The following is a 72,089-nucleotide window of genomic DNA, read 5'->3' on the forward strand; positions in this document are numbered from 1 at the left end:
CGCATGGTGTTTCCCCATTTTTTTATTATACAGATGTACTTATGGGAGCTCATATCAAGCAAGGCCATAGTTTGAAAGAGTGAGACAAGTGTATGTACAAGTGATGCAGCTGAGCCAAACGCTGCCATGCTGGTTCACACCTGATGCTTAAACCTTCTACCTATGAGGGACAGTAGATCAGGAAAAAAAAAACTTGCTTAAAGAGAAGGTGCTAAAACAGCTGGTTTCAGACAGAGGATGAGCTGACATTGCTGCACCAAGGCCCACATCTAAGAAAAATGGGCTGTGAATCATGCAAAATGAATCTATAGAGTCCAGAATTGAAAATATAGCACTGGATGCAAGCGTAGCAGTACCTCCTCTACATGAGTCCTTTTGCTTTTTGGCCAATTCAAATGACAAATGTGAGAGACAGATGTGGGTGGATCGATCCAAATATCAGTAATCAGTATTGGTATCTGATTACTTTGTTTCTGTCCTCAGCGTGCAGCCCACTGATCTGTGTTCAACAAATTATTTTTCTGGAAAAGAAAAAAAAACCTTCAAACACACACTGTGAAAAATGTCTGAACCTTTTCAAATTATTGATGATTCATCTCACAAATCATGACATACTACTCTCCCCTACATAATCTGCCTATATAGCTGAAAATATCGATATCTGTATTGGCGATAGATACTCATATTTACTTGGCATCAGATCAATACCAAGTGAATAAGTATGGCACAGAACTAGTGAGTGATAAAGAAAATGATTGGTTTGGTCAGGTGGATTTATCACAAATTCTTAATAAATCTTGTTAAAATGGATGGAGATCCAACGTCACCCCAAGCACGTAGCCCTGCATGGACACCCCCATATAAACGGTGTCTCCACCACTGCTGCGGTGTCACTTAGAAAAGGAAGCTCTGGAGCTGATCGAGCTTGAAGTCAGTCCACCTACGGATGAGCAGCAGCCTGTTTGTGTAAAGATTTCTCTAAACTGTTGCAGTGACGGTGGTGTGAACAGAGAGAGAGAGAGAGAGAGGAAGAGAGTGTGAGAGCTCCTCAGTTGCCTTAGCAGCGCAGCCTCATTCCTCCACAGTCGGGCTTCAGTCCGCTGTACTGCGCGCTTCCCAGGGCTTCCCTCACGGCTCCCCATCAGTTAACCCTGTCACACTCCGCCTGGTCTCCATTTATTCCACCGTGCTCGAGATTTTAAAAAGAGAAGAAGAAGAAGGAAAAGCAAAGCAAACAGAACTCTGGGCCGCCTCTAAGTTTCCTAAACGCCCCTTCTCCGGCTGTTATGAAGGAAAAGGTGGCGGGCTGATCGGCTCAGTCACTCAGCGCAGGTGTGAAACCAGAAGCGAAGAGAGGATGGCTCTGCGGACGGGGAACGGGACTGTGACGGAGTGGGGGAACCTCAGCGTGGAAGTTAGCGACTACAACGTGAGCAACACGAACCGCTCCGTCCCCAGCAGACCGGCCAGAGCCAGAGGTAAGAGCACACAGTTTTCCACAAATGAATCATCCAGTCTGAGGTGTTAAACTGCTACAGATGGCACCAACACCTGGCCCCTGTATAAACAGATAAGGTGTTAAACCCTATTGTGTTTAATGTTATTATTATTATTATTATTATTATTGTTGTTGTTGTTGTTGTTGTTGTTGTTGTTATTGTTATTGTTATTAGTCTGATTTGGCTTAAATTGCCAACATTGTTCTTCCTCAATATTCATCTTTTCATACAAACTAAATGTGAGTGATTTAAAAAAAACAAAACAGCTTTCATTTCTTGTTAACAGTGTTGATTCCCTCCAAGTTACAAACAGACTAATGACTAATTCCTTGGTTACAAAGATGCAATCAATAGACCTCATGTAATTTCCTCTCCTTACTCAGATATGTAGAACACCAAATGATGTTTTACCTACAGATCATTACCCCCCCCCCCCCCCCCCCCCCCCACACACACACACACACACACTGTGTCATATCTGTATTTTTAAAAGAAAGCTATTTGCAATCAGGAGTTGTTTTCTTTCTTTCTTTCTTCTTCTTCTTCTTTTTAAATCAGCTCTCCTCATCCTCATTGTATGTAACCAATCACCCAGCTTTCCAATTTACTGCTGCTTCTCTCTGCATCAATAACGCCCCAATCAGAATGAGCAGCAGCAGCAGCAGCGGCAGCCTTGTGCAGAGTGAAAAGCAGCTCTAATTCCGAGTGTTTGTTCTTCTCGCTCTCAAAGTGGGCAGGAGATTAAGCCCAACACCAGAGAAGATAAGGCTCTCACAATAAGTCTATCAGGACACCAGTTGAGCACACAGGCTGATTTGGAAAATGAGTTTGAGAGGCTCTTTTTAATTTTTTTCCCACCCCCCGCCTCTGCTGCAGTATCGAGAAAATTTCAAATCTTTCCTCTCTAAATTATTCACAGCCATTCCTCCTTGTGTGCTGCATTACTTTTATTGACCTTATATGTGAGGCAGGCATCAACATCAGTGGGGTGATCTACCCAGAGAGCAATCTAACACTGTGAGAATTGTGGTCACATTGCTACGTCCACCTCACATGGCTGGCTGGCACATAAACTTTTTTTTATTCATCTTCATCCTTCAGGGTCTCCTCAGGCCATAAGACAGTGATGGATATGAATGTGTATTGTTACTCTCAGATATCCACAGCTGGGGCAGTAAATTAAAGCCCCACCCCGTCACTTGAATTCCTGATGCAAAAGGAACAGAAATGGTTTGTTTTGATGTTGGGGAGAAACAAAGAAATCAATTTAATATTATAAATGGACCTTGATGGTAGCTTTCAACATAAAGTGTTAAATTTAAGGTTAAATTCCACATCAAAAGTAGTTTAGGTGAAATTCATTTAAAAAGTTATTACAGTAGATGAACACAGTGCAAATATATTCTCACACACTGAAGTCGGTTTCATTTACTCTACAAAGTAGCTTCAGTTATTTAGCAACAATCAGTTTCATCAACTCAAAAATGGGAGAACATTTCAAATAAAGCCGCATTAGTTTATACAGTGTAGCTGTAGATTCATATTAATTAGCAACTGTCTTCAGCCATGGGTGAAGGTTTTGTTTGCACATTTGGAGGTTGGGCATTAAGTGAGGAATGCTCACCCTGGAAACTTTATGGAGAGTTTTGACTAATTTGAATGCTTCATTTATCTTTTGTTTACTTTGTTATTAATGTTATTTATGTAAAAGAAAACACAGAAATCTGCAGTCACTGTGCTGACAGTTGTGTTTTTTGTCCCTGGCATCCCTCCTGAACTCCTGAAATCTATGTTTTCACTACAGAATAATGAGCAGATCATTTCCTCTCCCACTTGTTTCTCCTATAAGACATCATTGTATAGTGACAGATCCCAGTCACAGCTTTCTGTAGCCCAGAATGGGATCTTTAAATAAATTCTTTTGTCTAATGAACAGTCAGAAGTGATGGGTGGGTGGTTTATAGCTGTATTTCTAACAATTACAGGGTGCTGTATTCAGCTTTATATCACAACTGCAGCCTGCGCTGTTAAGCATTTCCTTTTCTCTTAGTTACTATAGAAGTCTTCAAGTCGTGAGGTTTATCTCTCTGGGCTGGAATGGAAGTTTAAAGCATGAGCAAAAAGAGAGACGTGACACAAACTACTGTACAACGTGAAAGGAATGGGAGCATGCTGCTGTTCTAAAAAACTGGCGTACAGTAGATTCCACACTCACTCAGGCAGGTCTGAACATGAATATACGATGAATGTATTTTTAGAAATTACATGGCGTAAGCTTTGCAGGGATCTCATTATTAAACTAAACATCTTGAAAGGTACTTAGAAGGTGTATGTAATGTTTTGTTCTTTTTTAACTACAGAAGAACCAACAGATTTCAGTCAGGGCAGCTCAAAAGAAGACTTCTGTTGTTATCTGCAGTCATTTATGTGCCTCTGTCCTGGATTAGACATGCATGTGGATGTGCATAAGTCAGCGAGTGCAACAGAAAAGCTGGAACACAGAACAGAGCAGGCGTTAGTGACAAGAGATGTGACAGTGATTGTGTCAAAGGCAGCAAAGAAGGAGGCCCTCAGGTCGAGATGGGTTGCAAAGCGACAGTTGAACAGAAACTGTGAGTAGGTTAATATATCTTAACCAGCCTACTCTATTTAAGTAACCGGCAGGATGTGAAGGACTTATGCTATACCTGATTTTAAAGAAAAAGAAAGAAATTCAGGATGTCCACACTGAGGTCAGTGGGAAGAATACATTGCTTTCATTCACTTGCACCTTTTTCTTTCTGATTTTGATTTCTTTGTATGGTTTTCTTTTAAATTTACATTCTGCAGATGACTGACATGTTTTTACCGCTTGTCTGAAGAGTTGTTTAACAGATAGAGCAGCTGTAAAACACCGACTGCACAGAACTAAAACAACATCTGACATGCATCATTTCAAAATAATCCTTCTGGACTCCTGAGAGCAGTTCAGTTCAGACACGGTGCTGCTTACGTGGGATATCTGTAGCTGCACCTTGGCTATGCTTAGACACTCTCCGCTCTCCAGATGATTCAAAGTGGCACTCTGCTGAGCTCACCCTGTCTTGCGATGAGTTATCTTGAAGTGGATCTCATGAGCATTAAATGAACACTTGTTTTTAGAAGGAATCCAACAAGTCGCCTTGGGCACTGAGCAAAAGTGGAAAAACCGGAGAGTGAGACAAGAGACGTGCTGCTGCAGAGTCAGCTGTGCACAGTATACACAGTAAAAGAGCTGGGAGTCTCTAACATTGTACCCATTTCTACAATGTTGTGTCTTGTGGAAGAAATTAGAATCTTGTCCCCTTGGGGTGTTTACATAGTGGTGTTGTCTGTCATAACGCGATCACAGTAATCAGAGCTAATAATTGGAACATTTTGAAGCAGCCTGTTGAGGTGAAACAAATTGCATGCATGCACTGTGAGTATAAAGATTTGAATCATCCTGATAATGAGAAGCTGCATCTTGATAAAATCCTGGTCTCTTAGTAAACAGTTCCTGCCTTTGCCCTCTCATCAGGTTACTCCATTAAAACAGCACATACAGATGAGAACAAAGTTATCAGGCCACATATGAATTAAAGCTGCTGTCAAAAAATTCTCAAGTGCTTTTTTCTGCAGAGTGAGGGATTTTTAATATAGCATTTTTAAACATACTAGCTTCCATTAGAATTTTCTGTTTGCACACAAGAACAGCATTATTTTAGAAAAAGCAAGAATCATTAGCCCCCTTTTATTGAGCCATAACAAAAACCACCGCTGTGCAATGATGTGCTTTAACTCAACGCTCAAAGCTTGTAAAATCAAGTTAAAACAGAGGTTTTTCTTCTCATTTACACATAGTACAAAAACTCAGCAAGGATTTGAGTTGTCACTTGAGAAAGCATAATGCCAGAAAGAAAGCTGGAGACAGATATACAAAGTTATCAGAGCATTTCTGAGTGTCAAGACCTGGAGTGAGAAGTATGAAGAAATTCAAAGAGGGTCACAAAGTTTAGAACAAGCCTGGCAAAAAGAAACTAGTGAGAGATGGGTATAAAGACCCCAGAAAAACTGCCAAGACACTAGTGAGTGACTTAGCCAAATAAGGCAATCACTAGAATCCTGCACAGGATTGGATTGCAAGGCTACAGACCAAGACAATCTCTACTTCTGTAGAAGAGACATCTTCAAACCGCTAAGAACAACCTGGAGTAAAATTATGTATACTGAAAGTGTGTCCTTTGGTCACATAAGATGAAACTAGAGCTCTTTGGCCGTAGAAATGCTGCTTATGTTTGAAGAAAGAAGGGGAATGCAACATGAAGAACTGTCCCTGCAGTGAAACACGGCGGTGTGAGCACTATGCTGTGAGGATGCTTCAGTGTTTCTGGAACTAGGAATCTTGTCAAGGTGGAAGGAATCATGAGAAAAGAAGGATAAGTGAATTTTTTTAAAGAAAACCTCCAGCAGTCTGTAGCAAAACTGATTCTGAGTCATCGCTTTGTCTTCCAACATGACAACAACCCAAAACATACATTGCTTCTGGAGAACTACTTCCAAAACTGGCCTGCAAAATGCTCTGGCTTTAATCCCTTTGAAAATCTTTGGGATGAACTGGAAACTAAGGTCCATGCAGGAAGACCATCAAGTCTGGAGGAGTCTGAGAGACTCACCCTAGAAGACTGGACTGGGATTATTCAGGAGACATGTGTGAGACTTGTTGAAAACAACAACAAGTGTCTGCAGACTGTTATCCAGTAAAGGATATACTGTTAGCATCAAGGGGGCTAATCATGAGTGTTTTGGTTTTTGTGAAACAATTTTGTTTTTTTGCACAGAATGTAATAATGTGAGGATCCAGAAATCCCCTTCTCTATTTAAAAGAATTTGGAAAATGCTTAAAAAAATATGAAATTTTTAAGGGGGGCTAATAATTTTGTCCTCATCTGTATATCACAGATCTACAGGGTGTATAGTGACACCAGGAGAGTATGAGCACACTAATGAAGATCACATCAAACAGGAGCATGGTTTCAAATCCTTGGAATAGCTGTATTGATCTGTAATGTTCTCTGTCTGCACTCTGGCTTTATTAACTCACGACAGCGGAAGAATGGAATGAAGCCCAAGCCACAGTCATATAAGGTTACCCAATATCGGTTAGGCTCAGTGCATATACAGTGGGGCAAAAAAGTATTTAGTCAGCCACCGATTGTGCAAGTTCCCCCACTTAAAATGATGACAGAGGTCAGTAATTTGCACCAGAGGTACACTTCAACTGTGAGAGACAGAATGTGAAAAAAAAATCCATGAATTCACATGGTAGGATTTGTAAAGAATTTATTCGTAAATTAGGGTGGAAAATAAGTATTTGGTCACCTCAAACAAGGAAAATCTCTGGCTCTCACAGACCTGTAACGTCTTCTGTAAGAAGCTTTTCTGTCCCCCACTCGTTACCTGTATGAATGGCACCTGTTTGAACTCATCATCTGTATAAAAGACACCTGTCCACAGCCTCAAACAGTCAGACTCCAAACTCCGCCATGGCCAAGACCAAAGAGCTTTCGAAGGACACCAGGAAAAGTATTGTAGACCTGCACCAGACTGGGAAGAGTGAATCTACAATAGGCAAGCAGCTTGGTGTGAAAAAATCAACTGTGGGAGCAATCATCAGAAAATGGAAGACATACAAGACCACTGATAATCTCCCTCGATCTGTGGCTCCACGCAAGATCTCATCCCGTGGGGTCAAAATGATCATGAGAACGGTGAGCAAAGATCCCAGAACCACACGGGGGGACGTGGTGAATGACCTGCAGAGAGCTGGGACCAAAGCAACAAAGGTCACCATCAGTAACACACTACAACGGCAGGGAATCAAATCCCGCAGTGCCAGACGTGTTCCGCTGCTGAAGCCAGTGCATGTCCAGGCCCGTCTGAAGTTTGCCAGAGAGCACATGGATGATACAGCAGAGGATTGGGAGAATGTCATGTGGTCAGATGAAACCAAAGTAGAACTTTTTGGTATAAACTCAACTCGTCGTGTTTGGAGGAAGAAGAATACTGAGTTGCATCCCAAGAACACCATACCTACTGTGAAGCATGGGGGTGGAAACATCATGCTATGGGGCTGTTTTTCTGCCAAGGGGACAGGACGACTGATCCGTGTTAAGGACAGAATGAATGGGGCCATGTATCGTGAAATTTTGAGCCAAAACCTCCTTCCATCAGTGAGAACTTTGAAGATGAAACGAGGCTGGGTCTTCCAACATGACAATGATCCAAAACACACCGCCCGGGCAACAAAGGAGTGGCTCCGTAAGAAGCATTTGAAAGTCCTGGAGTGGCCTAGCCAGTCTCCAGACCTCAACCCCATAGAAAATCTGTGGCGGGAGTTGAAAGTCCGTGTTGCTCGGCGACAGCCCCAAAACATCACTGCTCTCGAGAGGATCTGCATGGAGGAATGGGCCAAAATACCAGCTACTGTGTGTGCAAACCTGGTAAAGACCTATAGTAAACGTTTGACCTCTGTTATTGCCAACAAAGGTTATGTTACAAAGTATTGAGTTGTATTTTTGTTATTGACCAAATACTTATTTTCCACCCTGATTTACGAATAAATTCTTTACAAATCCTACCATGTGAATTCATGGATTTTTTTTTCACATTCTGTCTCTCACAGTTGAAGTGTACCTCTGGTGCAAATTACTGACCTCTGTCATCATTTTAGGTGGGGGAACTTGCACAACCGGTGGCTGACTAAATACTTTTTTGCCCCACTGTAATGGGTGGTTAATGTCATTCTCAGTTAATCCTTTGTCATGCGATTCACCAGAGTGGTCTTAGAGACACAAGAAAGACCTGTTTACAGTTGTGGCACATGAAAAAAGAAGTTTATTGAATCTAAAATATGAGCTTTAATATTTGATTGATTCTTACTTGGTGAACTTTAGGTCCCAATTAGTAGTTGGGCTGCATCGTGTCTCCTGGTGCCTCGCTGCTGGCTCAGTTTACAGCGTGATTTATAGAATTTCAGTTGCAAACGCCTTGACTGAATGTTTAATTCAACACAGAAATCCCTAAAGGGGAAGCTCTTGTAATAGCTATGAGTTGCTGGCTCCAATTAGAGAACACAGAAGCGAATGAGAACACCACTGAATTAGTTTCAGTAAATTGGGGGTCAAACAGTGAATTCCCCTACTTTTACCCCTACTGGTTAACACTTCATTGACAGGAATTTTACTCCATAGTAATCAGCAAGTTTTCGTAATGGGTCTTCAAACAGAAAGAGACTAGCAGTCCTGTAGCAAACACAAACCTTTAGTGATGACAGGCAACATATCTATTAGGGATGATCCTGAGCAGACCCTGAGTTAAACGTTGGGTAAAATCTCACTATTAGATGTCAGTAGATTACAAATTGCAGGTAATTTAATTTGTACCCCTCCAAATTCAAGTTCATAATCCCAGCTACGGTGGCTGCTGAAGGAAAAACATCTCTGGTCACTGTTCATCTGTAGTGAGTTCAGACTGTAAGTCTGCTGTTTACCTCAGCTGTCAATATGACTGCAGCATCCGTATCCCGAGTGCCACATCTATTTACTATAGAGAAAGCTGTACATTTTTGTGAAAGGAGTCCGATATGAGTCAATGTGCTCACTTCTGACTGATGACAGTGATACTGGGGTTGCAGCTGTTTGTTTGTTTGTTTGTTTTTTAGCTCTGTTAGCTGCTGTTGAGCATTGTTAGCTGGCATTAGTAACATTTTCTTTGAAGTGGATGTAATATTTTTTTACACAGACACTTAAATTCTCCTACAATGTAAGAATGTTATCAAGCTGTTTATCAGAGGGAATGTGTGATTTTCAGGGCACTCAGCCTAACACTTAACAACGGGAGGGTTGCATGTCTAATCTGCTGATGATAAGCAATTGCAAAAGGAAGGGAAAGACATAACCACAAAGAGACAATTAAAATAAATGCAGGAATGTTAAATCGTCATATTTAGCTTGCAAGAGCTACTTGTGAAATTCAAATCTTTGAATTAAAATAATCTCCTAAGGTGTACTACATATGTGGCCGACTCTAACCACTTACATAAAATGTGATTAGGCAGAAGGCAACGCCCAGCTTGGCCACGGTCCAACGCGGCAACATGGTGGCTTCCATGAACAGCCTGCTCATATGTATTTGTAATGGAATAAGTCCAAGTTTATAAGTAACTTGTACAATGTAAATAGTCATATATAGTTTTAAAAAGCTATTTGCAATCTTTAAATTTAAACTAAAAGTAACTTATAAGACGTACTACATATGTGGTCGGTCTCTAGCCACATACATAAAAAAGATTATGAGAATACATTAATTTGTAGTTACACAGTAAACAATGTATATTTGAGTACAACAATTTTTTTCTATTAAATAGCCTCAAAAATGATTTACTGTGCCTTAAAACTTATATGAGGTTTTATGCAATTAATTGACATGCATACAAGTCACTGAAGAGAATGAAACATACCATTCATTGATATATGGTTGGTAAATACATTAGACTGTTGACTAGCCAACAGGATCTTGGAATGTTGCCTAGCGACCAGCCATGTGCTAGATACAGTGATGCCTGATGAGCGGTTCTGTGGACAGGGCTTTACATTCACCCAGAGCACAAAGAAACACGTATTCATATAGCACCACACAAATTAGTTTTTAAGAGCCTATTTACAAGAAGAGACAAAAAAAAAAACTAGCTTATATGGAAACACTTTTTTAACTCAAGAAATGTTAATCAATCAAAGAAAGCTATATGAAGCAAGTAGGTCTCAAATGTAAAGTATGAGGAAATAAACTTATTCTCATTTTTTGAGCAGTTAGATGAGCAAACTAACAAGGACTTTGGCTGCTTTTCACTAGCCAGAACAAGCAACCCACCCAGTACCACAGTGACCTTTCTAATAAGCTAGCTAGCCACTGAACATTAGCTGAAAATGTCAAACCTCCAAAGTCTCATTTAAAAAAAAAAAAGAAATTTAATAAAGAGTTCATTCATCATTGGCTACTGTGTAGTACTCAACATTTGTCTGCCTGTTAGCGGCTTTTCTTTAAATACACACATACTACTATGGATGTGCTGTTTCCATTAAGTTTTTCTCACACTTTACATATTCCGCTGTAATGAATATTTCATCTGTGGGTTGGTTTGCTTGGATGATTCTAAGCAAAAACATTCAATTAATGGCAATAAAACATGTTAGTGATGAAAAAAGGAATCAGTGGCATCAGAAGCAAATGAAAATATCAGAGACAGAGAGCATTGTGGGTAATTGAATACATGCTGAGTTTGTTCTTGCAGTACAAACAAGCTCCTTCCAACTTCTGAAAAAAAAATCTAAGTAATGTAGGATCAATATTCCTCTCTCATGGGGAGCCATAGTGGAAAGACTAATTGAGTTGAATTGTGCTGACAGCTACAGTAACTCACCTCATTACAGTGGTAAAATGCAACACGTCGACTGATTTCTGCACATTGAGCTAAATTACTGTGAAAGGATTCATCTGCTACCACTTTTTTAAAGCTAAGCATCGCAGTGTGGTAATGTGTAGTGCAGAGGTTAAATATGAAATCAGTCAGGCTTGTGTAAAGCTAAAACCCATCCACCAGATAATGTGCACCAAAATGCAGGGATCCATTTTTATCATTTCAGACAAGTCGAAAAGAGAATTACATACTTGTCATTGGGTGAAATCAGTCCTGGGGATTCAGTGATTTTCTTCTGTCGGTAAAGAGAAGCGTGGAGTGTGACACCCTGCCCTGATCCCTATCTCTTTAGTGAATCTTTTTGGATACGAGACAGGCTGTCAACCCTTTGAAGCAACCTTTGCAATTTCAAGGTGGCAGATTAAAGAGACAGGAAGTCAGTGATGTAAGATGCTGACCTACTGGCTGTGTGGACACAATAAACGAGGCATTAGAAGGAAGCACTCTAAAGCATAAACGCCAAGTCTGCTTGTAGTAGTTTATTCACAGTGTGGAGTGTTTACTAGTTAACAGCGAAATGACGCCAAAACACGGCCACTTTTGGTTATAAGGAAAAGGAAGTTTATATGTGGGGCAACCGTGGCTCAGGGGGTTGGGAATCGCATCTGTAACCGGAAGGTCGCCGGTTCGATCCCTGGGCTCTCTGTCCTGGTCGTTGTGTCCTTGGGCAAGACACTTTACCCTACTTGCCTACTGGTCCTGGCCAGAGGGGCCGATGGCGCGATATGGCAGCCTCGCTTCTGTCAGTCTGCCCCAGGGCAGCTGTGGCTACAACTGTAGCTTGCCTCCACCAGAGAGTGAATGAATAGTGGCATTGTAAAGTGCTTTGGGTGCCTAGAAGAGCGCTATATAAATCCAATCCATTATTATTATTATTATTATGTGATAACCAATAGGGTCTTGTGCCTGGAAAGCCTATCAGACCAACATGGATCAATTTCAAAACAGCCTTTTCTTACATGAATTCAGTCAGTTTGTTTTTCATGCAGTCTTTAGTGTAGGAACACTATAAATGTGAAATAACAGCAAAGAATGCAGAAAGGCTCTTCATTCGAGGCTAAGGTTACATGGACTGATTTGGTTGTATCTGACTTCCTGCCAAAATGATCAAATCGGATGGGTCGAACAGATTTTGTTTGTACTGCATGAATGTAAAGGAACTAAATGCAAAATGACAGGGCCAAGAATCCTCTTCAGTTTCTCTAATGTTACAGTGAGCACAGAGCGCACCCTTATGATTTCATAATGTTGGCTAAAAGGGAACCCAACACTTGAGACGCCACCATGCTGCTGCAGTTCAACAAACTTTGTATAATGAAAGTACAGTTACTTATAAAGAACACAGCGAAATAATGAGATGAGAGCCCTCGCTACAACAAAGAAAAGAGGAAGAAGACAATTAACAAACCACATGAAAGGCCACCAGATTCTGGCTTTTCCCTGAATCAATATTAGTGAGCTAAACTAATAGAACCAAAACTGAAAACAGGACTGGCAGAGTCTCCCAACTCAACTCATAATTAACAAACAAAACTGCAAAAGCTACAGAAAGAAAAAGTTGATGGCAGTGAGGAGAGAAGAGAGAGGGACCAAGACGTCAACTGGCAACCTATAGATATATGTATGTCCTCAGTCAGATACCAGATACACTGTGATCAGATCCTTCGTAGGAATGTTAAAGAAGTATTATTGGGTTTTTATTAGTGTCTGCTCACCAAAACTAATTTTGAACCCTTGGGTTTGCTTGCTAGTTTTTATTTTTCCCTACAACCTAATGACACATTACTTAATGACTTAATTAATTAGTGCAGTCAGTGACTGTTCCCATGGAATATGCACTGGAGTTCAATAAGATAGTTCTTCCACAAAATGCACTGAAATGCTCTGAAAATTTGAGAAAACTGGTAGAAACACGTTCTGTCCGTCATTCTGTTGTTCTAGCTATGATAGGTATTGAAGGTAACTGTGATGTTACATGTTTATAACACAGAAATTAAACCAAAATATAAAAACTAATTGTGTAATTGTGTAATTCTACAGGTGTGGTCATAGAGTCTCTTTTGCATTTTGTGGGTATTTGTCAGAAAACAGGACACGAGATGAATGTTACTGGAGGTAAACTTACTTTTTTTTCAGTTGCTATAGATATTCTATTATATGTGTAGCTGTGCGCTCAATATTGATTTATTTATAGTGCATCAAAACGGATGTTGTTGGTGTGCTTCCCATGATGCCTTCAGGTTTTCAGAGCATTGCAATCACAAGCAGAGATGGAGTGTTGTTTGCATGCAGTGCGAGCACTCCTCAATAAAGCTACGTGAACATGGCAGGATGTGAATTGTGCTATTTTAGTGAATGATACAAACATAACAGAGACCCACTTATTGAAGACCTTTACATGAGGGCTGCTGGTTTTTCATATATGTGGCTAAACAGAAAAATGGGAACTAGGAACTACAGGTTGCACCCAGTAAGTAGAGGAGCTTATGTTAGTGCAGGAAAGATTAGTCCAGTAATTGATGAGCAGTAGACGTTAATTAACTAATTTAATGCTCAGTGAATGCGGTAAGTCATTCATCAAGCAGATCTGGCAAACCATTACTAAAAGCTCATTCGTGACCATGAAACAGGCTTTGGAAAAGAAAAAACAATCTTAAGTCAGGGTCCATTTACTGGATGTTTGCTGTTTAGCCCTAATGCAAAGTGACTGGGTGAGGAATTGGACTAGTGTGTAACACAAGTCATTTGAAGATGTCCTCTTGGTTGATGGAAAATTATTATTTTTTATTGATTTGTGAAAATCCACTCATCAAATTCAAGTAATCAAGTAATCAACTGAAATAACAAAATCTGTTGCTTTTTTTGAGTGTTGCAAATTGTTGCAAATCCTGTTGTTGCTGATTGCTGCAAGTTCCTTATTCATGTCTGTGGTTCTCAGGTTCACTTCCAAAGGGTTTTCTACCCCTTTGTAATTAGGAGAAATATCATATTTCGATAGAGATGACAGCCATTTCTAACAATTTGGACTATTTCATCATCTCACTGGGACTTTCTACATGAATTGCAGCCTTACGGTGAGGTTGTGATTAAAAGGATAGTTCAAAACCGCAGACCTGCAGATTATTAGCATCCATTATTCATGAACTTTGTGGCGATTTATTCATGTATCGTGATGAAACCTGGCCCCATCACTCAAGTGAAAGGAGAAAAAAAATACTCCTCTCACTGCACAATCCACAGCCAAAAAATGACAACACTTTTAAATGGCTTGCTGTGCCTATGAAGTTGTGCTAATCCTCTCGTAAAGATAAGACAACGTGAAGTGATGTGATGAAACTTTAATGAACCTTGTGGGAAAACATAATTACAGTTTGCATTGCAGCAGCCAATAGGATGCAAATAGAGCAATGTAAAGGTTAAAGAAACAGACCCAGCCCTGGGTCAAGGCTTGAACATTTGAGAGGTGAACCCTGTCCTTTCATTCACATGTTTTTAGATGCCTTTTGATTTGTGCACAGCTGTCACGCTTGAGGGAGTCAAAGGAAGCAAAGTGAATTGTCCTGCAGATATAAGGCTCAAGGGAGCCAGTATACCGCTGGTGCTCAATGAAGACATAATTCCATTTTCATTTGGCTGGATCACGTAAAATTTAACACGATAGAGACTGCTGAGCCAGTGACAGCTTACTGCTTGGAATTAATGATGAAAGCCTCACAATGTAGTGCTGATTCTGAATGTGAAAATCAAACACATGTTCCAGTTACATCTTATTAGTTACTGAAAGTGGATGTCTTTAGCCCCCCGCCAGATTTATTTTAAACCCTGCTGATTTGTTAAGTCTGCCCTAACTAACAACAAAATGATCAGTCTATAATTTCAATGGTAGGTTTATCTGAACAGTGAGACACAGAACAAAGACAAAAAATCCAGAAAAATGCATTTCAAAAAAGTTACAAACTTCTTCGCATTTTCATGAAGGAAATAGGTAGTTGATCCTCAATATCAATCAGCAAGATTGCTGGCTCACAGGTGTATTTTACGCAGGTATCTATTCAGATTCTAAACTCTGCACCATGTCCAAGCCCAAAGCACTTTCCAAGGATGTCAGTGACAAGAATGTGGACCTACACAAGGCTGGAATGGGCTACAAGACCATCGCCAAGCAGCTGGGTGAGAAGGTGACAACAGTTGGTGCCATTATTCGCCAGTGGAAGAACCATAAAATAACTGTTAATCTCCATCGGTCTTGAGCTCCATGTAAGATCTCATGATAATGAGGTAATAAGAGCAGTGTGGAACCAGCCCAGAACTATTCAGGAGGAACTTGTCAATGATCTCAAGGCAGCTGGTACCATATTCACCAAGAAAACATTTGGTAACACACTACCCCGTGAAGGACTGAAATCCTGCAGTGCCTGCAAGGTTCCCCTGGTCAAGAAAGCACAGGCCTGTTTGGAGTTTGCCACTGAACATCTCAATGATTCAGAGGGGGACTGAGTGAAAGTGTTGTGATCAAGTGAGACCAGCATTGAGCTATTTGGCATCAACTCAACTTTGGAGGAGGAAGAATGCTGCCTATGACTCCAAGAACCCTGTCCCCACCGTCAAACATGGAGTTGGAAACAGTGAGCTTTGGGGTGTTTTTCTGCTAACGGGACAGGACTACACTGCATCAAATGGAGGATTGATGGGTCCATGTACCATCAAATCTTGGGTGAGAACCTCCTTCCCTCAGCCAGGGTATTGAAAATGCATTGTGGGTGGGTATTCCAGCATGACATGACACGGCCAAGGCTGAAGAAGAAGCTCAAGAAGAAGCATAATAAGATTTCGGAGTGGCCTCCAGACATTAATCCCATAGAAAATCTGTGGAGGAAGCTGAAGGTTACAGTTGCCAAACATCAGCCATGAAACATTAATGACTTGGAGAGGATCTCCAAAGAGGAGTGGGACAAAATCTCCCCTGAGATGTGTGCAAAACTTGTGGCCAACTATAAGACACATCTGACCTCTGTGATTTGTCACCAAGTACTGAAGCAAGTTTTGCAAAGGGGTCAAATACTTATTTCCTTCATGAAAATGCAAATTAATTTCCAAGTTTTTTGAAATGCATTTTTCTGGATTTGTTGGCTATTGTTTTGTCTCTCACTGTTCAAATAAACCTACCACTGAAATTATAGACTGATCATTTCTTTGTTAGCAGGTAAACGTACCAAATCAGCAGGGGTTCAAATAATTTTTTTCCCCGAGTATATGTTCCCCTGATGTGATGGGATCTGAATGCGTTAGCTTTGTGTCTGACTGAACACTTTAAAGCAGGGGTGTCCAACTCCAGGCTTTGAGGGCCGCTGTCCTGCAGGTTTTAGAGATCACCCTGGGTCAACACACCTGAATCAAACGACTAGTTCATTACCAGGCCTCTGGAGAACTTCAAGACATGTTGAGGAGGTAATTTAGCCATTTAAATCAGCTGTGTTGGATCAAGGACACATCTAAAACCTGCAGGACACCGGCCCTTGAGGCCTGGAGTTGGACACCCCTGCTTTAAAGGTCATGACAGCAATCACAACTATCCATGCCTCACCTGTCAAATCAAGTAAAAAAATGCAATAAGATTAAAACAATCCTCTGTGATCCAGAAAAAGGCTTTTTCCCTTTGACCCTGTGTGAGAGGGGCATAGCAACATCTGCAGCATCCGACATCCACACATTGCTCAAATGATGAAAAGAATGGAATTTCACTCAACTCAACTCTACTCAGTTTTATTTATATAGCAGCAAATCACAACAACAGTTACCCCAAGGTGCTTTATATTGTAAGGCAAAAACCCTAAAATATTAGAGACAAACCTTAACAATCAGATGAGACCTATGAGGAAGGACTTGTTGGAAGGAGGAAAAAAGTCCCTTTTGAACTGGAAGAAAACTCTGGGCAAACCAGGTTTGGACGGAATAGAATGTTTAAAGGTATGCTCACCCTCCTGTAGTTAAAAAGTTGTTATTATGAGGAACATTAATGTAAAAGTAGCCCATGTGAGCATGGCAGAATGCTGTCACATCTCTGAAATGGGCAATCTTTGGCTAATGAAACAGCTTCAAAAAGCAGAGGACTCTTCTCCATCAAAGGAATAATTCATACTTGCAGTTAAGGGGGACAGAATCTCTCACGTGGCAGAGGTGATCAGCATTAACCTGCAATGTCTTCGGTTTAAAACCGGACCGTCTAATCACTCTGTACTTGTTACTGCAGACAAACTTTTTTCATAGTTTGCTTTAAAAATGTTATTTAATTTGTCTATTTATAGGGAGGACATTACTATGAATATGCCAGTTTGAATCAACTTTCATCTTCACTCCTTTGGCAAGATGCTCTCCAGCCAATTAAGCTTAGAGTTAAGTCACAGAAGCAGGATAAAAGCAGCGATACAAAGAGCTTTTTTTTCTCACACTAAAAAGTAATGTCATGCTGCACACACTCAATAAAGCACAATTTATCCCACAGTGTTTCATAAAATACTTGTAAATACACCCACACAGAGACAAGCACAGCTATTAGGCAAACAGCAGAGGACATGGGGCAAGTTGGTAATAAGATACCAAAACAATAATGACAAAAGATCAAAAATACATCATTTTAATGTGCACACTGAAGTCACATAACCGTAGCAGCTGCGGCTCAACAGCTCTGGCAATAGGCTTTCAAGTGTGTAGTTAAATTAAATACTATCAAACACACCTTATTATTAAAAGCACTGAGTCAAATTCTAAAAACTGGGTAATTTATGTGGGTCTTTAAGTTTTGCAAACATTGAAATTCAAAATATGCATCTGTGTGGGAGGACAACAACAGTCACTCAAAGTGTTTTAAATTGCAAGATAAAGACCCTAAAATATTAGAAAGAAACCCCCACAATCAGATGGCGACAGTGGGAAGGAAAACCTCTCTTTTTAACAGGATTCAGTAAGGGCTGTCTCAGTGTTCACTGTGGCACAAAGATGCGTTTTAAGCCCCACAAACACGCGCTGTTTGAGTCCTGCTTCTACTCCTGATGAGCAATGCTTGCCTTAAAGGTGATGTGCTACATTCTGTGCGCAGGCTCTGCTGTAAACCTCCGGACTTCTCGCATGTCTCTGTGTTTAATCAGAGGACTCAGTCAGCACATGGCCAGCCCCGACCTTGTCCTGTCAGATACTCTCATTCTCAAACAGACTCGCTGTGGCAGGCCAGTGTTAGTGAAGGGAGCATCCCAAAAACCCTCTGGCTGGGCCATCCAGCACCCACTGATGCTTAGCTGTATGGCAGCGCTGAAAGAAGGAAATCTTATGAAACACACTGTAGATCACTGTTTCATTATATTCTTTTTTTAAGATCTCAGTGCATGCCACCACATGTCTGTATGATCAATTTGTATAATTAAACCAGTCTATGTTTTTGCTTAACCCTGTATCTGTATCGGAGCCTTTGTAGTCACTATGCATTTTGGGTCTTTGTGTCGTTGTTTTCATAAGCATGTAGTCATTATCTTTGTTTTTGTAGTTATGACAATCTCAACTGATATTTTTTTTAGTAACTTTGTTAGTGTTGTTCAGTTGTCATTTACCTTCTAATCAGTGACTTTGTGTCTATTTTCAGTCATTATGCATCAGTTTGTAGTCATTTATGTCTCTTTATGATTTTTTTGTCATTTGTATCTCTTCTTAGTCGCTTTTGCGTCTCACTGTAGTCGTTTTGATGACTGTGGCCTGGAATTACATCTGGCTGTTGCTCAAATCTTGCTCCTCCTCCTGCCCCTACAAACTGAAAGGATATTATTGTTGATGAAAAGAGAACTGTTTAATTTTGATCTTGTTTTTCCAGTTTGGGTTGTATTCCCAAGTGAGCCACCTGACACGGTCGGCTCCGTGCTTGTGATATTGTCTTCATCTTTTTCTTGAAGATTACTACTAATGCTTTCATTCACAGGGTGAGGAAAGGAATATTGACATTAGCACGATTTAAGATGTTGATTAAGCCAAGTTATTCTGCCTTGTAATAGAGTTTGGTGTTGTTTATGTGCTCAGAGTCTTATTTCCCAGGGGAACAACCTGATCCAGGCTGTTGTCTTCATGTATTGATGCAACTATCTCCTTTTAAATTTTCTTATCTTGATGTTTTCTTTTTATTAATTCATATCTAATTTAATACAAGGGTTGCATGAATAATTAAAGTGTTACTTGCATTTGCATGTAAATGAATAAAACTGCTTTTGGATTAATTTGGGTGTATAGATCCTGGTGAAAGACGTTTGTCAGCCAGCCAGTTCAATTAATGCACCCGTGTTCATCTTATGCTGCTTTTATTTGCTTTTACACTTCTTATTCTTTGTTTATTACTGTTACAAGTACAATTTCTTCTCTCCCAGGACTAAAGTAGTACAAATACTTCCTCCTGGAAACTGAGCTTTTGTTAAGAGAAGCTTACAATATTCCTCCCTATAACTGAAAATGCCCTGTGTCTCTTTGTGTCTATCAGAGATGGACTCCTTGCGTATTTTGCTCTACTCGCTCATCTTCCTGCTCAGCGTCTTCGGCAACCTCCTGATCATCGTGGTCCTGATGCTGAACAAGCGCATGCGGACGGTCACCAACTCCTTCCTGCTGTCGCTGGCGGTCAGCGACCTGATGATGGCCATTTTCTGTATGCCCTTTACACTTATCCCCAACATGCTAGAGGACTTCATCTTTGGAGCCACCATGTGCAAGATTGTCACCTACTTAATGGGTGAGCATGAGACTTTTGATACCAAACCTGAGCTGAACTGTACACTTTTAGTATATGAGGCATTTAAAGAGATCCACTTCCTGTGCTGTTTTTCAAAGAAGGGATCATCTGACCAGTGTGTTTGTAGGGACTATTTTAGGGTCTTTATCTTACAGTATAACATGCTCTGAGCAACTGTTTTTATAAACTGGTGCTACATAACTGAACTTCAAAGCTGGCTCATTATAAGAGCACAACACATCAAAAGCCATGATTGACAGTGAGGCGGATTGCTGTAGGAAGGGAAAATGGATCACTGTCTTGTGTGCAGCAAACAACAGCAGCTAAACACCAGTGCAGAAGTCTCACACTCTAAAGAAATTAGTAAAAACAAAACCCACTGTAGTCACTACAATAAATGCTACCTGTTTAATCGATTTAGCTGAATGGGAGATGTGACATTTATTTGCCTGTGATGATCATCTATCGGCAGAGTGGAGCTTGGAAACCAAACAAACCCTCTGAGAGTAACTTGAAAAAGGGGTTTACAAGATGGAAGCAAGCCATATGCTAGCAGAGTGTAATCAAAAGCAGAGGAAAAGAACCAAAGAAGTTGTTTTATGTAAATATGAATACAGGTGGGCCTTGGCTCTATACTCATTGCTCGTGCTCCAGAGTTGCTGCCAATTTTTTGGATGCGTCAGCCATTGTGTGCTACTTGGAAGGTCAGTGGTTTATTCCCCAGCTCCTCCAGGCTACATGTTGAAGTGTACTTCCGCAAAATAATAAACCCCAGACATGTGGTTTGTAGTCTAAAAAGTGTTTGAGTGCTCAGTTAGAGTTGAAAGGCACTATATATATATATATATATATATAGATATATAAAAGCACCAGTTCATTTACAATTCAGGTGCACTACAGAAAAGGAGCCTGATGTTAATGTGACAGCTGGTAATCCGGGGATGAAGTGGGCTGGGATGATCCTGAACAGCATCTGACACCCTTATTAAGAGTTATTAAATCAGCCAGTTTGTTGTATAATATTGGTATTCCTTCCGGGCAATCCCATGCACTTACCCGTCCAACAAATCAGAAAGTAATGTCACCTCACAGTCTCACCTGCATACTCTACACATTCTTTTTTTCTCCTTCTCATCCCTGCCATGCATTCATACAGACACCAATAAAATTGTGATCAAGTAGCTCAAGCAGGGTTGCTTTATTTTTCAGGAAAGAAAGATTTATGAAAGAGAGGACAGGAGGAGATACTGCATACATATTTCTGTGTCTGTTTCTTCTTTTAGAGGAGAACTTCAGGCCGTTGATTCACACAACAGAATTTTGATCAAGTTTCAAATGGTGACAGAAAGTTAGGTTAATAACACAGCGTGAAAAGCTGTGGTATAAACAATTCATGAATTCAATTACTTTATGCAAATAAAAAGTTATTGATTTATGTATTTTTGGATGGAATAAGAAAAGTAAAAAGGCCACTTTTGTACGTGTAACTGTTGTGTTCCTGCTCTGTGTCTGACAATGAATGGTAAAAGAAACACAGACCTCCAAGTCATTAACTTCCCCACTCCAGCTCCTACAACCAAATACAAACAGTATGGAAGAGGGTTAGCTTAACCCACCACAACTTCCAAGCCAGCAAGAAGGATCTATTCATGCTAGCATAGACTGTGCCTATAATACGTATGTGGCAGACATGTACTACACATTTACAGCATCTAGCAAAGACAGGCACAGTGATGACAATAATTGAACTAAAAACACAATCAGAAACATCAGGGTGGCTAAATATAAATTATATGTGTGTTTTACAGTGCTGGTAAAGAAATGACACTAACCTCTCCCACAGGGGAATTGTAGAAAAGGGGAGAGGCCAAAGGGTTACCCTGTATTTATAGGGTTGCACCGAAGAAGAAGAATGAGGAGGGGCTCTAACTGATAATGAACTACAGGCTTGGAGGTCCTAAAAATCAGGTATAAAAGGAACTGTTTGAGGTCTAGAACACATTTTGTGTAAATATAACAATATGTAATTTATGACCTGGTTACATACGGATTGGGCTCATTATTTCAGAAATCTTACACAACTAGCACAACCAGAATAAGGGAGAGTTTACATTAATGTGATTATTATCATGTTCTTTTTTTAATTAAATATATGCGATCCATTTGGTCATTGGGCTTTATGTGTTTTATTCTTCTAAAAGAGAAATCTGGCCTTCTTTTGTGACTCACAGCTGATCAGACCCTGTGATCCCCCTGCCTAAAATTGCTTGATATTTAACAAGGGTCTGTCTCGCAAAGAGGCTTTTCTCTGGGCTTCTTTTAACCATCACTCTGAAAGTGCTCGAACAGTCACACATCTTCAGGAGTGTGACTTAGCGATGAGCTGGCTCTCATCAGGCCAGAGTTGAGGTGCCACGTGAGGCCTGAGTCAGACTGAAAGCAAAAGAGAGTGCCACGAAACTGAGATAGACTGCAGTACTTTGTCTCTTTGCTCCACTTTGAGCTTTTGAATGGTCGAGAAACGATATCGAGCGGTCAGGATCGCAATCCTATTTTTGTTTCAGAAATGCAACACACCATCTGTGAGAACAGGCTTGCCGAATCTCCTTTTCAATTACTGGGCTCTCTCAGCTGTGATAAGGAGGAAGAGAGCAGGAGGGGCAGCTGCTTTGGACTTAAAATACAAACTTTTTGGTTTTTTGATCACTTTTCTTTAATTTTATGCTTGTTTTAGTTAAGCTACAAAGTAGTCTCATAATGAATGAGTGAAATGATGAAGCACTGGACCACAGGAATTAGCATGGTGTCTTCTTCTGCAGATGTTGATCATTCTTTGCTGCATCTATGCAAAAAAACTGTCAAAGCATTTCATTTTCTCCCTATGAAATGATTAAGATGTCTTAAAAGATGATGAGGGAACTCTTCTAGCAGGTAATACATTTTGTCTGCCGGTGTTTGCAAAACATGAAAGAGTCACTGTTGGTGAGATAACCTCAAATGATCTACAGAGTTACCACTAGTCTTTCTATTCTCTGGATTGGACATGGTTGCTAACATGTCACTATACCTAGTCAAAAAATATGTATTGTGTACACGTTTGTACACCCATCCTTCAGAATACTGCTCATTATAATGCACCGATCAGACACAACATTAGAACCAGGTGAACTGAAAAACAGTGATCATCCTGATACATATTCAGTTTTCTGCTGATGATCAGTACAGCACAAGCTTTTTTTATTGAAAGGTGAAGACCATAAAATATAAGAGCATAACTGCAACAATCCAAAACTAGAGACAGTAGGGAAAAACAAACTCCCTTTTAAGAGGAAGAGACCTCCAACAGTAAAGTAACTGCTGGCACACCAAGAGGCCATCTCTTATTAATACACTTTATAGCCAAAAGTATTGTCTGCCTTCAAACTCACGTGAAATCGAGTTAAATCCCATTCTTAATCCATTGAGTTTAACATGATGCCACATCACCCTTTGCAGCTATAACAGCTTCAGCTCTTCTGGGAACGCTTTCCACAAGGTTTGGGAGTATGTTTATGAGAATTTCTGGCCATTCTTATAGAAGCAAATTTATTAGGTCAGACACTGATGTTGGACAAGAGTCTAGAGTCCAGTGGCAGCATGGTTTGTACCAGTTGGTCAGCCATGGAAACTCGTTCCATGAAGCGCTCTACCCGCTGTTCTTGAGCTAATCTGAACTCTACATGAAGTTTGAAGGTCTGTAGTGATTGACTCTGTAGAAAGTTGGTGACCTCTGCTGACCCCGCTCTGTGAATTTACATGGCCTAGCACTTTGTGGCTGAGTTGCAGTCTTTCCCAATTTCTTCCAGTTTGTTATAATTCCACTAACAGTGGACTGTGAAATAGTTAACGGCAAGGAAATTTTATGACTCATGACAGTTTCATGACAGTATTCACTGAGCTCCTGAGAGCAATCCAATCTTTCACAAATGTTTGTAGGAGCAGCTTGCATTCCTAGATACTTTATTTTATACACCTGTGGCCATGGAAGTGATGGGAACACCCATCACCATGGATGGGTGATTTAATATTCATAATGTAGCAGCATAACTGCAGAGTAGTTTAAGGCCACCGGCTTCAAGTCCAACTATCTAAACTAATTAATCTTTATCAAAAGACTGATTTTAAAATTAGAACTGAGAGCTGGTTCCACAGGAGAAGAGTGTGATAGCTGAAAGCTCTGCCTCTCATTTTATGTTTGGAAACTCAAGGAAGTCTTTTATTGGATAATATGAATTTAATAAAAGATAACATTAATTCATCAGAACATTGTATTTGAAGGGATGATTTTTCAAGGAACTTTTACGACACCCCAACTCAGCACCTAATCTCTTCATTTAAATTGTGGTCTGATTGGATTATTGCCACAGACACATGACTGGACTGACAAGAAACCAAACTTCTGTCAGGCCAGTTCATATTTGATGCAGTACAATTGAAATCCCAGCAGTCATAGCCCCGGTCTCATCAGGGAGTGAGATCAGAAACTAGTGAAAGTTAGAAAATGGGAACAGATATTGAGAGAAAAGGAGAGGAAAGACCTGAGCTCAGTCTTGAAAAACAAAGTGTTATTCATGATTTCATGTCTTAAAGAGTCCTATTAACAGTCAACTTTCTTTTTGGCATTTCCTCTATCCCCCTATTATAGTTGCTTGTCATATTGAGAGCTGTAGTTTTTTTTTTTTGTTTTTTTTTAAACCTTTGATTTTTCTGCCATTTTTGGGTCATGTGTTTGACCTATAGTTGTATTGAATAATTTCTTAAACCAAGATTCTGAACCCTGCAATGTCTAAGAAGATGGCAAGTGCTCTGACCCTGTCCCTGTATTTAGGCAAGAATGGTTTTCAATTTACTGAAGGTTAGAACCCATTCATTTTCTATTCATCTCTGGGGCCCAGTGGCAGCAATCTAAGCAGAGCTGCCCATGCCTCCTTCTCCTCAATCACCCATCATTTAGGATAAACAAGCTGTTTTCAGGGCAATCGAGAGATGTATCTCCAGAATGTCCTGCGTGCACCCTGGGGTCTCCTCCCTGCTGGACATCCTTGAAAAACCTCACCTAGGTGGTCTCCAGGAGGCATCCTAGTCAGCCGCCTCAGCTGGCTCCTTTCCCATGTGGAAGATTAGCAGCTCTACCCTGAGCTTCTCCCAAACAATCTCACGTCCTCCTCAGAATGTTCATATACAAACATTAACATCTCCTGTCAAACTCCCCACGAGCATCTGATCCATTACTTCCAAGAGCAACATCTTCTATCTAGCCCAGGGGTCAGCAACCCTGGGCATGCGTGCCACAGCTCTGGGCCGGTGGTGATTCTTCTTTTTATGAGCCGATGTTTTGGTTTTTCTGTAACTGTATAAACAATGAAAGGTGGTGGATTGGCAAGATGCTGGCCGATGTGTAAAAATAACTCAGTTGTTTGGTGGTAACCATGGTGGAGCTTCCACAGAGGCCAGCATGTGGATGAGGGAAAGAGGAGGCAGGAGGAGGAGAGGCTCAAGGCGGCCGCCGGTGCAAGTGTCAGGTGAACTGAACTCCAGGTAAGAAGTTATGACCTGCAGTCTATCTGGGTCAGATATAAACCAAGTTTAGGTGGAGTTTATTTTCATTGTGGTGACTTTTTATAGTCAGTTACAATAACTCGTACTGCGTGCTAGCTAGCATGACGGAGTTTATATACAGCTGGGTGACAGACAGACAGGTGACAGTCTCAGGTGTATACACTGCTACACAACAGCACAAGAGAAGGAGGATTTAGTGTTTGTGTTATTACGAGTGCTAAACAAGAAGAGTTCCCAGATGGTACAGTGGACACATGTGTGACTCCTGTGATTAAAGCTTCTTTCTTTCATCTTAACGAGTGAACCGTCAGCTCGTTCAAACACACGTTAAAGTCCGTTTGGCTCGACACCACCGAACAGAGGCAGCAATATAACATAGCGAACATTAACAGTGCAGTGATTCCTGCTTGTGCTGTGATATTCAGGACTGCAAACCGAGCAGCATCACTGACTTTCAGCTTGTTGTGTTTGTGGATATATGACTGACTTTAATTATCCACAAAATCATCACATTCTCTGTAAGATTAAGGTCAACTATGTATATATATATATATATATATATATATATATATATATATATATATATATTACATGAACGGGACACAGAAAGGAATTGGCAAGAATACCAGAGGCGCAAAACACCAGCTACTGGTAGACAGAACAATCAGCCGAGACTGCAAGACCAGACTGACCAACCTGTGCACTGCCTGGATTGATTACAAGAAGGCCTATGACTCAATGCCCCACAGCTGGATACTGGAATGCCTAGAATTGTACAAGATCAATGGGACCCTAAGAGCCTTCATCAGGAACTCAATGGGGATGTGGCGTACAACACTAGAGGCCAACTCCAAGCCCATAGCACAAGTCACCATCAAGTGCGGGATCTACCAAGGAGATACTCTGTCCCCACTGCTGTTCTGCATAGGCCTGAACCCCCTCAGTGAGATCATTAACAAGACTGGCTACGGATACCGACTACGGAACGGAGCAGTTGTCAGCCACCTCCTGTACATGGATGACATCAAGCTGTATGCCAAGAGTGAACGAGACATCGATTCACTGATCCACACTACCAGGCTATACAGCAATGACATTGGAATGTCGTTCGGACTGGAGAAGTGTAGTCGGATGGTAACAAAGAGAGGGAAGGTAGTCAGAACTGAGGGGATTGAACTACCAGAAGGCAACATTGCAGACATAGAGGACAGTTACAAGTACCTGGGGATCCCGCAGGCAAATGGGAACCATGAAGAGGCCGCTAGAAAGGCTGCAACCACCAAGTACCTGCAGAGGGTCAGGCAAGTCCTGAGGAGTCAGCTGAATGGTAAGAACAAGATCCGGGCCATCAACACGTACGCCCTGCCCGTGATCAGGTACCCTGCTGGGGTAATAGGCTGGCCAAAGGAGGAGATAGAAGCCACTGACATAAAGACAAGAAAGCTCCTTACCATGCATGGAGGGTTTCACCCCAAGTCCAGCACCCTGAGGCTGTACGCTAAACGGAAGGAAGGGGGCCGGGGACTGGTGAGTGTCAGCACCACAGTCCAGGATGAGACAACGAACATCCAAGAATACATTGGGAAGATGGCCCCAACTGACCGAGTGCTCAGTGAATACCTCAGGCAGCAGAAACCCAAAAAAGAGGAGGGAGACGAGGAACCATCATGGAAGGACAGGCCCCTGCACGGTATGTACCACCGGCAGATAGAGGAGGTGGCTGATATCCAGAAATCCTACCAGTGGCTGGACAAAGCTGGACTGAAAGACAGCACAGAGGCACTAATCATGGCAGCACAAGAACAAGCTCTGAGCACAAGATCCATAGAGGCTGGGGTCTATCACACCAGGCAAGACCCCAGGTGCAGGCTGTGTAAAGATGCCCCAGAGACAATCCAGCACATAACAGCAGGGTGCAAGATGCTAGCAGGCAAGGCATACATGGAACGCCATAACCAAGTGGCCGGCATAGTGTACAGGAACATCTGTGCCGAGTATAACCTGGAAGTCCCGAGGTCAAAATGGGAGATGCCCCCAAGGGTGGTGGAGAATGACCGAGCTAAGATCCTGTGGGACTTCCAGATACAGACGGACAAAATGGTGGTGGCTAACCAACCGGACATAGTGGTGGTAGACAAACAGAAGAAGACGGCCGTAGTGATCGATGTAGCGGTTCCGAATGACAGCAATATCAGGAAGAAGGAACACGAGAAGCTGGAGAAATACCAAGGGCTCAGAGAAGAGCTCGAGAGGATGTGGAGGGTGAAGGTAACGGTGGTCCCCGTGGTAATCGGAGCACTAGGTGCGGTGACTCCCAAGCTAGGCGAGTGGCTCCAGCAGATCCCGGGAACAACATCGGAGATCTCTGTCCAGAAGAGCGCAGTCCTGGGAACAGCTAAGATACTGCGCAGGACCCTCAAGCTCCCAGGCCTCTGGTAGAGGACCCGAGCTTGAAGGATAAACCGCCCGCAGGGGCGTGCTGGGTGTTTTTTTATTTTTTTTTATATATATATATACTGAAGTAGAGGCTTTAAAACCAAGTTAACGCTGAAAGTACAAACATCACTATTGTCACATAACTTTGCCGACATGTGGCCAACAGTAATGTTTTAATGTTCTTCATTATTAAACATTCGCACATAAATAAGTGACATCATATTCAGTACTTACTTTTGACAGTTCACTCTTCGGCCGCTCCCTTCTGCCGTCTGCCGTATTTTGCGGCAAAATTATCCACACCCACCGCCGCGCTATGGATTGTGGGATATATGGGACCGCGATGCGTGCACCGGACCACGCTTGATATTTGGGGAAATCGACGGCGCATTTGGAGTATGCATTTGAAGTACACTTCGAATTGGGACAGCTGTCGTCGCGTGGCGGTGACGTAATCGCACTCAAAATGCGTACTTCAAGCATGCAGTCTCTTAATTGGGACACAGCCACACACTAGATGTATAATACACCATTCATCCTTCTACTTGCCCATTCATCTAAGCATCCACCGATCTGCCCCAGCTCGGTAATCATATGAATAATAGCCCCTGTGCTGTTTCCATGGCAGTTATGAGATTGATGTTGTAATATTCAGAGAGTATGCTTTCATGTACGAGCACAATCTTCAATCATATTTAGGCATCCATGTTTGTGTTTTTGCTGCTGGCTGTGTGATGCAATTCCTCTGAGGTGCACTTTGCATTAATGCATTAGAGTTTGGGACGTTCGTGGCTTACAGTAAACTTCTGAACAGAAACAGCTGTAAGGATATCTGGCACCTGTAACACACTAATTCCACTGGTACAGTTTTAAGACCTTTGCACTTCTTGAGGCCATCCTTCAGCAGAAAATTAGGTTGATAGGTTTGTAGCTTGAACCTATTCGCTGGAACGTTGAAGACAATATAATTACACAGCAAGCAAGACACGAAGTAGGCAAAGTTCTTCATGTTTCTCGTGCACGGGAGAGAACCGGACAAACGCTGCTCCTTCGCTTGACCCCAGTTGCTCCCCCGTAACACTGCTCTTTTATTGAGGTTACATGAATATGCATAGGTTCATTAACATACGACGTATACATACACACAAAGAGTACCTTGCCTTTGTGTGTGTGTGTGTGTGTGTGGGGGGGGGGGGGGGGGGGTCAGAGTGTGACCCCATAAATGACTTCCCTAAACCTGCTGGTCTGGAAGTCCAGCAGTTCATCTAAACAAAAGGCACTTAGCCTAAAACAGATATAGATACGTTTATCCTACCATAAAACAATAAGACAAGGTACGACCTCTCCCATGCTCCCAGAGTGCTCTGGAATGCACACAAAGTTTGCAGACTATTAAGGATCAAACCTCTACCAATCTACAACTAATTATAAAACTCTAAGCCTATATAAGTAGATATTTCTAAGCATAAATGACAATCAACAATACAAAACCTAACATAGGTGTTACTAGAATAAACAGGCATGGTTTCACCTGAGGAATGCAAATCTTTTCTCCCAGGCTCAGGTGTGCCGAGAGATCTGCAACAACAAACTTCAGAGCTTCAAAAGCCAGTTATCAGGCTGTGAGTGTTGACTCAAGTCAGGTTTAATGAAAAAAAAAAAAGGATTAGAGCATCTTCATTTGGGACAGTGCAGGGGGAAAATGTAAACATTTGGTTCGGTTAGTTGTCTAGTAATTAATTTGTCAGCACCTCATCCAGAATTGCAGCAGAAAATCCTCTCGTCAAACAAAATCCTCACAATTCTGCCAAGTTGCAGAGAGTGAAGCTTTGATCAGTGCATCTGAAAACTCTATCAAAAGAAGCAGTAACTAACTAACTTGGTACGTGGCTATGAAAGAAAGACACACAATGAGACAGGGTAGTTTTCCAGGTGTGTACAGAAACACAGTGGTGGACTGCACTAACAATGGTTAGCTGAGAATCTGGCAAAGAGAGGTTGAGTGCGCTGGTCTTATGAGTCCCCGGCTTAATCACCCGCCGGTGCGAGCAATCAGCAGAACACAGAGGCCCCTCCCAGGGGTGGAGATGCCGGCTCAGAGGGAGACACACTAGCAAACACCCGGACCATGACAACACTTGCAAATTATGTTAATGGCTTTATGAAATAGTTTGATAAACATTTGTGGAAATGCCGATGTAGGGCAGGACGCCTCCTACACCTGTGGCATGCACTTGTGTCTCTGTAAATGAATTGATTAGGTGAAGCTTTTTCCACAGTTATTACAGCAGTATGGTTTTTCTCCCGTGTGAGTACACTGGTCTTTTCAAGTTACCTGAGTGAGTGAACCTTTTTCCGCACTCATCACAGGGGAATGGTTTTTCTCCTGTGTGGGTGTGTTGATGTCTTTTCAAAGGACTTAAGTGAGTGAAGGTAAGTCCACACGCTTCACATAGGAATGTTTTTTCCCCCACTGTGCCCAAACTGATGTACCTGAAAACGAACTAATTGAGCAAAGCTCTGGCCACACTTATCGCAAGAGTAGGGTTTTTATCCAGTGTGCAGACGCTGATAGACCTTCAAACTTAATGTTTTGAACATTTTCCCACACTGCTCACAGAGGTATTGTTTGGTGTCAACTTTCGTGCGCAGATCCAGCTGTTCTTCAACTGAATCTACCCCCTTCTCATAATTGGAGTCAATTATGCAATTTTAGTGAAAGGTAAGTAAAAATATATCCTGGCTGTACCCGTAATGCCAAAAATGCTAAATTAACTTTGGCAACATTTTTATGTCACTATTGACCTTTCACCTTCACATAAGATAAGATAAACCTTTATTAGTCCCACACATAGGAAATTTGTTTGTTCACAGCAGAAAGTGGACAGTAAAAAGTTAAGAGCAGCAGAAATTAAGAAAAACAATAGAGTAGAACAAGATAAAATAGAATAAAATACTATGCTGCATCAGAAAAATTGCACTTAGTGATATTGCACATAAGGGGGATAGGTAAACATAATGAGTGTATAAATTTCAGAGTAAAAGCTGTTAGCAATAAAGAGAGAGTTTGCCAAATTTCAGTCAAGTTTACTACTGTGTATCACACTAGGGTTGGGCGATATGTAAAAATTTTCCAACCAACAATCGTCAGTCCAATAATCGATGATGGGCGATACATTTGCACATACACAGACTTTTTGATAGGAATGTAATCATGCACGGACTGATTTGAACGTTTACAACACAGAGGAAATCAATACATGGAGAAACTAATTTCCCCCCAAAATTTAGGGCTGTCAGCATTGCGGCTTCGTAGCTTACCAAAGTCGTACTAAAACATTTTGACAGATCTTTGAGTGCCGTGTACCACATAAAATCAGTTCGTGGTCAGTTAGCACAACCAGAACTCATGCACTTTTGAGGAAATGAAAGGATTTTAAGCACCCCTTAAAGTCCAAAAATACGGTCAAAAGTCAAAATTTAAAAAGTCAAAATTTTATAATGCCTCAAAGGATTCAAACCAAACATCTCAATATCTGAACATCTTACCTTGGGCATGGGCATCTGAGAGGTTCAGCCTTTGACTATCTCTGATTGGTTTAGACCACGATATGGGCATAATATGTCTGTTGTTGATCACACAGAGTTGCGGAGACTTTTTTTTTTTACTCGAGCCGGCTGGTAGCACCGGTGCAACCTAGGATTCTTTTGGCCGCACATTGGCAGAATGTGCAGCTGTCGCCGTGCACTACTGGATATTGTGGTAATTCCCTATGTTATTTCCCCTTTCTGTGCGTCTGTGCAGAGACACGCGCGTGACACACAAATGGATCAAAGTGCAGCAGCACGGAGTCGGTGCTGCGGCGCTTCAGCAGCGTGTTCATATAGAGATGAATTGACATCAAAACCGCAAAGGATTGTAGGTACGAGTGGCAAGTGGTAGTAGCGCACGCAGGCTTTCACAAGAAAACAGTCACACAGCAATAAAAAGAAACAAAGAATAGCCAAAAGCTGTTGTATTATTAACTGCAATAGCCGGTTGCATGACAGTGACGGGAAGCCGACAGGTAGAGAGATTGGTTTTAATCGGATTCCGTTGTGGAAGAGAAAGTTTTCAAGCCATGTTTCCGAAGTAACAAAGAGCCAACGGATGGCCTGGATTGCAGCCATTCGACGACCAAATATAACATTCCAGAACACTCCAGCTCACATGTTAATCTGCTCCAAGCATTCCCACAAAGGTAAGTCTTCTGTTGTAGTTATTACGTAATTTATCATAACAAAATTGTTGATGTAGGTTACAAATAAGTCTTATATTGATTTGAATTGAATTCGCTGCACTATGCTGCTTTGTTTGCTGTGGCTTTGCGGGCTAATGTTTCTTGTGTTTTGTAGGAAAACCAGCCTACAAAATCCTGGAATGCGATCCAGACTGGGCACCCTCTATCAGCCTGGGTCATACGGAGTTTAAAGCTGCTACCACAGCCAGATTTGATCGGTTAAGCGGGAGAGCGACATCAAAACAGCCACGAGAAGTCCCGCATATATGTGCCCAAGAGTTGTATTGAAGCAATCAAGTGATGAATAACTGTTTTCCAGTATGTTGTTTTGATATGGTTATTTATTTTTTGCATTGAAGAAAGAAAAAAATGTAACAACAGCTGTGAAATGGAATAGTCCAAATCACCAAAGAAACTGGACCTGGGCTTGTTGCAGGGGTCTGAAGTTACTTAACATTTTTTGAGTGTATGCACTCACACTTAGGATCATATAATAATAAATATGTGCGTGATGAAAGTTGGGCAGCACTAGGGTTGCCACAAACGATTATTTTGATAGTCGACTAGTCACCAATTATTTTTGCGATTAGTCGACTAATCAGATCATGCATCCACTGGACGTAAAACATACAGCTTATTGCACCAGCATCTGCTCTTATATAACTATCATTAGCTTACAGCTTTAAGTGTTTAAGGTATGTGCTAACTAAAAATAAAGACAAGATGAGAGTTTATTCAATTTTAATAACATTTGCAGATTGTTTGAATGGAGTTTAATCTGCTTGACGTTTATTCAGCTGGGTAAAAACTATAACTTTAATCTCAGCCAAACCGATTTAATCAGGAACAAATAAAATACTAAAAAAAGCCAAACAATAACATTTTTAAGTTATCTAAGTAACTTGTATATCATGTTTAACCTGAGTAGCGAAAGACGGCGGGGGGTTTAAAAAAGATTTTCTGGGAGTCCGGTGTTCTCACCGACTCTAGTTAGCCTTGAACCCCGGCTAGCTATCGAGCTGGTGGGTAACAGACGTCTCCGAAATCGTTGGAGCGCTTTTGAAAATATGTGGTGTCTTGATAAACTGAACAGATATTTGAGGTTTACACAGCTACATTCTCACCTGAAAATATGTTAATCGTTTATTTTGTGACCCAGAAAGAATAATGAGAGTAATATTAAAACTAACTAGCTGCCGCCATTGTTGACAACTGAGCTGGGCCGCGCTATGAATTCTGGGATACAGCTTCTTCTTCTTCGGGGTTTAACGGCAGCTGGCATCCTTGTACATACAGTGCTGCCATCTTCTGTTTCAGTCCGTTATTACACTCTTAAATACTACTACTTATTTCTGCGTCTTTTGGGATCTTACAAAGCGTCAAACGACGCGTCGACTGTTAAATTAGACGTAATCGTGACTAGTTGACTAATCGTGGCAGCCCTAGGCAGCACGCTAATGTCTTTACTCCATTCTGTATGCTCCTATGGCTCTAACCCTTTCACTCCTTTGATTTTTTCCTCGTACTTTGTTTTTGCCTTTTTGTCAAGTCGGTCTTTGTACAGACCTGCTGTGTTCTCCTTCGTTTTGTACATAATTGTTTTTGGGGCAAATAAAATGAAGGTATGGATTAAAACTGCAGAATTAATGATTACCGGTGCTGGAAATGCTTGATGCAGTGTTTCAATTTTGCTGCCACTAGTACCTACAATGCAACGCGCGAAACTCACGTGGTCTGTCAATCTCTAAGCAGCACCTTCATGATTGGTTTAGGCCACGATGTGGGCATGTTGTCTGGTGTTGGCGACACAGAGACTTAGCCTACGTTCACACTGCAGGTCTTAATGTTCAATTCCGATTTTTTGATCAAATCTGATTTTTTTGTCTGCTTGTTCACACTACAAATAAAATGTGACAACAAACGCGCTCTAGTGTGAACCCTCAAAGCGGCCCGCATGCGCAAAAGAAGACGTCACACACAACGTGCTCTGGTTAGATCCAGACCAAACAGTATTGTTTGACTGATGGCCTTAATATAAAGACTTGTTTCGGACTTTACGTTTCCCAATTTTGCTTTAAGTTATAACGTTATTTTGTTATTTACATATGGCCTAATAATTCCTTATTGCTGTTTTAGAGAGGAGCAGCGCTTCAAAGGATAGTTGCAGATTTTTGTCAGAATCTGCAGATTATACAGTACAAATAAAATGTTCACGTTTCTCCAACGTTGTCTTCCCAACAGTTTCTCTGGATGGCCAGGAAGCGTTCACGATGTCTTGTCCGGCGCTGATAATTGGCGTCTGTTTTGTGTCAGTGACGTAAAAGACGGATTTAATGCGACATGACCATTCAAACAGCAGTCGCTTTCTAAAACATCAGATATGTATCGGATTCAGTACCACATACGAAAGTGACCCAGGTCGGATTTGAAAATATCGGATTTGTGCTGTTCACACTGTCATACCATTATCGGATATGGGTCGCATAGGGTCAAAAAAGTCGGATTTGATGCGCTTTCGCCTGCAGTGTGAACGTAGCCTTTCAGAGTTGCGGAGACTTTTTTGTTTTTACTCAAACAGTTGGTCCTAGGATTTTTTTTAGTGTCACCATTGAGAAATTAGGTCGCATTTGCGACCAAATCTCATATTTTGTGAACAGCAGTCACATTAATCCAGCTCTTACTGAACTGTGAGAATGCACCTTATCAATGCATGAGGGAAGTGCAAAACGTGGTCGCAGTACTATTTATCCAAAGACTGCTCATATTTATCATCTCCTTACAGGAAATAAAACGTACTTCCTATCTTTCAGAAAAAAAAGGATAATACAGCACTTAAAAGGAACACATAAAATTTACAATACATTTAGCTAACGATTAGCTTGCTATGCTAGCGAAGTTAGTCAACTCACCGGAAATGAACAGGAATCATAAAAACAGAGGTACATCGGCATCAACAATTCCATTTCCCAACAGGCGGTAGAATAAAATCCAACTTCGTGTCTTCACACATAACTTTTTTTTTTTAAACAAGGACTAAGGAAAATTCCCAGTGAGTTGCTCTGACCAGCATACATAGCCTTTAGTGATGTGTCGGTCATGGATGAAATGGCTCTTAGAGCCGGGTCTTTGACGTGAACCCTCACCCTCTCTTGCACTTTTTTTCCGCTTCACTCCTTGTGCTTTACGCTGGGATGAGGGGGGAGGGGCAGTAGTTGCACTCAGTAACACAGGAACAGAGCAGGCGGGAGAGAGAGAGAGAAAGAGAGCCAGGGACAAAAACGTCACATTAGAAGGGTAATCATCCACAACTATTTTCAGTTGCGGATGATAAAGGATTCAGAAAGTTTATTCATGCAGGCCTATATGACATAGAATATGCATGTTCTTTTTGTTTTCATATTTTAATTTATATTTAATTGTGTTGTGGGTTTTTTTTTTGGTGTTGTTTCACTTTAAATTTGTAAAAGGAAAAAGCTGAACATTTAAATAGTTAAAAGTTGAAATGTGACTAGTTGGTTTTTGTATTATATGATTTATTTATTACATTTTATGTGGAGTGAATAAATAAAAGTATATTTACGGTGGCCCCAAGAGACAAAGGACGTACAAACTTCAAAACACGTCAGAACTCTGAAGCACGTACAAAACACAACAGAAGTGCTCCAGGATGCTAGGCGCAGTGTTGATCTTTTGTTACCAAGTGGCTACACAAGCCAGCAAGTACAAACGACTGGATTTGGTGTGTGGTAGTAACAGGTAAATGAACTTTTTTTTTTAATTATTTGAATATATATGAGTGCTTGTGTATAAATACACAAACAATACACATATGCTTTCAATTGTGTAATTTAAGTGATCTAGGTAGCTCTGTTTTGGAAGTTCAGTTCATGCTAGAAATGTGTTTTGGAGTTTGTACATGTTTTGTCTTTAGGGGCCACCACATATATTTATATATAAAAACATATGTGCGACAGACTGGCGACCTGTCCAGGGTGTATCCCGCCTCTCGCCCTATGACAGCTGGGATAGGCTCCAGCACCCCCCGCGACCCTGGAAAGGATAAGCGGAAGTGAATGAATGAATGAATGAATGAATATATAAATAAAACCACTTTTTTTTTTTTTTACATTAGTAATTCCTTTTGTGCATAATTTTATATTATTGTTAATAATAAATTAATTAAAGCAACAAAACAACCCGAAGAGCCGGTTCGGAGCCGAAAGAGCCGGCTCTTTTTAGTGAGCCGAGCCGAAAGAGACGGTTCTCTAAAAAGAGCCGGAAATCCCATCACTAATAGCCTTAACGTTGTTTTCCTTCGCTACTTCGCTACTCAAGGTCACAAGCACTACATAATCTCATAGCGCCACCTACTGGCATTCCTCAGGATCAGCAGTTAATTTTCATGAGGCAATTTTAGGTGGGTTACACTTGGAATGCCATGTCTCCTCCTTATCTAATGTGTCATGTTAAAGTGATTTACCTCTGCCGCTGTCAGCATTTGGCTGCTGGTGTTACTCGGCTCCACAAATTCCTCCATCAATTTATCAGCTCTGACAAACATAAAGATAGTAAGTTTAGAGAAAAATGATCCAAATACTGCCTTAAAAACAACACTGATGTTAAGACTTCTCATCCAAGCACATAAACGAATAACCACATATGTACCTTTAAAATTTAGCTTGAAAGTATGATGAAATACTTTAAAGTAGCAATAAGAAAGATAATCAATCAGAATCAGAATACTTTATTAATCCTGAAGGAAATTAGGGCAAATCAAGTTAGATACTTCAAATTTACAGACATTTCATCTTGTGTTGTGCCTAGTTTTAAAGATAAACTGGACCTGAAACATGAATTCAACTGAAAATAACACAATAATAAGTAAAAAACACTCTAAATGTCCTTTGATTTACTATAACTACCACTGACCACCAGTTTTTTTTCTTACCCTTGGTATGTGAGGGACATTTGTTTCGGTCCTGCTTAATGCTTGCCTTCACTGAACTCTGAGAGATGTACCGATGGTTTCCTTGGTATCCAAAGTTGACTCCACTTCATAAGGTCCCAGAAGTGAATTTAATAATCAACACCAAGTATCTCCATTATTTTGGGCTGCAGCTGGTAGTCCTTCTTTACTTGTCAGCCTTGGTGAGCTTGGCTTACCCATTTTGCTATTTGCTGCAGGTTCTACAACTCATAGCACAGATCCTCTCTGGAGTAGGGTGCCTGACTGAATGATACCGAGCACAGCTAAAACCTGGCTAACAAGCCAGCTATTACGAAACCAATATAAGCAGTGCTACCTGGTTAGGATGGACTGAACTTTAAAAATAAGAAAGAGGGAGCCACTGTAGGTAGCTTTGTCCTGTCAAAAACCTGAAAAATGCTAAATGAAAAATACACCTCGGAGGCCAGTATTATACCTGGGCAGCCTGTGTGGGGGAACCCCTTCAGTATTGGTTGGAGTTTAATTTTCTTTAGAGGTTTCATAAATCGGTCCATCGATGGTGCTGATCTCATCTCAGTGTTGACTTCTAGTGGCTGTAATAAAACAGATGGTCTGATATTTTTTTTCTCTGAAATATTGAAAGGGTTGAAGAATTAGGGCCAAACTTTCCGACTAAGAGCACATTAGTCTGGTCTGAATTTCCTTGTGCTGTCTGTGTAACAGTGTCATGAGTTTAAATCACTGAAGGATCAGTGCTGTACATCACCTGAAAGTGCATTTCCTGTCAGTATGGATCTACAGAGCCCCACGGCCATCAGTTACTATAAGTGTAGGGTTTAAAAACATCACTCATGTGAACTTGTGACTCTACAGGCCTCAGTAATGACTATAAACCTACTTATCTTTATTAATATGTCCTCAGAAGTCCTCATGCAGTTTACAGGCTATATATGAAAGTGTCACTGCTGCAGTCATTCATTCCTAAAACCTGCATCTTCCATGTTTGTTGGCTTGGTCCCCAACCATGTGTTCATTTATAACTTACATCCACAAACACACACAACATAATACAAACTTAATACATTTGACTTCAAATGATTTTTACTGCCCTTTCTTTTAATCCTGCTGTTTGTTTGCTTTCTAATGCACCATTGAATGTGCTATATAAATAACACTTGCTTTTCTCCATCATTGCATTGTTTATTTGATTATACCTCTTCTTTGCCTTGCGGTGAAAGAATGAATATAACAACATTCCTCCCTTTCCGTGTTCCCTTTCTCTGCAATCAGTGTAAGCCGGTGCCGTGGCTGAGCATCGCCGACTTCAAGCAATAACAAAAGAAAACCCCTGTGTGCGATTTGATCTCTCTCCATGTCTGTGCTTAGCACTTGAAAGAGACATGTGGGCGTGAGAGACTTACAGTGTGAGACGACTTACAGTGTCTGTGCTCTGTGTTAAGATTTGCATGTGCTGACGGTGCCACCCACCTCCTTCTGCGTAGACATGCAGTGGACAGTGGACAACAATGATGGCAGTCAGGATTGTTTCATGGAAACAGGCTGGCACAGTCAGAGTCTCTTTGACAAAAAGTGTAACAGCATATTTAGCACTCTGGTAACAGGTCGTACTGCTCTTCTTGATTAATAGAAAAAAAAATCCATGGACACAATACAGGGTACCCTGTAAACATACATTATGTTTGCACATTGTGCAGCATATGCAGTTTCTACATATTTTGGTAAACTGGCACCATTACACTTGGGATCAAATTGCCTGTTAGCAACTCTTTTTGTAATGCTCCTGGCCCTGTTGAATGAGCTCACTGACTCACCCAAAAGCAGACAAAAGGGCAACAGGCTGCCAGTAATTTCAAAGATTGTGTATTTAAACAGAAGGTCTTATACAGACGTGCTTGGAAAAACAAAAAACTTGAAGAAATCTAAAAGAGAAGTAGAGCTACCAAAAGGTGCAAGCCAGAATTAAACAAAGTGGAGACAAAAGGAATGGGAAACAGACCAAGACTGAGGAAACTGAGACACACTAAATACACACCATAGACAGAGAGAGGCAATAAAAACAGGTGAACTCACTCAAACACTGATGAGGGTGGGAAAAAGAACAAAAGAGGAAGGCAAAAGTAAAAAAACCACAAGAAGAACTAATCAAGAACTAACAAGACTAAAAGGGTGAACCAAGTAAAGTCAACAGATAAAACAGATAAAAGAGTAGGGGAAAAACCATCAAAGAAACAAAACGAGAAAAAACAGGACTTCTAACTAAAAGTGTAGTTTGTTACAAAAACCATGACATACACAAAATTAAGGATGCAGGAAGATGTTCTACAGTTATAATGTGAGTCTGACAGTATTAGCGATGGGCCAAATCAACAAGCTGCACTGCAGTTTTTACAAAGCAACGCACATTTCTTACACTGCAGTATTTTTGCACACCCCACGGGAGAGGAATACCTTATAGTCTGAATGCCCCCACTCGTGCTAAGCCAAAGTATTCAAATAATCATTGCATATTTAGGATAATAATTTCACTATTCATATAGTTTTCGAGGGTCATAAAAAATCAAGTTCAAGTATTAAAAGGAAGATTACATTTTGCTAGAGGAGCTTTGCATGATGAGTATTCTTTCAAATATCCGCTTTATCTTATACCTTTGGCCCTGAAGTAGTTCAGCTCTTCTGTCCCACAGTGAGGTGCTCCTTCTGGCACCTCGTTCCAACCGAGTCAGTATATCCAATTCTGTTGAAGGTATTTACCCCCATCCTGATTTCTTAATAATTGATTCCTCATGGATTAATGAAGTATTCTGATTCTGACTGTAATTAAGCTCAGTGTTCATGATTCAACAATAAGAAGGAAAGTGGGCAGACTGGGCATCCATGGGAGGGTTCTAAGGAGAAAACCACTGCTGACTTAAAAGAACACAAGAAAAAAGACAAAACCTTAATGATCCCTACAACTTTCGGGAAATTGTTCTGTGGATTGACGAGACAAAAGCTGGATGGTTTGGAAGGTTTCTGTCCAAGGCCAAGTCAAAGACCGGACTTATGCTTCTCCACGGCCTTCAACTGGCCTTTAATGCTCGACTTCTGCAAAGAAGAGTGGGCCAAAATTCCTCCACAACGATGTGAAGGACTCATGTTGCAGTTATTGCGGTAAAGGGTGGCAAAACTAGCTATTAGGTTTAGGAGGCAAGTACTTTTTCACACAGCAACAGTCAACTCAAGGTGCTTTATACTGTTAGGCAAAGACCCTACAATAATATTTAAAAAATCCATTTTGTATTTACTCAGAATATCTTTGTCTAGAGTTAAAATTTGTTTGATGATCTGACAAATATACCAAGAAACTAGGAAATCAAGGAGGGGAAAATACTTTTTACTGCACTGGGTTTACTGATTTGGTTGGACTAATGATTGCCTGATTATCAAGGGGCAGCTTTGTTATCCCTTCAGGTTTCATGCAAGTGAAGCAGCAATCAAAAAGGTTACCCGTCTTGCAAAGAGCTGAAATACTGTTTTTTCTACAGCTCATGGAACAGAAAAGGCATTCAGACGTCTTTTTGTGCAGCTGATGTTCTCTTTGTTGTTGAATATCTTTGCCAGTCAGCTCCTTTGTTCTGGTGGCGCAGGAATAAGATACAGCTCCTCCCTGCTCCCATCAGATCCACATCAAATCCAACACCAACTATCCTTGCTGTTTCCCCTTTTTTTTTCTCTGGGGATTTCAATCCTTGCGTTTTTCACTCAATATATACTTACATCCTTAATCTTTTACCTTTGATAAGATAGAAAAGCTTATCACAATAGAAAGGAACACAGTTTTGGTTTTTTTAATCACAGGTTTGCAGGAAAAGCCTGCACCAAAGGATGAAGGGAAACAGTTTCTGACCACCACTCAAAAGCTTAGTATTGTTCCTGTAAATTGAGTTGCACCGTGCTCACAGGAGAATGCAGAATGACTTCCTCCCATGAGTGATAACGTAAAGCCCTGGTTTAGGCAGGATATGTTCTTCCGTCCTGGAGGAACAATGAATGGGGATTAATATGCTGCGTGACAAAGAAATGGAGGATTGAGGTTGCTGCCTCTCATAGCAACAGAGGTTCAGCGCAGAATTTATTCCTGCTTGTGACACACAGGTATGTGCGTGTGCTTTTTGCCTCATCTGGACTCACAATTCGAGCACAGACACACAACAAGTTATTTCATTCCCCCTCAGCTGATTATTGCAAATTCAACTTGGCCTTGGTTTGTGTCTGTGGGAGTAAGGACGGACCCGACCACATAGTTCACACTTTTGACACACTTTTTTCCCCCAGTTGCAGCTTTTCAGCTGCCAGCCACACATACACACAACAACAACAACAAACTCATCAGGTCCCAGCACGTTGAATATGGGAGGCCTCCCTCCCACCCCCACGTGGGGGTCGCCTCCCTTTCTTTGTTGTGTTATAGGGTCTACCTTACAATTTAAGGCACCTTGAGGCAACTGTTGTTGTGATTAGGCATTGTATAAATAAAGTTGAAATGAATTGAAACTCTAAACATCCACCAGGTCTCTGGTGACCTGGGTTAGGCTTTGTGGTAAAGTTTGAGTTTAGCTGATTTTCACTCGTTACAAGACTTAATTGAAATGTAACATCCTTTAGCCTTTTTTGCTGTTTCCCATGTGTCTAAAACAAAATGTGACCATAACCTGGATTTTAACACCAGCTATTTAAAACTCATACCAAAAACCTGTTAGACTTGTAAAGGTCCTTTCATTCCTAAGCTAAAGTTCTTGCTTACATTGGAATGCAGTCCGGGTAGCGATGTCACTCTCCAGGCAGTGAAGATGGCATCACTGTTAACACTGTTATCACATAAATTATGCTCTGTATGCTTCACGTCTAAAGTGCATAGTGCATTCACATTTCTAAAAGGGTGCTTAAAGCCCACAAGTTAAATTGGCTTTCTAGTCTGACTGATATCCAGATAGCAGAGACTTTAAACCTAATCTGGGCGATGTTTGGCACTTAGTTACAGCATTGAAAAGTATCCTGTTGGATCTGTGGCTGAACTGTTGCCATCAGTCAGTTTTGGTCCATAGAAAACAGGGCCACATTGCTACTGTTGATGGAGCAGCCTGACATTTATTTGACTTTGAACTAGGAGGCTCTTGTATTGCAAGGGTGTGTTCTTTCACATACTTTTCTCCTCTGTAAATAGTCACGGCTGCTTATGACATGTTTAAACAAACAATTTGTTTGTTAGTGTTAACTAAAAGATGAGCAAATATTAGACTTAAATGTATGTGCTTAGTACTGCTCTATTTCCAAAATGTGCCATTAGTACATGGACATGTTTCTTGTCAACAGGTTGATATTTGTTATACTGAGTAAAAGTGATGGCACATTTTGTGAGATATTCCAAGGGGATGGGTTATGTCATAAAAATAATTCAGGTAATATTCTCTTTCTCATGTTTTCCTCTTGTGGACACAGGGGATCCAATTAAGCATAACAATACAAAATGTTAAATGCAATTTTAACATGATGTAGAGCGATTTTGCCAGGTGTACCACTTAAAAGTCAGGAGTAAAGCATGTTTTCAGTCAAATGAATGAACAAATATGTCTGCCTTCTTTTTCACTTTATGCTTTTAGTTCAGTTCAGATGTTTTTCAGTATCTCAGGGTGGCACCCGGAGAATCTTGTGGAGAGTCCAAACTGAAGGATAACCAAATGATTTATCTATTGAGAAGTACGAACGTAGAATGTAAATTTTGCAACAATGTGTCTCTTTGTGTATAAGAAGTGAGTCGACTGGCTTTGCAAATGTTTTCTTAGTCTCATTTATTTTCTCTTCCAGGAGTCTCCGTCAGCATCTCCACCTTCAGCCTGGTGGCCATTGCTATCGAAAGATACAGTGCCATCTGTAACCCACTGAAATCCCGTGCATGGCAGACCCGATCTCACGCCTATCGCGTCATCGCTGCTACCTGGGTGGTGTCATTATTAATCATGGTGCCCTATCCGGTGTTTAGTACTCTCAAGTCTTTCCCAAGGCATAATGGTACTGTGGGCCGCATGTGCCGCTTGGACTGGCCCAATCCACAATCTGAGCAGGCCTGGTAAGTGCTTATTAACATGTTATGTTAAACTATTTGCCGCCGGAGAAAGAAATATAAAAGATGGGTGAAAAAAATCATGGTCTATAATCAGTTTATCAGACATATCTTTATGTAAAGAAAAAAATATCTGTGTGGGCTGGATGACTAGTTTGGAAATGATGACTGCCAGCTATTTTAAAGCAATAATATCTACCATTCTCAATAGATAAACTCTTGCCAGCGTCTGTGAAAAGCAAGACTTCACATGCATTACAATTATTTGGTGTGATGTCTTCACAACCTTGACAGGGAGAGTGAGTAAAATATGAATGCAATGGAAATGGAATACAGTTTCCATGGCTTTGCTTCCAAAAGTGTGGAAATTCTTGGATTCTCACTTACATTAAGTGGAATTATGTAATTTGTGATCAAGAAGAAGTAACTAAAAGTTTCTTTTACTGAAAACGTTGCGTCCAGATAAACAGAATCAACTTTTTGGGAATCAAGTTTTCGACTATAAATTGATGACATTTCAATACAATTTTCCTGTCAACTACAAATCCATCTCCTGTCAGTATAATCTGGTCAACTATAGATCAAAGTCTTTTCAGTAGGTAATTATAACAGGACAACTTTGAATCAATATTTTTCCTATGGCATTACTATTACACTGTCAGGTTTCATCAATATTTTAACTTTGATTTGATATTTATTTAGCATTGAGATTTCAATCTTGACCATAATGATGATTTGGATGAAAAAAACAACATTAATTTAATGTGATTTTGCTATTTGGGCAGAACCGTATTAGATTACTAAAACCGTGATTTTTTGCGAGAATGTCTCATGACAGTGACGTAAGCGAGTGCGCCGTTAGTGACAACAGCTGTGTGCAGATCAAGAATGGATCATATATCGAGTGCGGGAGAGAGTATGAGCGTGCAGCATTTAAAGCGTGGAAGTACTGACCTTACTTTGAGTTTGATTCCATAAAAAGTGACAAAAACATTAGCGTCCATCGTGCGTGGGAAGAAAACTTCTTTTTACAGCGAAAAAAACCCCTGAACTTCCAAGCAAGCACCGAGTGCGCAACGACGTAATGGGAAATTCACAAAGAAACTCGCAGATTCTTCAACTGACCGCGGCACACCTGCACCAGGGTAAACCTCCGCCTACCGCAGTCCTGCTTTACAGGTGAAAATAGAGCAACAGGACCGCTAGTCTTTGACTTTATTTATTTTCTGCTGTGTTTTACTTGCATCTATTTGAAAGACTGAGTGTAAACACAAAAAATATTTTATTTTATGTGCTGGAATGTGCAGAAAATAGGTTTAAATGTTAAACTAATTTATTCAAGTCAGAGAATGTTGCATATAATTAAATTTTTGCTTGATGCATAAAGTTGAAAGATTAAAACTGATAAAACAAGTTTTAAAAAGAGACTTTTCCATTTGATTACATTTTGTATGATGGATTATGTAGAAAAAGTAGAATTGGGCTGAAAGATCTATCGCTTTATCACCTACTCAGGTTGTAAATCGTGTTTTTAAAAAGTAACTAAGTAACTAAGTAATTAATTACTTTTGAAAATAAGTAATCAGTAAAGTAATGGGATTACTTTTTTGGGGAAGTAATCAGTAATTAGTTACTGATTACTTTTTTCAAGTAACTTGACCAACACTGCTCGAGACACATTTCTATTATAAACTCCTGTTTTCTATCTTCAAACAATTCTTCTCCTATGAGCAAAGCCAGTGTTGTGCATAGTACATTTCTATGGTGCCAAGAAAGTACAGTGTTACATTTTTTGAACTTTTTTTACAATTTAATCGCTTTTTGAAAAGTCCCCCTAGCTTGCTAACTGGATTGTTTGTTTGTTTTTAGCTTGTTTGCAAATCTGACAGTACTTTAGCATTATTGTTAAAAACCGTCAGGTCTAACTGTCTTTAAACATTTCTTCTTTCAAGCTGCAAGTGTTAATTTTAAAATGAAGTCAAACTGGACACGATAACTTTGTACAAATCTACTTTAACCCTTTGAACAGATTCACAGAATGTGAGGGTGCTTAAAATGAAATTAATTTGGTGATCAGTTTCACAGTTATAAATGCTGCTGTGTCCAAGCGTTTGGTGGATTTTCTCTTTGGCCAGAAAGAAATGTGAGAGGGATGAAAAAAGAGAAGGCTCTTAAATTCTTGTCATTTTAGAAATGAGCCCCCGGGCTGAAGTTGCTAAGGTGGCTATGGAGTGGGTGTTTGAAAAATGAATGAAATCAGTAGGTGAAAGTTTTATAAGACAAAATTAGTGAGCAGGCAGTTCCTGTTGAGAGCCAATATGAGATGGATCACTTTTGTAGCTTAGCAGGGGTTATACCAATAAATGGAGGCACTAGGAAAAAAAGGAAATAACTACATTATTACACAAATATTCTGCAGATAATGTGTCTACCCTCAGTGTGATCATTTCACTGTCTTTTTAAATTAATGCAATAATTTCTTCTTTACCTACTCTTTGCTTAGAAAGAGGGAAGAGCAAATCTTATGAGAAGGTCAAGAGAGAACCGATTATTGCCGTTACAGTCTGGATTGCTCCACATTAGGAAATTCATCTATTCATCTATAGCTCTCTAAAGGCCAGTAAAACCAGCTTTCTTGTTCAAAAGCTCCCCCAAATAGATGGATACCACCTCAGAGAAGACACGTTAAATCCTCTTGGGATATACTACTCAGGGATTTTTATAGATCTGTCTGTGAAAACTTTGGATTCTGTACGATGGTGCAATTAAAGTGAAGAAGAAGATGAACATGGCCAGAACTTGTACATCTCTTTTTCTCTCTTTTTGACAGCCTTTTGTGGTGGAACACTGACGAATTCTCTTTTCTCTGACTGTCTATCAAGCTCTTAAGCTTCACTGAGAAAGACGAGGCAGTGGGAGAGCAGTTAATTAGCCTGCTCAGTGAGGAGGTGGAGGAGGAAGGAGAAGACAATCAAGACTCAGATGTCAAAAGTTTCCATGTCACAGAGTACAAGCGCATTTCAACTTTTAATTCATTGTCAGGGGTTAAAGCTTCCTAAGAGATAACACAATCTAGCTTTCGCTAGATGAAATGGACACCTAATCACCGAAGCAGCCATTTTTAGGCTGAGATCCATAAAAGAGCCATAAAGTGGTTAAAAGTCAAAGTCAAGCAAAGTATATATTTGCACTTACACATCATGTTCACTGACAAAGTTGCAAAAAGTACTCTGAAACGATGACTAATCTTATTCATTATTCACTCCACGTTTTGATCTGAGCAGATAACATTTTGCATTAAAAAGGAAACTGTATGGTTCTAACATTATGAATGGAGTGTCTTTGACTCTATCGATTTTTCATTATCAGCATCGGACCTTTATTTAGGCCTAAAATACATCTAAATCGTATCTAAATTACAGCTGATCAACTATTCAGATCAGAGCTCTGATTTTCAGTAGATAAACGAGTGCAAGATTTGGGTCTAAAACAGAAGCCTATGTTAGTGTTGCACATCTGCATTCCTTTTAATAGCTATCTGTAGGTGACTTAGGTGATTGGTAAATGGACTGGTTCTCACATTACATTACTTTTCTACTCTACTAGAGCACTCAAAGCATGTTATTCATAAAGGCACTCTTTTCTATGCCTAAGTGCTTTCTATCTAACATTCAATGCAACTGCAAAAAAACTTGTTGTTCTGTTGTTGGCCTTTCAATTTAGCTCTTGCCACAGCCGGAATAAAAGTCACGAAAGAACAGATTTTCTCTATCGTGAAACTGTGTTAATAATAATGACAGCTCTTCACTATAGCCAGTGTAATATGTTGATCGTTATTATCATTTTGCACTTCTTCCTCGTGAAGGTGTGCGCTGTCACTCCCTTTCCTGTTCAAGCACTTCTTCAACCAGTTAGCATTCTACCAACGCAAAACATTATCAATGGCAGGTTAAGTTCTGCACACAGGCATCACTCTGGGAGCCAAAAACTACATAGACTAATGTGGTACCATAAATTCTGCTGGAGGCTTCGCCATGGGACTTCACTTCCTACTCAGTGAAACTATGGTGGATTTCTTTTTATGTACAATCTCTGCTTCTATCTCAGACTTAATAAAGCAAAGCATAGCTAGATTTTACAATTTTATTTAAAGATGACTCTTGCAATTAATTTGTTAATTCTTCTTTTTTTTGTTTTAGTAGTTTTCAGATGCATAACCATACAGCTAAAATCCACAACCTTAGAGACAATTTGAAAATGTATTAAGTTCTCGACCTTATCGTCCCACTAAAATCTGAGATATAAATAAAGCTGAACAAATATCCTTTGTAGCCATTTGAAGAGTTTTGAAGAGCCCCCTTTTGATCTTAACATAAACTACTGCTGGAAAGCTTGGGATCATTCTCAGATGTCCTCATTTTTGAAAGAAAAGCATATTTTTTTTCTCTAATTTAAAAATTAAATTGACCAAAATTGTTGTGAATGGAAAATAATGATTATGACACAGTGGAACAGTTGTTCGCACTGTTGCCTCACAGCAAGGGTTTGAATCTGCCAGCTGGCCGGGCCTTTCTGTGTGGAGCGTCCATGCTCTCCCTGCGCTTCCATGGGTTTTCTCCGTGTGCTTCCTCCCACAATCCAAAGACATCCATGTAACTGCTACATCAGCTGTAATGGTTTCTTTGTGTCTGTGTTGGCCCTGTGATGGACTAGCAACCTGACTGGGACATACCCTGGGTCTTGCCCAGAGACAGCTGGGACACGCTCCAGCCACCCCCAACAACCCTGGATTGAGTGAGTGGCTAAGAAAACAAACAGATGTAATCAATCATTATAAAATCATTAATGGTTTAATGACTGAATGGTTTAATCTGTGTAGGCCTAGAAACAGCCATCACGCCTTTTTTTCAGTGACACATTGGGTTCCCTAATGCTATTTGATCACGTGAAAGACCAAATTGATCATGATTGCACAACTGAAAACTGTTGTGCTAATTAAAAAGCAATAAATTTGGCTTGTTAAGTATTCTGGAGCATCAGCCTCTGTGGGTTTGATTATAGTATATAAATGGGCAAAAATAAAGAGCCGTGAGATATGCTAAGTATTTTTGAAGAATATTCCCAAAGGGAAAACTGCCAAAAACAACCCTCAAGATGGTAATGATACCAGACATTTTTAGTGACTCTAACCTTTAAAACACTGTAAAGCACTCTTTGACTCTTGTCTGTGAAGTGCTATATGACTAAATATTGTGTGCTTACTTGAAAGGATTCATGCACTCAAAACAGTAATCATCATCAGCCTCATCATCGGTGCTGTGCCTGTAGATAATCTGTCTGCAGCAGGTGTCTTTTGCCTAACACAGCATATTTCACTGTAACTGATGGTGAAGAAAATCCATACGCCATGTTATGAGTAAAAATCTGGGACTTCAGGACTTCAGCATTCTGGGGTAAGGCCAGTCTAAAGCGTCAGCTCACTGATCACGTTGGCCTACATGGGCGAGAATGCGTTTGAGGGAAAATGTTTGCTTTTAAACTATATTTTGCATCATTCACAAATATTAAATTAGCTTGACAATCCTTGATAATTTATGACTGTGTGCTGCATTGTAAATGCAACATTTAAACATTTCAAAAGGGCTCTTTGTTTCATTGTAAATCTGTTTTAGGATTTACTGCCAGGGTCTATTGGCCCAAATAACTCTACAGTTTATCTGTTTTGTTTTTTTAAAAATTGCCTCTAATTTCCTTCCCTGGAATCCAACTGAATGAGTCATTAATGCAAGCTGTTATTATGACCTCCATCCATCAAACCATCCAACCAATTCCTCAACCGCTTGAAACCTTTCCCAGCTGTCATTAGGCAAGAGATAGGGCACACGGGTCACCAGAGTGACCTGCAGTTACATTTTAGGAAAATGGTTTCTATTAATATTGAATTGCCTCGGTTATTGTCATTATAACGTCAGAGTTTTTGGTTTCAAAACACCAAAATGGTGACAGAAAAACGCCACGCAGAGCAAATGAAAAGCAAGCGAGTTGAACCCTGAAACATGTAGGTTAGAATCTTCCTTTATAGAGTCGGTTGTTTAGTTTAGTTGGAGAACTTTTGACTTGACTACTTGCTGCTGTTACACGTGTTCGTTTCTGATAACCTTCAAGTTTTTGGCGCCGTGAACACCTGTAAACGGTAAATGGCCTGCATTTGTATAGCGCTTTACTTAGTTCCTAAGGACCCCAAAGTGCTTTACACTACATTCAGTCATTCACCCATTCACACACACATTCACACACTGGTGATAGCAAGCTACATTGTAGCCACAGCTGCCCTGCGGCGCACTGACAGAGGCGAGTGACACCTGTAGTCTGACTTAATCCAATCAGTGTTTTATTTTCTGAACACTGCTATGCTTTGCTCATTTACTTTCTGGTCTGAATAATAAAGCCTTTTACATTAAAAAAAGAGCCTCCTGCTTTGTGGCAACCCTCCAGCAGGTGCACTATTAGCTGAGTTAGTGCTTTCCAGCTCTGACTGAACAGGACTGGAAATTAAAAGTGCAAAAGAAATTTATGACATATGCACCATCATTTTCTTTGATGATTAATGCGAGCCAAACGCATCTTTCCTGCTTGATAATCATGTTGCTTTCAGGTGATGTGGGAAAAGAGGTAGCTATGAATATTCAACATGTTTTTTTCCCTCTGCTTCAGCTCTACCCATCTGGGTTTTCCCTTTGAGGCAAAACAAGCGCAGATCCACTACTGCTGTTTTTAAATGCTGTTTCCACACTCCCGCGTGGTCACTTCCACACAGCTTTTGTCTAACAGATTTTCCACAGTATTAAACTGCCAGCTGATAGACGCCTTTATTTATTTATTATTTTTTTTAATGAGAAGTGCTGAGTTCAGAGAGTTGCCCAAGCAGACATTAGAATATCAGACAATGAATGAAACATGGCCTCTTCCTGTGTGCTGTCGCTTTTATGTGCTGACTGATGTGCACCGCAGACACCGGCAGTTAAGAAGAGCATACTCTCATTACTACCAATCAAATGGGAGATCTGGCTGCATCTACGCAGCGTCGGTCCATTTATTTATTACCTTGCTTGTGCGTGCTCTTGTTTTGCTTTACTTGTACACGCCACCTTCTCCTCTCTCTCTAATACACACATTCGTTCATTCGATTCACTAATACAGTCTCTGGTTTTCCAGTCTCAGGTGGGAAAACTCAGCAGCTTTCAAACAAAGCTCCAGAGCGTCGAAGGACTTCCACAGAATATGTGCGGAGGGGTTTCCGTCAGATACTGTGACAGAGCTGACAGAGGCTCTAAGCCCTTTGAATCTTTTTGCACTACTCAGAAATTCCTCTGTCAACATTTTGCTCTGCTTTTTTCTTTTTTTTTGCTCTACACTCAGTTCATAACTTTTTCTTTGATGTGCCACCAATCTAAGCACTGCAGAAAGCTGGGATTGGTATTCTTTGTCGTCTGTGATTAGAAAACATTCGTGTACCCAGTCTAAATCAGTTGAAAACATCCCCAATAATTAGATAATCTTTTAACTGTATTTGTAAATGATATGTGCACATTTACATACAAACCGGACACTCTGGGTTTAATAGTTTACAGCCTTTTTTATCAGCAGCATAAGAGCCACACAGAAAGTTCTAATATTTAACTCTCGCACATTGGTTTAAAGTGGAACACAATTAAAATCATTGGCGTTATTCAGTGGTTTGAGTGGAGATTCTTGCTATTAATCTCAAATGACCAAGTTATCTAACTGCAGCAAACAGCTGATGTGTACTAAATGCTCATTTACAACTACACGCTTCTACCTGGACAACATTAGTAGCTTATTTATCTAATTTTCATTCGACTCATGAACGGTGTGATTCAAGCTGTTTAAGGTCACTTTACCCTTCACTTAAGACAGCTTTCCAGCTAGTTTGTGTTTAGCAGTTCTGGGGTACTGAGTATTAGACATGATTGAGACATAAGTGTGTTTGGGACTTTTTAATCCCATTGCAATTATAAACAAGTGTTAAACTGGGCTGAAATGATCCAGAATGGCATTCTGGCCCCTTCGATTAGTGAGCAATAGAATCTTGTAGACAGGTTAATAATGCGAATGACTGTCAAATGAACCAATTCTTACTTGTGCTGCAGACTCTTGTTGCTTCCCGCGGCGGTATGGAAACACTTGCACAGTAATAAGAAAATATTGTTGGCCCACGGGCTGCTTACATCTTCAGTGCATTCATTTGGCCTTCTCTTCCCAGTGATGCGTTTATGGTGCAGATGTAAAAAAAAAAAATAAACTTTTCAGTCATGCTATGATACTCAGCATCCAGATAGGAGCTACTGAAGACAAGCAAGCATAAATTGATTTTTTTTAGGTGCCAAGTCCTTTCCACTGGAACTTTTCAAACAGCTTGACAAACATGACCAAACACACAAACTGTGTCGGTGCAGTTTGTTGCACAGCGTGCCTGCTAGCGAATGTTGAGTTTCCCACTCTTAGTGTTGCGCACAGGAGAGGAAGATGAGAGGTTATTTTCAAAAGTTAGGACTGCACACCAAATCCATTGTTCTAATTCGTTTTAAAGTTTTTAAGTCAGATATTGAATCTATGCATGCTGTGCTGCTGAATTATGTTTTTGTGAAATGTTTTGCAGAACAAATTGAAGTAGGTCTAAACTCATTTTGTGATAATACTGTACTAGGCAGTTTGGTGCTGATTAGATTCACTCACCAAATTCTACCTTTTATCCTTATAGTATCTACAGGCTGGATCTCATGTTTACAGCTACAGTACCTCTCAGAACAGGCTCTGCCGCATATCCAGGGCTAACACACAGACAACCATTCACACTCACATTCACACCTATGGGCAATTTGGAGTTTCCAATAAACTTATCCCCACTAACTGCATGTCTTTGGACTGTGGGAGGAAGCCCCGGCCGGAGAGTGGAATTGAACTCTTGTTGCTGTGAGGCAAACCACTGTGGCACTGTGCTCAATTTAACCCCGAATTATGTATATGTTGTTGTTTGAATATGGCAGTTGAAACAGTGTGGAAAAGTAGTTGCAGCCTTTTATCACATTTAAATGTTTCAGATCATCAAAGAAATTTTAATTCTAGACAAACATAGCCTGAGTAAATACAAAATTCAGTTTTTAAATTATGATTTCATTTATTAAGGAAAAAAAAAACTATCCAAACCAAACTGATCCGAGGTGGTAAAGTAATTAACTTCCTGTTTAAGTCATATATTAACTGCTATTAACCACTATTTTTTTGAAACCTGAGAGATGAGATTCAGTTTCACTAGCCTCACCCAGGCCCGATTTCTATTTAAACAGGACCTGTCTGACAAAGCGAAATAGGCTAAAAATGTCAAAAAGCAACACATCATGTCATAATCTAAAGAAACAACTGAAAAGCACGCCACTGATATCTAGTGAGGAAAGGGAAAGACATCTCTAAGGCTTTGTTGAGCCATTTCTAAGTCCTGTGAACCACAGTCAGAGCTTTAATCCAAAAAGTGAAAACAATTCAAACAGTGTTAACCTTCCCAGGAGTCGTCACCCTACCAAAATTACTCCAACTCCATGCTGATGACTTATCCAGGAGGTCACAAAAGAACTCAGAACAACATCCAGAGAACTACATGCCTCACTTGCCTTAGTTAGGGTCATGATTCAATAATACGAAAGAATCTGAGCAAAAATGGCATTCATGGGAGGGTTCTAAGGAGAAAAACACAGCTGACTGAAAAGAACTCAATCACATCTTTGAGGGGAAAAAACATCTGGGATACTCTGTGGACTGGTGAGACAAAAATTGAGCAGAACCAAAAATGAGCTTTTTGGGACGTATGCATCATTTGGCATAAAACTCACACCAACAGTCAGACATGGTGGTGGCAGTGTGCTAGTGGGCCGGGGCTGCTTTCTTACTTCAGGACTTGATACAAATTAGTTATAATTGATGGAACCATGATTTGTGCTCTCTATCAGACAATGATATAAATGATTCTCCTGAAGGAGAATACCGAGCCATCAGTTCATGCCCTGAAGCTCAAGTGCACTTGTGCACCCACTTATACAGTGGGTCAATGATCTGAAATACACCAGCAATGGTGTGAATGGTTTGAAAAACAAAATGAAGGTTTTGGAGTGTCCTTGTCAAAGTCGGAGTCAAATCAGATTGAGATGCTTTGGAAATGATTTATATTTTAGTGTGGCTAATGTGCAAAAAACTAAGAAATAAAGAAGCAGGCAAATATCTTTTCACAGTGCTGGAGCTACAAAAAAAAGACAGCTACCAAAAAGATTTAACTCAAATGTACTATATTTTATACCTGGCAGTATAGTGGTTGGCAATGTTTTAGACACCACCCATGGCCATAAGAATGGATGGTTAGTTTTATAACTTGTAATATTTGATATTTTTGCCTTTTACCTGTAGAAAATGTTGAGAAACTGAGAAATTTGTCTTTTGAACAAGTTTTTACTGGGTGAGATGTGATCATAGTCTTTTTGTAAGCAAAGCAAACATTTTTCTAAGTAAAGCAAAACTAAACATATAAAATACATTTTTATGCAGATGACATAGTCCTGTACGGACAGGATTCTTCAGCGCCAACTTATCAAACTAAGGATTGTATTTTTCCAGTGTTTTTCAGACATGTCTTAAGATCCTCAAACTTGTACTGATTGATGACAAAACAAAAACAGTACTTTCTACACTATGATCTTCTAATCTACATATGTTGGGATATTGACACTGAAAAAAGCATGGTGCAAAGCCCTGTCGTGTCATGCATCTCAAAAAGGTGTTTAAGGAAAGAATTTGTAGTAATTATTATGCCAGTTGGTCTTCATGCACAGTAAGTAAGTTAAAACTTCATACTGTTGTTCTGGTCTTCCAATAAGGCTGCGGCAAAAAAACCAAAAAAAACCCACTACTGGTGATATATACAAACGCTGCAGCATCAAGAGTATCACCAGAGGTAAACAGCTCAAAGAAAAACAGAGTGTAAAGACGGGTTACACTGCAGGGTGCTGAGGGGGGTCATGGTCTGCAGAGAGGAGCTGCAGAACTGACCTGAGATGCTGCAGTACATTTTGCTAAGAAGCAAAGGGGGTAAAGATAACTGTTGGGAGGAGCATCTGTAGGGCCTTTAGCCCATCTCCTGGATGTGCATGGCAATACAGAGGCAAAGAGAAAAACTGTTACGCTCACAAGCAAATTTTTCAGCTGGATTTCTTCAGCTTTGAGGACTGATTTAGTTGCAAATCTGTGATTTTTACACCCCTCTTATTCCATTCTGGCTGTTTTCAGGTACGTGCTGCTGCTGCTCATTCTGTTCTTTATCCCGGGAGTGGTGATGAGTATAGCCTATGGTCTGATCTCCAGAGAGCTCTACCGGGGCATTCAGTTTGAGCTGGGCCAGAGCAAGGAGGCAACTGGTGAGATCCATTATACATTTAATCCAATTGTGAAAGGATTGTTGTTTGCATTGATTTAACTTGTAGTGAAGATGAAAAATCACTTTCTCCAGACCCAAATGGGGCTGCCGTAAATTACATGTGGAAGGCAGGAAACAATCAGAAGGGCCAGTAAATGTTCCCCGACTATAAATGGCTAGTAAATATAAGACATATGCTATTGTGAAAATAAACATGTGCCTACTTGAGTTTTATTGTTATGCACTTAGATAGCACACTGTCATTTCCAGGCAACAGCAGCAAATAAATATTTCTACACACATACAAAGGGACATTTGTGTAATCTGCCTCAAGCAGAGAATGACATATTTTGTTGCTACCTGGAGGTTCTGCACCTGTTCCATCCAAAAATATACTCCACTGTCCTTGGAACCACTCGGGTTGTTGTCTTGCGGCTGATATTCTCCATTTAAACAGAAACAGAAAAAAAACATATCTGATATAGCTGAAATACGGTCACTTTAGGTCAATTATAACTGCTGCTATAACTGTGTGTATCAGCAGCACCAGTTTCCATGGAGTCCAGTCTTGAGTGTGATTCATCAAGGTGGGGAACATGTGAAACAGAATTCAGTAGTGATGGTAATTTATTACTGAAATAAAAAAAGAAAATAGATCGTAGCCAAATAAACTTCCATCCTTGCATGGAATTCCACATGGAGTTGAATCGTGTAGAGTTGGATTAGGGTTATTTTAAGCTACAGGATAATTATGCAATTTTCAGACACTAGCAGACGGTGCGTTGCAAATCAGGTTTCACATTTTGGTTGGCATCACAGTCATTTTGTTTAAATGTGTTTCATTCAGGTGTTCTAAAAAGATGAAAGAGTGTAAGAATGGAAATGAACCTTTCAAAGCCATTGCCACATTGTTTCCACTGTAGAAGTGTGAACAAACAGAAATGAAGGCTAAAGTGCTCCAAGCAATTTATTACATTGTTACACTACTGAGAAATCTAATGTCATTAATGCTTAACTTTGGAAACGTTACACCCAACACTGCATGTGAAGTAAACCCAAACACACCTGCTAATCCATGATTAAGATCAGAGGAAAGCCTGGTTTCTGTCTGACATCTCTTCCTGTTAAAAGGGAATTCTTCATCCCCGCCGTTGACTAGTTCTTGTTCACATGGGTTATACACACCCCTCCCTGCAACCCTGAATTATTCAATTCAGGGTTGCAGAGAGGGGTGGAGCCTATCCTAGCCACAATTTTATTCATTTTACAAATTACTTTGATTTTGATGATTATTTCATTAAAGATCATGAGGTAGAATATATTTTTAGAACCTACTAATAAACAAATAGTGAAATTAGTTCTCCAAACTCTGGACATACTGACGCTATGTGTCAAAATGTCGGTATGTTACGCTTTCAAAAACATGAGAACCATTTGGAATGAATCCACACATGTACATTTATTTTACCTTCTTATCATGAATCACGTTGGAAAACACTATCTGATACAATTAAGGTTAGGGTTAAGGTTTCGGTTAAGGCTGCAATACACGGCTGGACCGTGTGTTACGTTGGTATGTGACGCGTTGGGAATGAGAATGCTCTGGTTTTCCATTCGTTTGTAATCCATTTTGTCAGGGCTCAATAACTAATCCGTGACTCATATAGCCTCATACTCATACAGCCTGCAATAATAATTCATCTTCTATCTAACTGCAGTCTGCTAGCCGCTATGTTTATGATAACAGGTAACTAATGTGGCTACCGGGTAATTGCTAATAGCTAAACAGCTAATGTTAACGTGTGCTGGCCAGGATAGCATTTATGATAACTGTTTAATACTTAAATGTTGTTGAAACGGGAGATTTATCGACCCCTGGAATTCCTCATAAAGGGTTTGTTCAGTGTTATGAAATTTAACCACTTCAGTTGTTAGTGAGGGAAGGTGGGGTGTTTCTAACTGTCTGCAGCTGTGTCAGCTGCAGGAAGCCAAGATGTATTGTAATCATGTGTCACCTGTTTCTGTTAATGACACGTGATTTAAGGTGACTCAAACTTACGCTTTCCCCCTGTACTTCTACAGGCCAGAAAAATGGTGTAGACAGACCTTTGACAGGGCCGAATGACGATGATGATGGCTGCTACATCCAGGTATCCAAAAAGCCCTCCTCTTCTGTGGAGCTTCCCACCCTCTCTGCCTCATCTAGCACCGTGCAGGTCAAGACTGAGCGCGCCCGCAGCAACACCTCCGAGGCTAAGCTGCAGGCTAAGAGGCGCGTCATCCGCATGCTGATGGTGATTGTAGCACTCTTCTTCATCTGCTGGATGCCCTTGTTCACAGTCAATACCTGGAAAGCCTTTGACATGAAGTCTGTCACCAAAGCCCTCTCGGGAGCACCCATCTCTTTCATCCACCTCCTGTCCTACACGTCGGCCTGTGTCAACCCCATCATTTACTGCTTCATGAACACACGTTTTCGCAAGGCTCTGCTGTCCACTTTTGCCTGCTGCAGTCGCAACCGTCTGTGCCGCAAATGCTGTTGGTGCAGCGGGAGGGAAGGTGGGGAAGACGGCATCAACGCCACCTCCATGGGCGCATCAATGGCGACCTCAATGTCCAAGTTCAGCTACACCACTGTAAGCACCACCGGCACCTGCTAAGCCTCGAGGAGGGCTGGGTGGTCGCATCAGTGGCTGTGGTTACAGTGTATGTGCCATCTGTTTTATTTTTTCCCTGTTTTTTTTTTTTAATCTTCTGTTTGTCACTCTTCATCTTATTATGGTGTGAGTCATGTGCTGAGTAATATCCATGCCCTTGCTTAGAGGTCTTTTTCAAAGGTCTTCTTTAAATTCTTCGTGCATGGTTGCAGAATGTGAAGTGGAGAAAATACTGTTTCTTTTTTGGTGACATCCTTTTACTCCAGTTTAACTGGCAGCATCTGCTTTGTTGCATCCTGAAAAGAACATCAAGTGCCTGTGCTCTTTGTGTGGCTTTGTTTGTTCGCTAGCTGGGACGGACATTTTAGTGGGAAAACTATGTTGAAAATATAAATTCTGTGTACATATTATTCTGTCTTTAAGTTTACTTAAGGTGAACGTTTTGATGGAGACTGCTAAATAATGAAGACCGGCTAACCTACAGCGAATGGAAGGATTTCGGTTCCATTTTTGTTCATCTTCAGTCATTCAGGGCATCTCTTTCTGGTGCCAGTATTATTATTACTATTATTTTATTTTTATATTCATTAATCATTGATCTTATCATTAATATTAATGCTAATTAATCACTAGCCTATTTATTTATGACCATTTTCCCACTTGATATTATGGCTTTTGAATGAGTACTACCATATTTGGCCACAAGTAAAAGTTTTAATGGAAATGAAGTATAATATTGTTTTTTGGATGACATAATTGATCATTAACCTCCTAAGACCCGAACTTTTTCATGGCATGCATTTATATTTTCTCTTTGCTATTTGGGCTCATTGGGACCTGATGAATGTAAAAACAAAGAATTAAATGATTTTTTTTTTTTGCCTGATTTTTGTTTCTGAGAAAAATGAGATCCACATACGAGCACATTCGCTTTAAATTTTGATAGAACAGTGGCAGTCTAATGTCCTCGTAAGTGGATATCAGGCCCTTGTAGAGCAAAATTTTATATTTTGGTCTAGACAACAAAAAAATGTGATGTCCACATATGTGGACGCCAGGTCCTAGGAGGTTAATTAATTATTGTGCTGTTTTGGGTAAACTGGGTAAAAGTTTCCCCCCACTACACTTTCTTATACTACAGAAAGGAGAAAGGAACACAAGTTTTTAATCTTTCTATGTAATTAAAAACCTCAAAGTGTACAATAAATGGCCCAAAAATCCATATCTCTTCATATACTTACTAATGTGAGAGCTTTAATGAAAGAGGTGAGGACTGTTCATCCACTTATTCTGCTTGTTTGAGGGCTGGTGGTAAGCGCATATCAGAAAATGTGAATCTGCCTGAAATCTCTGCAGCACAAAGTGCAACAGTTTAGTTGGGAATATCTAGCTAGTTTCTTCTTAAACTCACCAAATCAAAAGCAACTACTGTAGCGACTCAGCAGCAGTTTTAGAGGCTTTGCGGCACCTTAGAGGTCAACCATTCTCATGTTTAACTAAACTAAAGCTTTACATGTGTAATATATAACCAGCTGTTGAGAAGGTGAAACAGAGAGAAAGCACAAATGTTTGGTGAAAACCTTGCTAATAGCTAGCAAGAATGCTATAATGTAAAGCTGATCCTTCAGGGAAACAAAAGTATGAGATGGTCGGAGATAGTTGTTCAATGCAGAAGTTTACCTACCTGCTAAGAATGAAAGGGGACCTGTTATTCTTTGCTTTACTTTATGTCATATGTGTAATGTATTAATGGTTGTTGTTCATGTATAGCAAAGGATCAAATACTTAGGCAAACATACATAAAATTAATCGCTGAAAGCAGAATGCTCAAGCTTTAAACTGAAGAGAAAATGAATAATTTATATTAAAAAAAATTGGCAGCTGACGCCCAAAAGGAACAAGAAGGATGTTTACAAGGCACTGGATGCCCCTTTGCAGGCTTCTGAAAGCTGGCCAATCAGAGGAAACTGGGAAAGGAGGGAGCATAAAAAAACATGAGATAAAATGCCCCACAATCTAGCTTGGACAATGCAAAGCTATATCTGTGCATAAGGATAACAAAAAAAGATTGGTAAGAGTAATAGGTCCCCTTAACAGAAACATGTTCAACGGGAAGCAGGAGAGGAGGGACTGGGAATGGGAAATGTTAATAGCTTGGAAAGTTTGCAAAGTGTGTTTATGTGTTGAAATTACTCTAGAAACCTCTTCGTTCAGTGTTGTATTGTACATGCGGTCATGCTGTCATGTTCAGAACTGAAAATGAAATAAAAACTAAATGAAAAAATAAATGCCTCACAATTTCAAAGAGTGGATTATTTTTCTCCTTTAAAATGTTTTTTTTCCCAGTAAATCTTAATTACCCCCCCCCCCCCAAAAAAACCCCCAAACAAATGAACAAACAAACAAATAAACTTTGTTATCATTCAGTTAATAATGTTACAATATAAGAAATTGACTGTACCAATATCATTGTAATTCCATCATTAGCAGTCGAAGGGCTATTCGGAGGCAGCATGAGAGAAGAAAAGGCAGGAGTGTAGCTGTGACAGTGGGGACTTTAAATGTAGTCACCAGAGGTGGGACCAAGTCATTGTTTTGCAAGTCTCAAGTAAGTCTCAAGTCTTTATCCTCAAGTCTCAAGTCAAGTCTCAAGTAATGTCAGGCAAGTCAGAGTCGAGTCTCAAGTCACTGGTGTAAAAGTCCGAGTCAAGTCACAAGTCTGAAACTTTGAATTTCAAGTCCTTTCGAGTCTTTAAAAAAAAAAACGAAAAATTAATGTTGCAGTTATGCTAAATGTAAATATTAGACCATGTAATTTTAAAATCTGTGTTTTTCTCAACACATGACAAAATAGTGAACTTAGAAAATATACACAAATTGTGAAATTGCACCTCTTTAGAATGCAGCTCAATTAAACCTAGCTCCAAGAATAATTTTCACCGACAGTTCTGAGATAAGCTGCATGTTATTCTTGGATGCGGTTGTAGGACCAGCTTTAAAATCGCATGACAAAAATATCATACACATTAAAAAAAACTGTATCACCAACGTAGCCTGGACAACATTTGCTAGTTAGATGAAGTCAGCTATCTCATCGTAGCATATTTATATGCATATTTCTAATTATACGGTTCTTGGAGTGAGTGCATACACTCATGAAGTTTAGTAACTTCAGGTCACTGCAACAAGCCCAGGTACAGTTTACCGACGGATGGGTGCAGGACCTTGAAATGCACCGTGTAGAAAGTAAAGACCATCGTACGTATCATAAGTTTACCAGTCTCACAAATTGTCTTCATAAATACACATTCGTTAACTGTTTATTAATAGGACCTTTGAGCTCAATGGTAATTAATTAGCAGTGGAAATAATTTCTGGTACACATCACAGAAATGTAGCAGTGACAATAATACTGTATGCTGTAATCGTACTGGGCGATTGGTGATACAAAAAACCTGTTTTATCCTGTGAATAAAAGTATATGTTTTTGTCAATGTACCATAATAACAGAAGCGAAACACAATATTGTGTCAGGACAATTTACTATTTATGCACAATAAACACAGGAGCATAGCGCGACAATTTCTGTTCAGCGCCAGACTTGCTTGTAACCTATATCACTAATTATGTTATGAAAATGACGTATTAACTACTAAAAAACACTGACCTTCATGTAAATGCTTGGAGCAGACTAACCTGTGAGCTGGAGTGTTCTGAGACGTTATATTTTGTCTTTGAATGGCTGCAATCCAGGCCATCCATCGCCTGTTTGTTACTTCGGAAACATGGCTCGAACAATTTCTCTTCAACGACGTAATCCGATAACAACCGATCTCTTTACCCGTCGGCTTCCCGTGGCTGTCATGCGACCGGCTGTTGCAGTTAATAATACAACGGCTTCTTGACATTTTTGTGTTTCTTTTTATCGCTGTGTGACTGATTTCAATTGAAAGCCTGCGTGCGCTAGTACCGCTTGCCACGAGTTCCCAGAATCCTTTGCGGTTTACCCCTGAATGACGTCACATTTTCAATCTCTATATAATATGCATGTTAAATTTTATATTTGGGGTGAAATATCAAGTCTTTTCAAGTAAACCGGTTCAAGTCCAATTCAAGTCCCAGGTCATTGGTGTAAAAGTCCAAGTCAAGTCACAAGTCTTAGAACATTTTTTCAAGTCAAGTCTAAAGTCATAAAATTAATTACTCGAGTCTGACTCGAGTCCAAGTCATGTGACTCGAGTCCACACCTCTGGTAGTCACTATGCCTGGTAAAGCAAGAGAGCTGGCTAATATGATGGAGAGAAGAAAGGTAGAGGTATTTGTGTGTGCAGTTGACCTGGTGGAAGGCAAGCCAAGCCAGGAGCACTGGAATTGGATTCAAATTGTTCTACAATGGTAGGAAGCAGAAAAAGCAAAATGCAGTAGGAGCAACCTTAAAGAAAGAGTATGTTAATTGTGTTGTTGAGGTGAAGGTTACACAGGGTAATGAGTTTGTAGCTGGTAACCCAAGGTTTGATGCTGATTGTTGAAGGGAGATAATAAAGGCTGGATGCCAGAAGAAAAGGAGGAATTCTGGTGTAAGTTGGGTGAAGTGGTAGAGATTGTCCCCAGGAAGAGAGACTGGTGATTGGAGCGAATTTCAGTAGACGTGTAGGTGACAAGGTGTTTGATAGGTATGGTGTTAAGAATAAAATGCAAAACTCTGAGTGGTAGGTGAAAACAGCTCAAGTGAGGGAAACTGCCAAGAAGGTGTTTGGTGGAATAGGAATATAGGATAGGAATATGATAATAAATAAAGAAGTGGGATGGTCAAGGAGATGAAGAAAGTCTACAGGAATACTGGGAGGCATAGAGCAAAGAGGGAAGTAGCAAAGGAAGAGGCTCATATTGAGTTGTGTGTGAGGCTGGACACTAAAGAAGGAGAAAACAGCTTGTTGGCCAGGGACAGAGACCAAAATGGAAAGAATGTGCAGCAGGTTAGAATGATTAGGGACAGAGACAAAAATCTCCTAACGAGTTAATATGCTGAGAAGATGAAAGGAGTAGTTTGAGCAACTGATGAATGAAGACAATGAGAGAGAGGAGCATGAATGGAAGGAAACTTGTGAATAATGAAGTGCAGCTAATTAGTAAGGAGGGAAATAAAGGTGGCTATGAAGGAAATGAATACTGGAAAGGCAGATGGTCCAGATGGCATACCAGTATCTGTTTAATAAAAGAAAACAAGAAAAAAAAACCCACAACATTAAATACAATTTTGAAAAATAGAATTCAATCTTCCAGTTTAACTTTATATTAGCAGATGAATGACTCATTTTCATAGAGATTCTAACAGTTTCAATTTAGCCGTTTAGTTAGAAAACACAGCTTATTTTTAAACCTTCACACCTCCCACACAATTCTTACTGTGGAACATACTCAACTAAGCTTTACATATGAAACTAAACACAATACATTCTGTCTTCTTAGAGTTTCTCAAGAAGTTGCCAATAATGACAGTTTTTCAATAATAAACCACTAGAGAGAGATTCATGGCATTCAGATAAATATGTCATTTTTAAACATTGTCTATTTAACTTTGAACTTCCAAAGCCATTCTATACATCATTATAAGAAGAGTTGTTTGTTTTCAGATTATAGCCTGCCTACCCAAGCATGTGGTAAAAGACCACATACTGGAGAACACATGAGCAAAAATGCTCGATATTAAACACTTCAAATTTACAGTGTTACGTTTTTCTGATGTCAGCTGAAATATCTTATATAATTAAAGCACTCAACAGTGGGCAGAAAATGAAATGAAGCATATTGAATATTCACCCACTTTGGAATCTTTGAAAACACAGATCATTTAAATAAACACAAGTGAAAAAAGAAACACAAAGTTCATACAAATAAAATTGGTAAGAATAACTGAACCAAATGACTAAAACCAGATTCTCAGCATACAATCCAAATATTGCAGTACAAATCAACACTCATCATTTCATCTGTGACCATTCTCCTCGGACCTCTGGCATCAACACACACAAAAAAAATCCTGCAAAGAACTGCAGCTCACTCATATATTTTTCTTTTTTCGTCATTAGGTTGTTGTATGAGAAAATCCCAGTTGACGACCAGCCTGTGTTGCACCAATAGCCATGTCATGTTGAAAGACACTCAGTTATATTTTCTTCCCAATTCAATGTCTAAATGCAGTGAGTTGGTCCAACAACTACCAAACAAAGTGGCCAATGTGTCGATATATAATATAAAATACGTAGAGCTTCATTTTGCAAATCAGCTGACTTCAAAAATTAATCTGCTACATAATTGACTCAGGTTTATTTCTACATTTATGCACATTTTATGCATTTATTCGGTTTGTTTTTTTTGTTTTTTTTACCTTTCCCAACACCAACTCAAGCTCTCTGGACAGTTTTGCACCATCACCCTGTGATTAAGGCAGATGAGATAGGCACATCTGACAACTCTGTCTTAAACATTTGCTGATATGTATAAAATAAGCCTGGTACATAAAATCTGGCTTTATTCTTGTGTTGATCTACCATGCAGCAGAGAAAACTGGTATCAACCAAGATTAGTTAAGGAACTTAAATCAGTAGTCATTCTTGAAAATGTATTTTGGGTACTGATGCAAACATTAACATTAGGATGTGAATTAGCAGGAGAAGTGCAGATTTCACCTGCTTGAATCCTCCAACCTGCCCTTGCTACGAGCAACACTGAAAAAAGTTCCATTATCTCTGTGGCATCTTTTACGTACCTTCTGCGGCAATGTTGCCAATTACAGTAAGCATTACCTAAGTACAAAGCTCTTGTTTTCAGGCTGAGACTAACAAGGTGTTTCTCAGGGATCTTCTCCTGCAGTGTAAATTTCATATTTTTGCCTTTGAAAACTGATGAGAAATGCCTCCAAAAGCATGACAAATGCACATCATTCAGGTCTTTCATAACAAGTTTGATTTATGAAGCCTACACAAAGGAGCACAGACTGGAGTAATAAGAATCAAGAGAAATATATAATGTGATTAATACCTAATGTAATTGTAGCAAAACAACCCATTCTAATGTGAGAATGCATTCTTTAGCTGCTTGTTCAGATTTATCTTGAAACTCTCTTTTTCCATTTCACAGCTGCAGCAGGGCTGGAGCCTATCCTAGCTGTCAAAGGGCTAACACAGAGGTACAGATAACCATTCACACATATGGCCAGTTTAGAATCACCAGCTAACCTGACATGGATGTCTTTGGACCATGAGTAGAAGCTGGAGTACATGGACAGAACTCACTCGGGCATGGAGGGAACAGGGGATGGCCATACAGGACAGAAGAAGGCCCCAGCCAGATGGCAATTTCAAAGCAAGCACTCTCATGATGTGAGGTCACAGTGTTAATCACCACACCATTGTGCCACCCAATAGCTAGGTTTCATTTGACGTAGACGTGACGTCGACGTAAAGCGCGAAATTTGACTGGCAGTCGGAAGTGAAAAAGATAAGCACAAAATCACAGACAGACAGTACGCAAAATGCCTATGTCCTGTTGTGTTTACGGATGCTCCAGTAGGTCGACCCGAGAAACTGATAAACGGTATTTTAGGGTACCAAAAATAGCCCAACGAAGAGGAGAAAAATGGAAAATTCTAACCGAAAAACGTAGGAAAAAATGGATTTTAAATTTACGTTTACAGTCGGGAGGAGCAGAGTCTGCCAATGCCCGTGTCTGCAGCGACCACTTCGTCAGAGGTAATGTTATGTTTGCAAACGAACTTATTAGCATTAGGTTGTCGTTAAATTCTCGTTTACTTAGTGCTTTTAAGTTAGTAGTCTAATATTGACTTGATTGGGACTATAGGCTGCCCAAGTGCTTTGGATGACGAAGAGTCGGAGGACTGGGCTCCGACGGTCAATCTCGGCTACGAACGAAAACCCAGATCGGAATCAGTTCTCAAACGAGAGAAAAGAATGAAGCTTAAGGCAGAACAGCATCGATGTGCAGAGGCGATTTTGGATATGCAACAGACGGCTGAGAGCCCGGATTTGAGCCTAGTGACAGTGGAGAACCCCGAACTGCAGCTTCCAGCTGAGAATCCACAACCAGAAGACTTCAGTGTGAAGTTAGACCTCGTTAGACCTCTGAGAATGGTTTACCTTGAAACAAACAACTGTCACTCTAACGAAGTCCTAAGGATGTGGCATGTTTGTTGACGTTAAAGCCGCTACCGCTAACTGTTAGCGTGTTTAAGATAAAGCAATATAAGAACAAACACTCACCCTTGCAAACACCAAACTGTATCCATCACGGAGACGTTTTGTTCCAAGGTTGTGGACCCACCCGCTGACAAAAAAATTGTACGCCTCCAGACTCTTGAAAGCTTTCATTTGCTGCCTAGTGTAGTAAGAAGTCTGGAGGACCAAGTAGTTGGTGATATCCACAGCCTCGATAGTAGGCAAATCCTTTACTTCTGTGGTGTATTCGGACATTTTCAAAGAATACGGATCACGTCCGATATATTTTTTAACTATCTGTTTATATCTCTCCCGAGAAACGGGGTCTAAAGTTGCACAATAGCTGCTCTCCTGACTCTCCACAGTGTCCTCCATGTTTACTTCCGCCCTCCACTCAAAAATCGCGCTGCCTCCGCACGTCATCAGAACCACGTGACCGCAACCCAACTATTGTTCTTACATGTAAGTCTTTATAACCTGGTCCGCAGTGGGAGACCAGAATGCATTTTAGAGTTATATTATTAGTTTCGTTCAATTAATACACCTCGGTTCCTGACATTCTTAAAGAAAATAACCCTGCTTGACCGCTTAAGAGATTTATGTGCAAAGAAGTGTTTCCCAGGGCAAAAAAGCAGTTTTACATTATTATTCAATTCAATTTTATTCATATGGTGCCAAATCACAACAACAGTTGCCTCAAGGTGCTTTATATTGTGAGATAAAATAATACAGAGAAAACGGTGAAAACCCCAACAATCACATAACCCCCTATGAGCAAGCACTTTGGCGACAGTGGGAAGGAAAAACTCCCTTTTAACACAAAGAAACCTCCCACAGAACCAGGTTCATGGAGACGTGCCCATCTGCCATGACCGGTTGGGGGTGAGGTTAGGAGGACAGGACAAAGACATGATATGGAAGAGAGCCAGAGATAAATAATAACTAATGATTAAATGCAGAATGGTTTATAAACCCATAATGAGTAATACAGGTGAGTGAAGAAAACCAGTGCTGAAACGCATTAAGAAATCAACAACTGAATCAGTCTATGTGCATATATTGCATATCTACTGATGAAACTCTGATACCATAAATGTATTTTTACCATTACCTAGCTACCTGGGAAAAAGAAACCATTTTTTTGAATGATTAAAGTGATATGATTAAACAGTTAGAGCAGTCAACAATAAAAATGTCCTGACAGCTGTGATATATGTCCAGACTCATCCCGGAGAAAAACATAGTTTGTGATTTACTGTTGGATGTGTCAGCAACAATTAATAGTTATGAAAAATGTACAAATTTACAACTACAGCAACAACTTTCCAAATTGGGGATGTTCATGAGGATCGTGTAGGTAATCATATGAAACTCCAGGTATTGCATTAACTCACATGGAAGACTTCTAATTAAAGCAGATAACTAATTAGACAACTAATACAACTTATATGGGTTTAGTGTCAGGTTCCACTGTGGTAGGGTAGGACCCAAATGAATTAGGCTGCTGGAGGATTCCCATAATGCACTGAGTATTTCTTCTTCAGTCACCTTTCTCACTCACTATGTGTTAATAGACTTCTCTGCAGTGAATCGTACTTGTTATTAATCTCCGTCTCTCTTCCACAGCATGTCTTTATCCTGTCTTCCTTCTCTCTCCCCAACTAGTCACAGCAGATGGCCGCCCCTCCCTGAGCCTGGTTCTGCCGGAGGTTTCTTCCTGTTAAAAGGGAGTTTTTCCTTCCCACTGTCGTCAAAGTGCTTGCTCATAGGGGGTCATATGATTGTTGGGTTTTTCTCAGTATGTATTATTGTAGGGTCTACCTTACAATATCCCACATAGCAAAATTGGTATGTCCCGGAACTGGCCCACACAATGAGCTTACACTTGGCCCACATACCGCTAAGAATGACGGCCTTTTGATGGCCCAGATCAGGTTTGCCAGAGGGGGCCCACACATGGGCCAGCACAAGGCTAGTTGCAGACACACTGCTGGCCCTGTGCTGGCCCAGAACAGTTTCAGCTCTGACCCCAGATATCAGCTTAATGTGTACTTTAATCAAGCCATGTAATAACAACATGTGCCAGAACATAATAATGCAAAAGTAACATGACGAAACTCTAGTCAGACAGCGAATGGACTGATTCTCATATAATGCTTTTCTACTCTCCCGGATTACTCGAGTGCTCTATACAACATGCCACATTCACCCAATCTCTCTAAACTGAGTGCTTTCTAACTACATTCATACACATCCACGCTCTTGATATATAGAGTGGAGAAGCCAGGGATCGAACCACCAACCTTCCGATTTCTACAGGGAGTGCAGAATTATTAGGCAAATGAGTATTTTGTCCACATCATCCTCTTCATGCATGTTGTCTTACTCCATGCTGTATAGGCTCGAAAGCCTACTACCAATTAAGCATATTAGGTGATGTGCATCTCTGTAATGAGAAGGGGTGTGGTCTAATGACATCAACACCCTATATCAGGTGTGCATAATTATTAGGCAACGTCCTTTCCTTTGGCAAAATGGGTCAAAAGAAGGACTTGACAGGCTCAGAAAAGTCAAAAATAGTGAGATATCTTGCAGAGGGATGCAGCAGTCTCAAAATTGCAAAGCCTCTGAAGCGTGATCATCAAACAATCAAGCGTTTCATTCAAAATAGTCAACAGGGTCGCAAGAAGCGTGTGGAAAAACCAAGGCGCAAAATAACTGCCCATGAACTGAGAAAAGTCAAGCGTGCAGCTGCCAAGATGCCACTTGCCACCAGTTTGGCCATATTTCAGAGCTGCAACATCACTGGAGTGCCCAAAAGCACAAGGTGTGCAATACTCAGAGACATGGCCAAGGTAAGAAAGGCTGAAAGACGACCACCACTGAACAAGACACACAAGCTGAAACATCAAGACTGGGCCAAGAAATATCTCAAGACTGATTTTTCTAAGGTTTTATGGACTGATGAAATGAGAGTGAGTCTTGATGGGCCAGATGGATGAGCCCATGGCTGGATTGGTAAAGGGCAGAGAGCTCCAGTCCGACTCAGACGCCAGCAAGGTGGAGGTGGAGTACTGGTTTGGGCTGGTATCATCAAAGATGAGCTTGTGGGGCCTTTTCGGGTTGAGGATGGAGTCAAGCTCAACTCCCAGTCCTACTGCCAGTTTCTGGAAGACACCTTCTTCAAGCAGTGGTACAGGAAGAAGTCTGCATCCTTCAAGAAAAACATGATTTTCATGCAGGACAATGCTCCATCACACGCGTCCAAGTACTCCACAGCGTGGCTGGCAAGAAAGGGTATAAAAGAAGAAAAACTAATGACATGGCCACCTTGTTCACCTGATCTGAACCCCATTGAGAACCTGTGGTCCATCATCAAATGTGAGATTTACAAGGAGGGAAAACAGTACACCTCTCTGAACAGTGTCTGGGAGGCTGTGGTTGCTGCTGCACGCAATGTTGATGGTGAACAGATCAAAACACTGACAGAATCCATGGATGGCAGGCTTTTGAGTGTCCTTGCAAAGAAAGGTGGCTATATTGGTCGCTGATTTGTTTTTGTTTTGTTTTTGAATGTCAGAAATGTATATTTGTGAATGTGGAGATGTTATATTGGTTTCACTGGTAAAAATAAATCATTGAAATGGGTATATATTTGTTTTTTGTTAAGTTGCCTAATAATTATGCACAGTAATAGTCACCTGCACACACAGATATCCCCCTAAAATAGCTAAAACTAAAAACAAACTAAAAACTACTTCCAAAAACATTCAGCTTTGATATTAATGACTTTTTTGGGTTCACTGAGAACATGGTTGTTGTTCAATAATAAAATTATTCCTCAAAAATACAACTTGCCTAATAATTCTGCACTCCCTGTAGATGACCCGTGCTACCGTCTGAGCTACAGTCACCTGGTGGTAAACATGAGTAAACCCTCACTAGGTTTTGGATAAAGTGTACACTCACAAACCTGTCAAACCTGCATTTGAAATGTTGGCTACCATAGCAGTATAGTATTGCAACATGGCATTTGGGTCTTCTAACTAAAATAGGAAAATAGGAACATAAATAGTGCCATCATTGTCAGACCTGGCCCACATCTGGTTGACATACCACCTACCATGCCAGAAGTCAGCCAGCAGTGACACCAGTCAGTAAGAAGTGCCAGCTTGATGCCCGATCCGGGCCAGAGCTGTTTTCTATGAGCCTGGGTCACATAAACCAAACCATAATCGGGCTAGATGTGGCGTGCCATCACATAAACAGTGTCATCTATGCCAGGCCTGGCCCATATCTGGATGACATACCACTTACCATGCCAGAAGTCAGCCAGTAGTGCCGGCTTGACACCAGATCCGGGCCAGACCTGTCTGCTATGTGGGATACGACGCCTTGAGACGACTGTAGTTGTGATTTGGCGCTATATAAATAAAACTGAATTAAACTGAATTGAATTGAAATGCAGGACTCACAACACAGTAAACACTAACAGTAAAGACTTATAATGCAAACACAAACTAAGAAACACTGGAATTTGGCATGGAAATACACTACCATACACTAAGGTGAAACACACAACATAATGGCGAACACTACAAAGCACAAGGGAAAACTAAATCTAAATCTCAAGCATAAAATATCAAAAAGAAACCATAATGATTCCACAAAAACTCAAAACCCCTGGGTCCAAAATGGGACATGGCATTTAAGTTATAACTGCAGCAGTTAAAACAGAAACTTAGACTGTTGTCGTCCTTGTTCTCAGCTACTTGTGCTCCTCCAGCTCATTTGATGTCTCCCCGAATGAGTTGGAGAAATTAGCTTGGCCTAAGTGGTGTCCATGAGGCATCCTAGTAACATCCAACCACCTCAACTGGCTCTGTTGGATGAAGATGAGGCTTTACTGCGAGCCCTTTCAAATTAACCAAACTGCTCACCCGATATTGAAGAGAGAGCCCAGACAGCCTTCGAAGGAAGCTCATTTCCGCTGTTTATCTGTGATCTCATTCCTTCAGTTAGTAGCAAATGCCAATCACCAACAGGGCAGGAATGTAGATCAACCGGTAAATTAAAAGTTTTGCCTTCATGCTCAGCTCTCTCTGCACCACAACAGATCAGTACAGCGTCTGCATCACCGAGATACTTAAACTCCCCTACCCGGAGAAGCAACTCATCCCAGACATGGACATTAATTAGCCATAGAATCCTGCACATAATGCATAATCTGCGCATTTGTTTGACTAAAAATTTATAAATAAGCTGAACTTCTCCAGTTGTCTGAATGGAAGTTGCAGTTGCTGTTCATTAACAAACCACATTTCCACAAATTTTATTCATGAATTCAATCAGTAACATTAAATTATGTGTTGCTGTGAATAATTTAACACTGTGCTCAGTCCTAATTGTATCACTTGGCCTCACAGCTTATAAACTGTATTTGTATTAAGCAGCATGATGTAATACCTTTGTCCTATGTATGGTGCATGTTGACAGCTTAGTACTGTCACATCCTGTCACTTTCAAGTGTGGCCCGTTTTTCATGTCGTCCCATTGCTTTGCAATCCCTGTCCCTGCATTCCCCCTGCCACCCACTCACCACCCAGCTTTTTATCCCTTTCGGTGCAGAGGCATATGAATACATGAATGACAATAGCGTATGGGTGACAACTGAGATTTGCAGACACAAGCACTGTCCACGAGCAGTTTAGGGACGTGGCAGAGGTGGTTGTGAGTTCAGCAGGCAGACAATTGGCACACAAAAATCCCTGAGAGAGCTTTACGTGTAAACGCTTGGTTTGGCGGCATCCACTTTGTGTGTGCTTTTGTAATTAAGGCAGGAGACAATGAGTGATTTCCATATATTTGCCAGTACTTGGCGCATTGGAGAATCTCGTGGATTTCTTTCAATGCCCAAGCACTCATTCCTCTTGCAGTATTTATGTGGATGAGATTGTGAGATTTAAAATTTATTGAAATGGAAAGAGATGTGTATTATAAATGAATATATATGAATAATGAAAGAAAGCATTTTTAATTTTTATTGTATTATAGGGTTTTAAGATTTACCTTGTGAAATACATTTTACTTTTTGGCCATATGACATATCACTTTGGCTAACCTGTATTAATAAAAGCTCATCCTAAAGAAACTGAAATATTTTCCTAAATTTTAAAGGTTTTTGATGATTATATATATATATATATATATATATATATATATATATATATATATATATATATATATATATATATATATATATATATATATATATATATATATTATATTTAGGGGTGCAACATGCACAAAAATTCACGGTTCGGGTTCGATACTTTGAGGTCACGGTTCGATATTTTTTCGATAGAAAAAAAATATTCATGCCTTTTTAATTGTCATTTATTAAAATCATAAGTATATTTTAAACTCAAAAGTACAGTTTTTAAATTAATGTGCTGAAACAACAAAGTAATAAAATAATAAATCTATCTGATCGAGAAATCATCTTTGAAAAGAGAGTTTATTACAAGAGAAACTGGTTCTT

General features: G+C 40.3%; 1 protein-coding gene across 2 annotated transcripts; it reads left to right on the forward strand.

Annotated features, from left to right (window-relative positions):
* Window positions 1-1,005: 1,005 nt before the first annotated feature.
* LOC120723503 (cholecystokinin receptor-like) lies at window positions 1,006-58,149 on the forward strand. 2 transcript variants are annotated; one of them, XM_040014983.1, is made up of 5 exons: window positions 1,006-1,478; window positions 19,547-19,795; window positions 42,923-43,184; window positions 54,531-54,658; window positions 56,740-58,149. In XM_040014983.1, the coding sequence occupies exons 1-5, from the start codon at window positions 1,358-1,360 to the stop codon at window positions 57,315-57,317; spliced, it is 1,338 nt and encodes a 445-aa protein (XP_039870917.1). In that variant the 5' UTR covers window positions 1,006-1,357; the 3' UTR covers window positions 57,318-58,149. The 2 variants fall into 2 exon arrangements, with proteins under 2 accessions (XP_039870917.1, XP_039870918.1); XM_040014984.1 differs by lacking the exon at window positions 1,006-1,478 and adding an exon at window positions 16,491-18,998.
* Window positions 58,150-72,089: the final 13,940 nt, after the last annotated feature.

The sequence above is a fragment of the Simochromis diagramma genome, unplaced genomic scaffold, assembly GCF_900408965.1.
Source record: "Simochromis diagramma unplaced genomic scaffold, fSimDia1.1 OVJJ01000680.1, whole genome shotgun sequence".
Taxonomy (NCBI): Eukaryota; Metazoa; Chordata; class Actinopteri; order Cichliformes; family Cichlidae; genus Simochromis; species Simochromis diagramma.

Bases quoted from the DNA above. Each gene is read 5' to 3' on its own strand.
- LOC120723503 (XM_040014983.1), top strand. From the start codon at position 1,358: ATGGCTCTGCGGACGGGGAACGGGACTGTGACGGAGTGGGGGAACCTC. The intron at 19,796-42,922 runs GTGAGCATGAGA...TTTCTCTTCCAG, and splicing joins GATTGTCACCTACTTAATGG to GAGTCTCCGTCAGCATCTCC. The intron at 43,185-54,530 runs GTAAGTGCTTAT...GGCTGTTTTCAG, and splicing joins CCACAATCTGAGCAGGCCTG to GTACGTGCTGCTGCTGCTCA.